The sequence below is a fragment of the Erythrolamprus reginae genome, chromosome 1 (genome assembly GCF_031021105.1).
Source record: "Erythrolamprus reginae isolate rEryReg1 chromosome 1, rEryReg1.hap1, whole genome shotgun sequence".
NCBI lineage: Eukaryota > Metazoa > Chordata > Lepidosauria > Squamata > Dipsadidae > Erythrolamprus > Erythrolamprus reginae.
In genome coordinates this window covers 117,098,725-117,170,813 of record NC_091950.1, presented here as the reverse complement: position 1 = coordinate 117,170,813, position 72,089 = coordinate 117,098,725, and the positions used below count along the sequence as shown (strand labels likewise).

Here is a 72,089-nt window from a genome sequence, read left to right as displayed (position 1 = left end):
GATGAATCCATGAAAAGGATTGTCAGGGCTTTGATGAAGATATAAAGTATGGAGGTTTTTTCCTGATAGCTATAATCTTGCCGTTGTGAACAAACATATAGTAGTGATTCTGGAGCAACCCATTTCAACATTTATCTTTCCATTTTATTATTAAAGTATCCCCATTTAACCTAAAATTATAGAGATGGAAGCATAATTTTTCATTCAACCATTATATCTATAACTATGGCAACAAACAATTCTGATTTATATAAGCTATGAAGAGTTTTGGACTAGAGGTTAGAGAGAATGCTAAAGATGATGTCACATGGTTGTCACAAAGAAAAAAACCGAATAAATGAAGGGAGAAGGAAAATGGGAAGAGAAACTAGTGGGAAGATAACAGCATTCCGTAAGCCTTTGGCATTTAGTCATGCCGGCCACATGACCACGGACACATCTTCAGGCAGCACTGACTCTTCGGCTTTGAAAAAGAGATGAGCACCGTCCCCTAAAGTCAGGAATGCATAGCATATATGTGCAAGGGGAACCTTTACCTTTTTAATGGTATCTTGATTTTCTACTTCCCAAGGTAAGTACAAGTTGGCCTCCATGCTGTCTGAATTCAGCTGACAGCCTAAGGCATTCGTGTTCCCTAAGCATTTTTAAGGTAACAATTTCTTCAGGACCAAACTGTCTTTAAATAGTTCCACTTTATCTTGATAAATGGTTTTAATTTAAATGAAGTTGTATAGCTAAATGCTTTTCTTTATTGTCTTTTATCACTGTCTGTTAGTTTATTGTTCCTTGTTTTAATTGTGATTGCCCTCTGTTCATCTTTGGCAGAAAATACACTATATAAATATACATTATTTTAATTATTATTCATTGCTGGGAAAAAATATTTTGGGATTGCCATGAATAGACCCTCCGTTATTCAATTAAACAGAATGAAAATGAACTGGCTTTATTAACAAATTATTTGCAATGCTGCACAAGTCTCCAAGCTTAATTTGGGCAATATAGCCAGATGTTAAGGCTAAGTATAAATGTTGTATATAAAGTCAATAAAACAGAAGAATTATCTATCACTTAGCCACAGCAGATAATTTGCTTTAAATAAGTTAATAGGAAACGCATGCAGAAAATTCCCTTCTTTTCCTTCTGGGAAACTTTATTAACTTTATGTCAGAGGCTGGAAGTGGAAGGGACAATTTATTGTCACTGAACTTTATTTTATTTTAACATGAGAGGAACTTCTCTTTTTTCCTTAGAAAGTTGAAGAAAAGTACATAATCCAGAATTATGACATATTCTCAGCACAATTCAGAGGCATACAATGAGATTTATGTCAAAATGGCACTGATTTATTCTTAAATTCTGTTTCTTCAGTCATTTTCTTTCCCTGTCTGGTTTTCAGCTGAGTCACATGGGTATATTTCTGGTGCTCTCCAGAGTAAGCTTCATGTTGAGGAAAGAAAGGTGAACCACACAAATCCTTCCAGGCTCTCAAAGTACAGGTTAAATATTTCATGATGTTCCAATTCTACTGCATATTTTCTTTCAGGGTCACCGTTTTTCCAAAATATCATTAATTCTTCCAAAGCATAGTTTTCTCAATGCTAGTCCACAAAATTCAATAGAGGCTCCATTTTGGTTTTAGGGGAAAAAATGGTTAAAATTGTGACCTTTCAAACATTTTACAATTAAGAACCATATTCCATTTCAAACTACTCTAGATCCACTTAGTTAAGATCTTGACACCAATTGGCTAAAATTCTAATTTAGCCAGCTAATTAAAATGGGCACTGTATAAAATTCAAATAGGGAAATCTGAGTTTTGAACCACAGGATTCCTGAATTTAATTTAATTTTAATTCACTAACTTTCCAGCATTTCCACTGTATCTGTTTCCTCGTCCTTCTTTTTAGCAAGAGATGTATTTAAAAATTAGGAAATGAGATAGTGCTAGAAATTGATTGGGATGATTAAATATTCTAACCCAAGGAGAAACAGCTGGTGATTCATTCTAGTGAAAAACAGTATCTGGCTAAACTGCTTGGCTTTGGGGTGATGTAAATTTTTTCAAGGTAGAGATAGAGAATCTTGGCCCAGCTGCTTAAAATTTCTGCCTTAACAATATTAAACTATTTAAAATGCTTAAGAACTCTGAATTAACTTTTGAATTTTTAATTGTAATTGCTGAATACCAACTAATTATACTGATGGTTAGATAGAATATAGTTTATTTATGAACTTCAGGGATATGGGATCCTTGGTGCTCTCTGAGCTTGCTAGTTTTTATGCAGACATTTCATTACCCAAACTAGGTAACATCATTAGTGCTTAGTCCATCACTAGCACTGATTATGTTATTAGTTTGGGTAACCAAACGTCTGAAAGAAAACAAGCAAGTTCAGAGGATACCAAGGATCCCTCATTTCAAACCTGAGCTACAAATATTCTCCTTTATTAGTATGAATGTCAGGGGTGTTTAATGATCTGTAATCTAATTCTTCAACTGGATTGGTATTCTGCGAAATCCCACATGTTACTTAGGGACCCCATTCCTATAGTATTCAACTTACTTTTTTGTTTATCTGAATATACCCAACTGTGCGCTGAAATTTGATGAAAAAGTTCACACGAGACTTTTGGACAAAGAGAACAGAAATGTTTATTCTCTCTGGGTATACCAAAAATGGTTTGCAAAGTGGGTACTCCTCATAAAGAAGAGACACTTGTACATAAGCTAAAGAGCAGGTTATTATCACAGAGGTACACAGAATTCCTCAACCTAAATATGGTCTACATCCTGTTTCCTTTCTCCTACAGATGAATAGTACCTTATATGGTTTAGAATATGCCCTAAGCAGACATGAATTGGGTAAACAGCAAAAAATTATCTTGTTAAAAACAGAATCCAAAAATGGCAGTCACTGATATCCTTAAAGGAAAAACAGGAAATTCTTATCTTGTTAAAGACAGAAGCTAAAAACAGCAGATAGTTTTTAAGAACAACTAATCTTCTTAAAATAAAACTTAAATTATTTTATACACAATGGATTTTTCCTTCACAACTGCCACTCCTACATAACAAAGTGGGTAAAAATACTGTATATTCTGATACATAGTTATTTTTATTTCTTTTGACAGGCCATAAATTACAACTTTTACACATTTTAGAATTACTCATTCCCATTTTCATTAACATTCTACTATTTGATCATCTACTTGAAGTAATTTTTCATTGATTATATACACGTTATCCAAATTAATTATTTTACTATAGAATACTAATAATGCATGATAGAATACAAATAAGAACTAAGCACAGTGATGTCTATACAATAGAAGCTTGAATCTGTTATGCTGTGATTAGAATAAATTAAACTTTCAAAATGGAAAATGCATATTAGTGTTAAATATAATTTCTAATATATGTAGGAACATCGAATGACTTATATTGTTCAGTTGGTGCTTAGTATGACAGGGATAAAAAGTTGCAAAGCAAGCTGAGTTATTTTATAATATGACAAATGTTTACCAGTATATCTTTGAACTTATTACAGAAGTATCCATTGTATTATGATTTATTGTTATTTATGAGTACTAAAAAGGGGGTGGGGAAAGAAAAGAGGATAGAAACATAGAAGTCTGACGGCAGAAAAAGACCTCATGGTCCATCTAGTCTGCCCTTATACTATTTTCTGTATTTTATCTTAGGATGGATATATGTTTATCCCAGGCATGTTTAAATTCAGTTACTGTGGATTTATCTACCACGTCTGCTGAAAGTTTGTTCCAAGGATCTACTACTCTTTCAGTAAAATAATATTTTCTCATGTTGCTTTTGATCTTTCCCCCAACTAACTTAAGATTGTGTCCCCTTGTTCTTCTGTTCACTTTCCTATTAAAAACACTCCCTCCTGGACCTTATTTAACCCGTTAATATATTTAAATGTTTCGATCATGTCCCCCCTTTTCCTTCTGTCCTCCAGAATGTACAGATTGAGTTCATTAAGTCTTTCCTGATAAGTTTTTAGGATAGGGGAAGAGAGAAGGTTGCTTAGAACAATAAATAGATATTTAATCTCTAACTTCCGCTTCTCTGCACTCCGGCTGATCTGCAACATTTATAAACATTTAAACCAGTAGCGGGTTGCTACTGTTACAGATAAGGGTGCGCAGTTTCATGTCTCTGGTGTGATGCACGCTTCCAAGCAAGATGTTGCTTCTGCACATGTTCAGGAAGCAAAATCTTGCATTGGAATGCAAGTGTGCATGAGATTTTGTTGATTTTTTTTTTTGCTTCTGCGCATGCGCAAAAGCAAAAATATGCCAAAAATCACATGTGTGTGCATGTCCCCTCATGAGATTTTGCTTCCTGCACATGCACAGAACCAACATCTTTATTGGACACACACATGTACACCAGAGACACAAAGCTGTGTGTCCTTATATGTACCGGTAGCAACCCGCTACTGGTTTAAACTCCCGTAAAATTGAGCTGTAAATGTTTATATTTCCCTTACTGCATGATGTATATATAGAAAACATTATTGCTTAAATTTAGTTAAGCTTCTGTTATGGGTATACGCTGTTAATTTTGATATTGCTCTGCATTATCCAAATTTTAATTCCCAATCATATATCATTGTTATTGCATCTTTCTTTCAATGTTGGTCAAGATTTATCTTCACAGCTGAAAGCATGGATCTCAATATGTTATGGCATTTTTAATGATTGTTTTCCAGGATTATATCATTTTAAATTTAATTTCTAAACTTCTCTGAATAGTGCTTCGTCTCTCAAATACTTTTGAGGCCTTTTTTTATATCTCCTCCACACAGGATAAAATGTTCCTGCTAAAGAACCACTAAGCATAATTTTCGAAAAATCCTTCAGGATCAGCACACTTCCTAAGCTATGGTCAAAAGCAGTGGTCATCCCCTCTCTTGTCGACAACTACAGATCAATTTCACTTTGTCCCATGCAAAGTCATGGAATCAATTATAAACAAATCAATTACTCTCCATCTAGAAACTAATAATTTGCTCTCTAACAAACAATTTGGTCTCAGAAAAAAATCTATCCTGCAACCTGCAGCTCCTCCACTGCAAAAATATATGGACAACTCATCTAGATCAAGGGAAATTTATAGATGCAATTTATATCGACTTCTGCAAAGCCTTTGATTCAGTGGTCCACGACAAACTACTCCTAAAACTCAAATCCTATGGCATCTCAGGATCCCTCCACAGCTGGATTACAGCATCCCTGTCAAACAGACAAGTGGTCAAAATAGGAAGCATCATATCTACCCCCATCCCAGTTAAAAGTGGTGTTCCCCAAGGTAGTGTACTGGGACCAACGCTCTTCATTCTCTACATCAATGACCTTTGTGAATACATCACAAGCAACTGTGTCCTCCATCTCCTATACCTTTCTTCTATTCCTATATCTCTTCTTCTATTCTTTCATTGATGTGTTCTATTCCTATATCTTCTTTTCTATTCTTTCTTAGATATATTTTACTATGAGTATCTCCTCTATAACCTTCATCATGCATTTTACTGTGTGTGTGTGTGTGTGTGTGTGTGTGTGTGTATGTATGCCCACTAAAACCCTAATTGTGTATTGGACTAAATAAATAAATGAATGAATGAATGAATGAATGAATGAATGAATGAATGAATGAATGAATGAATAAATAAATAAATAAATAAATAAATAAATAAATAAATAAATAAATAAATAAATAAATAAATAAATAAATAAAAGTTCCCTGAAGATGGGCTCCAGCACAAGTCCAAAAGCTCGGGAGACAAAATCTCTGGTCTCCATGATCAACCCATGTTGGACCTTGCAATGTTTCTACATTGGTTTTTCCAACATTTGTTATGTTATGATGTGTCTAGTTTGGACATTATTGGTACAGTTATACTGTATATGATATATATACAATATATATCGTACCATCTGCAAAACATTTTACACCAGTTACCTTTAAGATTATAGTTTAGAATAAAATTTATAAATTTGTTTCATAATGGATCCCTCTCCAGACCAGAAGAAGACTGAGATTGCTCATAAGCAGTCCAGACAGCTGCTCCTAATGAGTAGACCAAAATTAACAGTCTCCAGAAGGTTTAGCATGATGGCAGATGAAGAATGTTCATTGTAGGCCAAACTGCAACTTGGCATTTTTAAAAAGGACACAGGGCTGCATCATTCTTAATAACTTTTGAAATTGCTTATTAACTGCTTTTTGGATGTTAGGAACCTTCACAACAGACCATTGTACAATGCTGGGTGGGTTTATTTTAATGCACTAATGATGTTACCTAATTTGGGGAATGAAACTTCTGTAACAAAACAAGCAAGCTCAGGACCCCTCATTTCAACCGTGAACTACAAATATTGTCCTTTATTAATTTTCTTCAATCCTTAGTTTAAAAAGTTTGAACCTTTCTTTAATAAGCAGAAAAATGGGGTTATTAAGGCATTGACTTTAGGAAGTTATAAATTAATTTTGAAAATATCTACCATTAGAAGAGTGTTTAGAAATTCCAGAACTTGATTTGAGAACATTAAGGAACAATATCATTAAAAAAAGGAAAGAGTATAAAAAGATGTGAAAAGTGAAAAGAAGGAACACAAAGTTGGTTTCTTTGATCAAAGTTATCTTTAGTAATCCTTAATGGACTTTTGCTGAACAACAATGTTTTAAAGTTGAGTTTTGGGGAGAAGAGTTCATTTGTTATATTTTAAGAGAAAGGGAAAAGTTACTAAAATTGTTTATGGTTGTTATGAAGGAGAAAGCCATTTCTATATACATATACATATACATATGCACATAGATATATAAATAAAAGAAAATGAAGAAAAGAAAAAAGAAAAACCCTTTTCTTTCTTTTGTTTTTTTTCTTTCATTTATTTAGTATGTATCTCTAGTGTTCATGCCATAATTTAGCATCATTACTTTGATTTAGTTCTTGGTTATTCCTATCAAATGCAAACCAAGATATTTCGCTGTTATCTGATGGCCAGATTTTTTCCACAAGAGATTATGCAATTACATTTTTTTTAAAAAAATATTGATTTTTATATCTAGAGAATTTTCCAGAACTAAAATTTCACTGCAAGTTGTCAAATGATTTTTCTACAACCAGAAAAATGCTCTTTTTATTTCTTGAACAGCAATGTGCGTTTTTAATTTGTTGATATTGTAAAAAATTGCCAATTGTTTTTTTATTTCCAAAACCTAGATGTAAAAATTAAGCCCTCTTTTATTGCTGATAGTCTGTTTTTTTAAAAAAATATTTTTGATGAACTAAAAATGTACTGTCCCAATGTTGTTTTTGAAAAAGGCAATTCGATTTTCTTTGGGGAGGGTTGTTCCTTGAAAAATGCTTTGCTTCTCATTCAAGAAGCTTCTTTAATTCTGAAGAATCAAGAACTGAAGAAGCTTCTTGAAAGAGAAGCTAAACATTTCCAAGAGGAAAAACAACCCAAGGAAGTTCAGTTGTTTTTTTTTAGAAAATCGTTTTTCTGACAACCATTACTTGGATGATTGAGAATCTCCATAGACACTAAGCTTCCCTGCATGGTCAAAATTCTTCTTTTTAACAAATGTTATTTTCTTTCATAATTCTTCTGATAATAACAAATTTTGTCACTGTTTAGTTTCTTCTAATTCTTTAATCAATTGATTTTTAGGGCCCATTTAATGCTTTTGTTCCAGTTCTCCTACTTTGACATTTAATTGTTCTTTCTGTTTATTATATTTTCTTTTTTATTTTATTAAAATCAATTATTTATTTAATTGTTTAAATGAAATAATTTATTTTAATTGTTTAGATAAAAACATTTTCATTGTTTAAATACATTTAATTAAGAAGCCCCTCAAATAAGTTTTACTACTTTCCCAAATGATAGTATGAGAGATACATGGCATCCTGGTTTGTTTTAAAGAAAAAGAAAGAAAATTCCTGTTCATATTTTTAGAGAACAGTATAATGGAGTAATAACTTGTCATTCATCTTCTATCTGAAATGTAGTTTTTCTCCAGAGCTCCATGTTATTAAAAATGGATTGTGATCCACATATGTCATTGCAAAATTTGTACTTCTTTAATGGATGATATTAAGGTCTTGGGGATCTAGTATATATCTATTTTGGAGTATGATTGATGTCTTGCTGAGAAAAAGATATAATATGTCTTAATTGGATTTTGTAATCTTCATATATCAGTCAGTGCCAGTTTATCCCATGACTGGAACATACTGATATCAGGATACAAACTCTTCCAAAAAAAAAAATCAGACCACGAATAAGAGAAAGAAGAATTGTACTGTATGTTAAGGAACATTATATTGCTATAGAGTTACATGTAACCAACAAAGAAAACCACCTAGAGTGCATATGGGTCAGCATAAAAGGAAAAAAGAGAGATATGGTCATAGGAGTATACTGTAGGCCAGTGACAGTGAACTTAAAGCACGGGTGCCACAGATGGCACAGGAGGGTTAGCACACATGCGCGCATTGGCTAGCTGATTTTCAGCCTTGGGAAAGGGCGTTTCACTCTCCAGAGGTTTCCTAAAACCCCGGACTGTGAAAAACAGTCCAATGGGCAAACTGGAAGTTCAGAAAAACTGACTTCTGGTTTGCCTGTTGTGCTGTTTTTCACACTCTGGAGGCTTCGGGGAAGCTTCCTGAAGCCTCAGAGTGCAAAAAACAACCAAATGAGCAAACCAGAATTTCAGAAAAATGGACTTCTGGGTTTTTGTACTCTGGGGGTTTCCTGAAGCCTCCAGAGTGCAAAACACAGCACAATGGGCAAACAGGAAGTCTGTTTTTCTGAACTTCCGATTTGGCCATTTTTTCACCACCCCAGGCTTTAGTGAGGCCTGTGTGCATGCATAGGTATTGGAGGGGTATATGCATGCACAGGGAGCAGAATGGGGAGCTGTACATGCATGGGAGAAGGAATGGGTGTGAGTATATACGTGCACGTTAGTTAGCACATGCACATACCCCCTTTTGGCACACAAAACAAAAAAGGTTCGCCCTCACTGCTGTAGGTCATCCAATCAAGCAGAAAAAATGAGTATCCTTTTTGCCAACCAACTAACAAACATATGTAGGAAACACACAACAGTGATCAACTATCCGGATATCAATTGAAAAACTAATTTTGCACAAAGTGAGAAATCAAATAGGTTCCTAACCAACATAGCTGACAAACAACAAGTTTGTTGTCCAAAAAGTAGAGGAGGGAACTAGAGGGACAGCTCTACTGGACTTAATACTTACAAACAGCGAAGAAATGATAGATGGAGTTGAAACTGCAGGAACCTTTGGTGAGAGCAACCAAGCCATACTAGAATTCAACACAACGCAAACATAAACGATAGAACACAATGACACCAAAGTTTTAGATTTTAAAAGAGCTGATTTGATAAACTCAGAGAGAACCTGGGAAAATTCCTTCACTAAAGGGAAAAACAACCCAAGAATCTTGGGAAACTTTGAAAAATATGATCATAAAGGCCCAGACCAGTACAATACTGAAAGAAAAACAAGAAATCCAGGAATAAACCACCATGGCTGCAAAAAGGTCTCTCTGACAAATTGAATGAAAAAAAAAATGAAAGAAGGCCACATAACTAAGGCAGAATATCAGCAGATAGCCAGAATCTGTAAAGATAAAGTAAGGAAAGCAAAAGCTTTCACTTTCTTTTGACAAAGACTTGCAACAAAAGTCAAAGATAATTTAAAAAAAGTTTATTCCAACATATAAATAACAGTTGGTCCACTAAAGAGAGAAGATAGCAAGGAAGTAAGAGGTAACAGAGAGAAAGTAAAGCTGCTTAACTCATTCTTTGCATTGGTCTTTACACAAAAAAGAAACTATATCCCAACTTACCAGAAATATAACTGCAAAAAACAGACTGGAAACTAAAGTTAAAATAAGCACACAAAAAAACCAGTAAGAGAACACCTGTCTGAATTTGATTGATACAAATTACCAGAACCCAGAGTACTAAAGGAGCTGGCAGATGTGATCTCAGAACCACTGCACCACATCTTTCAAAAATCCTGCAATATTGGTGAACTACCAGAGGGCTGGAAAAGAACTGACATGGTTCCCATCTTCAAAAAAGGGAAAAAGCAACTCTGGAAACTACAGACCAATCAGCCTAACATTAATACCTGGGAAGATACTGGAAAAGATAATTTAAAAACAGATATGTCAACACCTAGAAACGACTAACATAATAACTAGTAGCCAGCGCGCATTTGTTAAAAACAGATCATGCCAAACTAATCTCATTTCATTCTTTAACACCGTGACTAAACTAGTAAACCAGGGGGACACTGGACATAATATACCAGGACTTCAGCAAGGCATTCGACAAAGTAGACCATAATCTACTTCTTCATAAAGTAGAGAAAGTGGGATAGACAACTTCATCACCAGATGGATCCACAACTGGCTAGCAAACCATACTCAATGGTCTACGTCCACGGAGAGAGAAGTAAACAGTGGGGTACCGGAAGGCTCTGTCTTAGGCCCAATGTTTTTCAATATCTTTGGAAAGAACTTAGATAAGGGGATAGAAGGGGAACTAACCAAATTTGCAGATTGCACTAAATTGGCAGGAATACCTAACATCCTAGAAGATAGGGTCAGGATCCATCTGGATCTTGACAGACTGCACACTACTGGCTCATGTTTAGCTGGTTGTCCACTAGGACTCCAAGATCCATCTCACAGTCACTGCTATTAAGCCTGGTTTCACCCAGTTTATATGTATACTTTTGGGGTTTTTTTACCTAAGTGTAGGACTTTACTTTTCTCTACACTGAATTTCATTTTGTTAGTCATTTATGAAGATATTGAAGAGTACTGGGCCTAAGACGGAGTCTTGTGGTACCCCACTGCTTACTTCTCTCCATATGGATTTAACCCATTAAGGACTATTTGTTGAGTAAGATTTTCCAGCCAGTTGTGGATTCATTGATGGTGAGGTTTTCTATCCACTTTTCTCTAGCTATCTATGAAGAAGTAGGTTATGATCTACTTTGTTGAATGCTTTGCTAAAGTCTAGGTACATTATGACCACAGTGTTTTGCTGGTCGACTAGTTTAGTCATGGTATTGAAGAATGAAATGAGATTGGTTTGGCATTCATCTCTTTCTGTAGAAGTAATGGAGCCTTGAAGGACAAGACAAAAAGCAGCTGGCAAGGCAATGATCAGAAAAGTGGGTCTCAGTTAATTCCAAGAAACTAATTGAGTAAAGTATCTCAGGCTCCTTCCTAGTTCACCCAAAGATAAAGTGTAGGAGGGAACAAAAACACTCTCAAACTTCTAAGATTCTGCTACTAGAGCTATGACAATAAAAGTACTTCTGAGTTACATGGCATTGTAGTCTGGACTACTGTATAGAACTGACACTTCATGAGATGAAACAAGTGGAAAGGAATATCTATCACTGTTATATCTTCTTTGATGTTTTTTCTCTGTCCAGATATTTCCCTTACCTTTTCAGGGGGGAGGATGCAATTTCATTGTTGATCACCTTATTCCTCTTTCAATCATCAATCTCCTAACCCCTAGAGTTCAAAAGAATTGGCAAGTGCTACTGCTGAAATGTGGAAAATTACATTTTTGAAGACATTGCAAATGGAACTATTATAGAAGGCAAAGCACATAGGCATTATCTGCTACCTCAATATGTCTGGGTAGTCCTTAGCTTTGAATAAACTCATTTAAGAGCATGACACCAGTTGTAGAGGATTCAGCAATCCAATCCAACAATGTCATTAAAACTAACAAATGACAATGAATAACAGGTTTCTGCTATTAAAACTGAAGAGCATGAGAGACTAGTTAAGTTCTTGGCTAATATTAGAAAGATACTTCTATAATTACAGCCAGTAAGGAATAAGATTGGGGTATATGGGAATATTTGTGTACATAAAACTAGCACTTTGTACTGTAAGATAGTTGGCCTTTGAGAAGCTTGAATGAGCTGGTTGAAATTCTAACAATTTCGGTTTGTATTCCCTTTCGAATGTGAAGTGTTGTAAACACATCCATTACATTCTTTGAGAATTATGCACCATACAGAGAGATACAGTTTGTGAATCAATGATCATTTACTGATATAATAAAGGTAAACCATCAGAAGAATATATATGTCATAAAGAAGTGGTTGTAATCCAAAGCTGCTTTTTCAAGAGGCAACTGGACTTTCTGATTTTGCTCCTCAGCCAAGAAGCAACATATCTTCAAAGAAAAATCCAGAAAAGTCCAGTTGCCTTTTGAAAAAGCATCTTTGGGTCAACCATGACCTACATGACTGATAATCTCCATTGACAAATAGTGGTAGCGTGTATAAAATGTAATTAAAGCTGTGATTAATTAAGTAATATTAAACAGACAAGAAAGGCAGAGATATTCAGGGGGCATGAATTTATAGGATGCTTATAGACGAAAAACATTTCTTCCACACTTTTCAGTGAAGAACATATTGCAGTTGACTTTTCTTTCCTCGGAATGCAAGATAGGTTCCACCCCAAATTCTTCCTCCTTTCAAATATAGAGGCAACAAAAACCTCTATTATCAGGCAAATATAGAGGCAACAAAAACCTCTATTATCAGGCACATTAGGGAAAAAACAAACAGCTTATAGTAATTTATCATCTATCTATCTATCTATCTATCTATCTATCTATCTATCTATCTATCTATCTGGATTTCTATGCTGCCCTTCTCCGTAGACTCCATAATGTTGTTTAGATAGTTTTATTATTAGAACCAGTGGTGAAATCCATTTTTATTACTACCAGTTCTGTGGGCATGGATTGGTGGGCATGGCTTGGTAGGTGTGGCAGTGGAAGGATGCTGCAAAATCTCCATTCTCACCGTACTCCATGGGTAGGATACTGCAAAATCCCCATTCCTGGGGGAAGATATTGCAAAATCTCCATTCCCGCCGTTCTCCAGAACCTGTCAAAACCTGCTGGATTTCACCCCTGTTTAGAACCCAATTAATCTCTAAGTTGCTAGGGCAAATAAATGAAAATAAAGTGATACCTCGTCTTACGAACTTAATTGGTTCCGGGACGAGGTTTGTAAGGTGAAAAGTTTGTAAGATGAAACAATGTTTCCCATAGGAATCAATGGAAAAGCAATTAATGAGTGCAAGCCCAAAACTCACCCCTTTTGCCAGCCGAAGCACCCGTTTTTGCACTGCTAGGATTCCCCTGAGGCTCCCCTCCATAGGAAACCCCACCTCCGGACTTCCGGGTTTTTGTGATGCTGCAGGGGAATCCCAGCAGGGGAATCCCAGCAGTGCAAAAACAGGTGCTTCGCTGGCAACAGAAGTTCGGAAATGTAGCATCGCAAAAACACAGAAGTCCTCGAAACCCCACCTCTGGACTTCCGTTGCCAGCAAAGTGCCTGTTTTTGCACTGCTGGGATTCCCTTGCAGCATCGCAAAAACATGGAAGTCCAGATGTGGTGTTTCCCATGGAGGGGAGCCTCAGGGGCATCGCAGTGGTGGCGGCTTGGCTTTGTAAGGTGAAAATAGTTGGAAGAAGAGGCAAAAAAATCTTAAACCCCGGGTTTGTATCTCGAAAAGTTTGTATGATGAGGCGTTTGTAAGACAAGGTATCACTGTATTAAGGGTTTGGTAGTCATTGGTGGACCTAGAAAACTGAACATCATGTTTCTTACCATCAAACTGGGAATAGGCAGTAGCTGCTTTTGTTGTCAGATTTCACCCAGATTGATATTTAAGAACTAGAAGGCATGCAAACAGAGATTCAAGGTTATGGCTATTTCTATATATTGAAAATAGTAAAAATGATGTTTATAGCTGAAAGAAAGAGATTTGAGAAACTTGAGATTGAGAGTACTGATTTTGTTATTTGATTTGGGCAATAAAATGTCTGCAAGAAAACAACCAAGCTTAGAGAGTACCAAGGACCTCTCTTCAATCCTGATTTACAAATAATCTCCTCTATCAAAACTTTTTTTCCCTGGAGATGCCATAGATAAAACATGTGACCTTTTGCATAACAGATTGCTACTCCACCTTGGTGCTCCAGCTATTCCCCTTAAGAGTTATAACACCATGAAACTATACTTGATTCAGAAATTTAGGGACTATTTCCAAGCCTCTAAGTAATAATGATCTGAATGTCAACCTGTATAGATGGTACCAGGAGTAGAATTGTGTTCTATGACACTAGAATAGAATGTACTATCAGAGAAGCAAGGCAAGTCTCAGAATGCTATGAAACTGCTCAGCTACTCAGATGCTCATTCCATTGAAATTCTGATTTTAAAAAAAAAGCTTTGGAAAAAAATAACATTTCTCCTCTATTTGCAATTTGTCCTTCTTCGTAATGACCATAAAATCGACAAAATAGGATCCAATTAATAATGAGATGATAGCCGCCTTAGCATCTTTCAGATTTCAGACGGAAAGCATCGTTGCACAAAGTATAATGCACATGTAATATTTTCAATGTATATGCCAGATTTTTAAAAGAATATATATGCTTCAAAAATGAGGCATTTTTCGATAAAATCCTTTTCAGCCTATCAGAACCTAATCTGAGTCCTGAGCATTGTACTATTCCATCACTCTAAAGTGCACAATATTGGTTCCAAAATGATATTTGATCAAAATGGCAAACTATTCCATTCCACACAGGTTCTGAAAACTTATTGTTCTTTTCTTAATGCTATACTTTCTGGGTTTTTTTAAACCAGTGCCTGATTAAAATTGATTGTTGAAACCATATGCCTTATGCTACAGTTATATATATTCATTTAGAAGGAGCCTAATTGATCTCAGTGGGGCTTACTAGCTGAGAGCTACCTCTGAGTGAAAAGGTAAGGATGAACTTTAACTCTTCTAAACTCTCAAGATCACACAACATATTCTCTCCAGCATGATCTCAAATGTTTGAATGAATTCTGTTCTTCTCAAACTCAGAATTTCCACCTGTCTATGAATCAAATTCATAAAGCAGAATTTCAGGGTGAAAACAGTCATATTTCCTAAGCCTTCTCTCTGCTTTTTTTGGCAAAAAGTTTTTTTGATTTTCCCCCCACATATATTCATACAGATATCAATGCATATATCTACAAACATATCAAAAAAACAGTGCTTAAATCCATATTGCTGCCTTCTGTCTGCTTGAGGGCTCCCAAGATACAATACAATATACCAATTCACAACTAAGGAACTTTAAAAGAAAAGAGGGAAGAATTCATTCTGAGCATTTATTTTAAATGTTAGCTACACACTTCAATTAAAAACTGTAATTGGAAATGTGTAAAGTGATATTTTTGTCATCCCCATTTTTTTCATTCCAATACTACTTCCTCCCTTTACTCATAGGGATTTCAGTTTCATTTAAATTCAAAGTGCAAAACTGGGGGGGGGGGGGGGACCCTATAAAATTTCTACTACCTACCCAGAAGTGGGTTACTCCTAGTTCAGACCGGTTTGGCCAAATCTGTAGCAAACTGCTGGTGATGTCATGATGATGTCAGTTCTGTCGGTTCATTGATGCTGACATCTTTTTTTATTTATTTTTTTCAGATTTTTTTGGGGGGGGGGAGTTGGATTTTTTTTTCTGCACATGCCCATTTATTTAAATAAAGTTAAATTTACTATAAAGATCTGAAGTCTGTTTGGCAAAGAAATAGTGGCTTCCGATGATGTCTGAAAAGATTGGTGGCTGTGGAACTGAACAGCTTCTTGATTTTAAATTTTAATTTTCAATTACAAAAGAACAAATCCAACTGAGAAAATCCTTATTTTCCACGTATCCCTAGAAGCACAGTTTTTCATACTTAATTTGCAGCATTTCTGTCCACACTTTTACAAGACATAATCAACAAGCCTAAAAACCATTCCTATTATTTTCTGTTGTACAAACCATAATCAGTATGACTTTTGTTAATATTCCTGCAGGACCACCCACCCACTCCCAACAGAAGATTGTATGAATGACAGAAGATTGGTAATCACATTATGAAAAAAGATGTTGAGACTTTGGAAAAAGAGCAGAGAAGAGCAGCAATGAGGATTAGGGGGCTGGAGACAAAAACATATGAAAAAGGAAATAAAATAAGCTCTTTGTGCAATAATCATACACACAATCTATAATCTCTTTGAGTTTTCTTTTAAATTCATAGTTTAAAATTCTGCCAAACTTGATGTAATTCCTATGGTAAATATTTTCAATAGTTTCATGTCTATTTTCTAAAACAATTTCAACATTGTTATTACCCGCATTTCTGAAAGATTCAGCTTATGCCTCCATTTTTACTTCCCCCAATAGTTATTACTTTAGTCAAAATGTATTACTTAAACTTCTAAATTCTTATCTTGGGAAAATTGTGGCTTTTGATCCCGGCCCATCCATAGGTCGACAAAATGCAACCTGGGTCAGAGGGTGCCACTAGAAGATTGGTGCACAAATTAAGCTATACCAGGAAAGCCCATAAATCTTTCTTTAAAAATCAGTGATTCCCAGATAAAATAAATATACAATAACTGCCCAAGCTTAGTTTCCAATAATTCTAATACAGTGGTACCTCATCATACGAACTTAATTGGTTCCAGCAGGAGGTTCGTTAGGTGAAAAGTTCGTAAGATGAAACAATGTTTCCCATAGGAATCAATGTAAAAGCAAATAATGCGTGCAAATCCTTCAGGAAAATCCCAAACTTTAGAAGGGAGGCGAACAGAGGGCAGGGAGGAGCAGCTAAAGGGGGCGGGTGGAAGAAGCAAGGCTAGGCTCAAGGGTGAGTGGGAAGGAAGAAAGGTAAGGGGGCGCCCCTCCCTTTTCTTTCTTAAAAAGACACCCTTTCAGTTCCTTTGCAAGCACCTTGTTCTCTTCAAAATGTTTCTTCCCCCAAGCTTCCCCTCCCTCCTCCCTTTTCTTTCTTAAAAAGACACCCTTTCAGTTCCTTTGCAAGCACCTTGTTCTCTTCAAAATGTTTCTTCCCCCAAGATTCCCCTCCCTCCTCCCTTTTCTTTCTTAAAAAGACACCCTTTCAGTTCCTTTGCAAGCACGTTGTTCTCTTCAAAATGTTTCCTCCCCCAAGCTGCCCCTCCCTCCTCCCTTTCTTTCTTAAAAAGACACCCTTTCAGTTCCTTTGCAAGCACGTTGTTCTCTGCAAAATGTTTCCTACTCCAAGCAGCCCCTCCCTTTTCTTTCTTCGAAAAAGGGGGGGAAAGAAACCCCTTCATCCCAGCAGCAGCTGCTTGGGTTCGTAAGGTGAAAATAGTTTGGAAGAAGAGGCAAAAAAATCTTAAACACTGGGTTCGTATCTTGAAAAGTTCATTAGAAGAGGCGTTCGTAAGATGAGGTACCACTGTAGACCCAAGGAAGAAGGCTCAAAGTTACATCTCTAGGCCAGAAGTGTCAAACTCGATTTCATTGATCATTCATCTAAGTTGTGCTTGACCTCAGGCAGCCAAGGTGGGGGCAGAATGGGTGTGGTCTGCTCAGTGTAACTCGTTTTAGGGGTGTCTGTGGTGGCACAAGCACTCTGGCAGCAAAAAAGGGCTCCCTAGCTCTGTTTCTGGCTGTGAAAGCCTCCTGCAACCCTCTGCCATTGAAAATGGACCAAGCTCCTTCACAGTCAGAGACAGAACTTAGGAACACATTTTTGCCAGCAGAGGCAATGCAGCAGCTGGTGGGTTGCTACCAGTATGGTACAGTTCTACAAACCATTAGCAGTGACAGCAGGAGGCTCCACCCACCCATCCCGGGCACTTCTTCACATGCGCAGAAGCATTACACATGCACAAACCAGTAGAGATGGAATTCCGAAACCATCACTGCGCCGCAGGCCGATCCCTCACTGTTTCTAAGGGTGGCAGTGTGGGCCAAATCTAAGCACCCTGCAGGCCAGATCCAGCATGCCTTGAGTTTGATTCCCCTGCTCTAGGCTATTAATTTCTGAATGGCAATGGACAATCTACTATGGTGTATAGCTACCTTCATGTCTTGGATGAAGATTCCAAGTTACCTCAGCCTTGTCTACAAGTGTTCTGACAAATCTTCCAAAGCAGTCAAGTGAGGTGAAACCTCCAGAGATCTGTAATTTACTGGTGAATTTAAATCAGGGCACTCTGAAACTTTCCAACAAAATAAACAAGTTGCAATCTTTTCTAATTATGGTACTGATGCAAGATGTTCTTTCAAACATAACATTTCTGGCAGTGCTACTAGCATTCTTCTGCTGCTATGATCTATTAAAAATATCAGTAATGTTCTTCTTTGGACATACTACAGAACAGATGGAAACAGTTACTCAACTCCTGACCTCAAGTCTGTAGCTTGAGCTTTTTACAAATTGTTCTCTTGTGCTTTGTCGAATATTCTGGCAAACTGAAGATGAGATGTCTCATCATAGTCTTGGTTTGTTGAACCATCTGTTATCAGAAAATTGGAAAACTTTTGCCAGCCACAGGTGGTACTGTATAGTAAAGAATCTGTTCTTAAAATGTGGTGATGGAATGTGCACCTGGAGAAGGGGGGGGAGGGGTGATCTTGGCAGCATCGTGGTTTCCTAGGCCGAAAGTACACCATTCCAGTGAGTAGACCACATTAAGAGACTGTGCAGTCCCTAGTTGTAAGAAGGGAGGAAAAAGATCAGGGTAGACATATGACTCAGGTTAGAAGGTTATTTAATTTTGTGTGTCATATTATTTAAAAATGCCTATCTTCCTCAAAGAGCAGTGATGGCAAACCTTTTTCTCCTCGAGTGCTGAAAGAGTGTGGGCATGTGCTATTGCGCATGCGTACTTTCCCACACCCATAATTCAATGCCTGGGGAGAGCAAAAACATCTCCCCCCTATCCCCAGAGGCCCTGTGAAGGCTGGAAATGGCCTGTTTCACAACTACTGGTATCGGACCTGTAGGCTCAAGTTTTGCCCTCTCCAGGCTGAAAAGGCTTCCTTGGAGCCCAGGGAGAGTAAAAACGCCCTCTCCCATCCTCCCAGTGGCTCTCTGGAAGCCAAATATGCCCGCCCAGAGCCTCTCAGTGAGTTAAATATCAGCTGGCCAGCACACAAATGCACACTGGAGCTGAGCTAGAGCAACGGCTTGCATGCCAGTAGATATGGCTCCACGTGCCACCTAGCTTCCCACCACCACAGCTATTTCTACCTTAGCACCAGCAAGAGCAGGGTGCTGCAGCTGCAACAGCAGGGAAGACATGTCAGATATGAAAAGGGTTGTTCCTCCCACAGCTGTTGCAGCTGCCGTCCAAGTGAGCCGTTCCCCACCTCAGGCCCAAGCTCCCTCCCCAAGCCTTCGTGAAAATTTCTGTTTTGCCAACTGGGAGGCTGGCTAAAAAGCCTCGCTTTCCCAGCCACCATGGCTGCTTCCACCTCAGCGCTGAATGGTCCATGCCTCCTCTACACACACAAACAAACAAACACACACACACACCACTTGTCCTGGCAGCACTCCAGCAGTAGCAGCCAGTGAGGGAAGGAGAGGGACCAGAGAACAAAGTTCACAACAGCCAAGGATGGAAGAGGCACCTCTTTCACCCTTGGCTGTTGCAAAGGAGTGGCAGCCCTTGGTGTGCCATGCCTGCTTCATTTTCTTTGAGACCCACTTTGCACCTTGTTTGTAACCCACTGCAAAGGGAGTTCAGATTGTGGTGGCATTCCAGCTTCTGCTGCCTTGTAGTGTCTGGAGTCAACCCCATGGCACAGGCGCATTTCAATTCCGGCAATCCCAACCATGTAGCTTTCTTCTTGCGGTCCAGCTGGAGAATTTTTTGGCGTTTTTGTTGCCAAGCTCCTGGAGAGCCACACTCATGATAACCTGCATGATCATGGAGCCAAGCCAGGGACAGTGGCGATGGCAGAGTCCAGCACTCAGACAGGGCAAAGTTAGCATGCTCCCAGCCATGCCTTGCTCTACTTCCACCAGCTTGTGGTAGCAGATTTGGAGCCTCCCATATATTACACCCCCCTCTCGCCCCATCTCGCCTTCACCTGTGCCTCCATGCCATTTTCAGCTGCCCACCTCCTAGACCAGCTGGCTGGTCAGAGCATGCAATTCAGCCCTCACCTTGCTGAGCTCCAAGTCAGAGTACGCCAAACCATGCAGGGCAGGCAGGAAGACCCTGCATTGCCAGTGAGTGGTGACCGGGGTGCAGGAAGAGTGGTCAGGGAACCAGAGCTCTCTCTGTACCATTGCAAGGAGAGACATGCACCAAAGCAGGTAATATATAGGGTTTTTAGCTGTAGTTTTTTAATGTATTAGATTTGTTTTGTACACTTTGTTTCTATATTTATTCTGTGAGCTGCCCCGAGTTTTCGCAGAAGGGCAGCATACAAATCTAAATAATAATAATAATAATAATAATAATAATAATAATAATAATAATAATAACAACAACAACAACAACAACAACAACAACAAGGAGAACAAGGCGAACAAGGAGAACAAGAACAACAAGAAGAAGAAGAACATGAAGAACATGAAGAAGAAGAAGAAGAAGAAGAAGAAGAAGAAGAAGAAGAAGAAGAAGAAGAAGAAGAAGAAGAAGAAGAAGAAGAAGAAAGCGTGACGGGAGCCACCCAGTCCCTTGCTTGCTCTGCTCCAAATCCAACTGCATTGAGGGATTGCAGCCAAAGCCTGAGAGCAGTTGTACTTTTTCAGAGGTCTCTCCACTTCCTGGGCAGCATGCTTGGTGCCTGCCCTGCATGGCTCAGTGTGCTCTGACTCAGAGTGAAGGGCCTCAGGGCTGCAGACGATGCCACTGCTGCTGGGCCAACCCAACAAGAATCTGCATGGCCCAGCCACTGTGTCAAGCCCAACTCTCCCCAGCACAGGAGAGGGAAGTGGCAGAAGAACAGGGTGGTGCTAGGGGAACGCAGTGGTGGCAGAGGTGTGCTTCAGGGGCAGGAGGGGCTGCTGGTCCAGAAAGCTTCTGCCATGAAAAGGTTGTAGGGCTTTCCTCTTTCCCCATCCCCACAGCCTGCGAGAGACAGTGTCCAGGAATGGGACGCATCTAACCACCATGCAAAGTTGTTGAGCTGCCCTCTGTGCTCTCCCTCCGCCCCACCCTCAGTCCCTGCAATCTTTGGGAGACACTGGCCAGGGACAGGAGGCTTCTAACCACTGTGCAAAGATTGCTGGGCTGCCCTTTGTCCCTCCCCCTCCCCGTATCCTTTGGAAGACACTAGCCCAGCAGGGAGGGAGTGTGGGCTAGTGTGAATGCTTATTTGTGTGAAGGCAGGAGGAGGCAGTTCTGTGGATGCATGTGGCAAAGGCAAGGCAGAGCGAGCTTGCGCAAGAGCAATGGTGCCCACAGACCGGCACCAACTGACCCAGTTTAGTGAGGTCATCGTGAAATCACCAATAAGGTTGCTACCCATTTGGGTGAACTGGATCACACCAGGAAGAATCCATCCCTGCCTGGTACTCATTGTTTGGTACTCAATGCACAAACTAGAACTTGACGTTGGCTGCCTTGTAACTCACTTACTCTTTATGGGTGGGGGATTTGATACTCATTGTTCTTTATAGTCTTTGCACCTCTTGGAACAATTAATGAGAAGTACCGAGATACTAGTGTACACATAGTGAAAGCTAAATGAATTAGTATAGTGTTCCCTGGAATGTCAGATAGAAAAGAAATATTATAAAAATTGACTTCTTTGGGCTCTGATATATATCACACACATACTGCATATCACACACACAGACACAGACGCACTCAATTTAGCATACAAAAATAATGTTGTGTCAGTTTTGTGTTTAATTATGTGTGCTCTTCACATTAATTCCAAAAGTCTACATTATGCAAAGATAAGCTTTTGCATCTATTCACAGCATGGTTTTTTGAAGCATTCTCTTCTAAAAATCAAAGGCATAGGTATCATCATAAATATAATTCATTATTTATTCATTTTTAAAATCCAAGGAAAAAAGCACCAGTATCTTTTAAATGAATATAGTGACTAATTCATTTAAGTGATAATGAGGAATCATTTGTATTGTTGAACGTTTTTAATGAATAAAAAGCACAGCTAGTTTATTATAAAATGTCAGTGGATAAATCATGAAATTGAGCCCAAACTTTTAGTCTTTATTTAGATCTTTTCCCCTCCCCCCATATAAGTGTTGTACCACATGATTCTTGACAAATGTATCTTTTTCTTTTATGTACCCTGAGAGCATATGCACCAAGACAAATTCCTTGTGTGTCCAATCACACTTGGCCAATAAAATTCTATTCTATTCTACTACAACTAATAGCAAATGATGCACAATAGTATGCAAAAATTGGAGAGAGGGGAGTATAATTGTGTGGCCAATTTGGTACGTATTAAAAATAAAGAAAATTGGAATCAGAAAATTTGTGAGTCAAATGTGATCAATTACAACTTAAGCTACAATCCTGACATCAGTTATGAAACCAGATAAAGAATCCTAGTATATTAATATGTTATAAACATTTATAGCATTATTCCTTGACTTTTTGAACTTTTCAAGAGTTATATAAAAGTAGGGTTTAACCAAAGGCTATGAACTACATAAAGCAAAATATTTGGCAAATTAGCAGGCTGTGTCAAAGTAAAAGCAGAGCTAAATTATTTTCCTTGGCAAAAGAAATGCAGGAAGTTTGGGAGTTTCATAACAGGAATTATCAAAGGATTAGCTTTCTGGAACTAACTAAATTCCAGATATTCTTCATTATCATACAATGTTCCTAGGTTCCCTCTTTAGTTCTCTTCTCCCAAGAAGCTGCTGATACAGTTCTACAGAGTAATCATTGAGTCTGTCATCTGCACCTCTATAACTTTCTGATTCGGTCCTGCAACCCAACAAGATCAACACAGACTTTAGACGATAATCAGAACTGCAGAAAAAACAATTGCTGCCAACCTGCCCTCCATTGAGGACTTGTATACTGCACGAGTCAAAAAGAGGGCGGTGAAAATATTTACTGACCTCTCGCATCCTGGACATAAACTGTTTCAACTCCTACCCTCAAAACGTTGCTACAGAGCAGGGGTGGGCTACTACCCGGACCGGGGGGGGGGGGGGATGCAGTGGGGTAGTAAAAATAGAGCTCTACCTCAGAGCACCCAATTTGCGCTGAAAAATGTTGAAAGAAAATGCAGGGCATCCTGCATAAGCCACACCCACAGTACGGTAGTAAAACATTTGGTAGCCTTTCACTGCTATAGAGCATTGCATACCAAAACAACTAGACACAAGAACAGGTTTTTTCCCAAACGCCATCACTCTGCTAAACTAATAATTCCCTCAACACTGTCAAACTATTTACTAAGTCTGCACTTCTATTACTATTTGTTTTTTCTCATCATTCCTATCACCCATTTCCTCCCACTTATGACTGAATGACTGTAACTTGTTTCTTGTATTCTTAAGATTTTTATTAATATTGATTGTTTCTTCATTGCTTATTTGATCTCTATGACAATAATTAAGTGTTGTACAGGGGCGGGCTACTAATTTCAGCCCTATCAGAAGGGCTGTGCATGCACCCGTGCCCAGCATGTGATTCCGCTTCTGCGCAGAAGCCAAATCTTGCACGATGACGTGCATGCATGCAATTTCCTTACCTTATTTTGCCGGTTGCAAAATAAAGTAAGACTTGCACTGTACCGCCCCCCGATCCTCTGCCCCATGGCTGCTGGCTACTGGCTCCATCCACCCAATGTGCTGCCAGCCCCCACCACGCCGCCTCCCACCCCCTGACACCAGCACAAGCAATGAGAGCTGCCGGCTCCAATCCGCTCACCACATTGCCAGCCCCCACCACTCCGCCTCCCAACCCCTGACGCCGGCATGAGCAATGGGAGCTGCCGGCTCCCATCTGCCCACCGCGTTGCCAGCTGCCCTCCCCTGCCGCCCCCCGCCCCCTGACGCCGGCCTGAACGATGGGAGCTGCCAGTCTGCCTTATCCACTGCCAGTCTGCCTGCTCCACTGTGCCGCAGCTCTTACCTTTGATCTCCTGGTCGAAGGGCCATGGTGCAGGGAGCAGGCAGGGCGGCCCCGAATTCTGTGCTCTCTCACATGCACTGAGAGATACCTGCAGTATGGGAGAGCAGACAGCAGGCCACCCAGCCAGAGCTCAGGTGGGCAACTGTTGCTTGTTGGTCCCAGCTGCCGCTCTAGGCGCCACAGTGAGATTTGGCTGCTGTACATGTGCAGCAGCCGAAATCTTACTCTGACGTCCTTGTGGCAGATTGCCATTTCTTTGCTTCTGCGATAGTACTACCAACTTCCCCCATGAACAGTCCCCGCAAGAGCTATGTGTGCCTTGTAACCTTACTTTCCTCGTATGTACAAATTTATATCTATCTATCTATCATCTATCATCTATTGATCGATCGATCGATCAATCTATCATCAATCTTTCCAAAGATCCTTTCTCCAACTTTATTTAAATTTAAAGATCCAGAATATTACTAATACATTTATGAATAATAGATCAACATTGTTTTGTATAGGAAAGAAGTTTCCAAACAATTGCTATTTTCTAATTCTCTAACAGATGCTTTGCCACATGTCTATTTAATATTCATTGAAAGACTTAAGCAAACATGGTAATACTAACAGTTTCTTTCAGAATGAAACTGATTCTTCTATTTTATTTATTTATTTATCGTATTCGTGTAGACCCCCATCTCACAAGAAAGTGGCTCTGGGCAATGTACATTTAATTTATAAATAAAAAATTATCACAATTCCAAAGGATTTTATGGTCAATTGTATCAAAATCCATAGAGAGGTTAAGCAGGGTAAAAATGGATGCACACCTCATCCCACCTTCACCCGAGATCATTGAAAACCATCCCATACCCAGGTCTGAATCCAGATAATCTTCCAAGATAGCCTGCTTTTTTTTATTGCTACCATTCCTCCCATTTCTTCTGAGTCTGAAGTCACCCTTTCATGTTGGATAAAGGATTTCAGGATCTGGAAAGTACCCATGTATACCAAAGTCTCAGTGCTGAAAAACACTGATTGTGAGCAAGAAAAGCCAAATCCCATAAATGTTATTTATTTATTTAGCATAAGGTAAAGAAAGACCATCAATAGAATACTATATAACAGTGATGGCAAACCTTTTTTGGTTCATGTGCCAAAAGGGGGGAGAATGGGGTATGAGCACACAAGTGCCCACACTCATAATTCCATGCACCCCCAATGCATGCATGCATGGCGCACACACACCATCCCAGCACGCAATGGCACACCCATTTTTACTGTTCCCAGACTTCAGAGTCTTTCTAGGAGACTGGAGAGGGTGAAAACAGCCTTCCCCAATCCCTCAGAGGCCCTATGGAGGGAGAAAATGGCCTGCTTGCCAACTTCTGGTTGGATCAGAAGGCCTGATTTTTTGCTCTCCCCAAGCTCCAGAGCCTTTCTAGGAGCCTGGGAGAGCGAAAATTACCTTCCCCACCCCCTGGAGGCCTTCTGGAGGCCAGAAATGGCTAGTTTCCCAACTTCCAAATGGGCCATTTCTGGCCTCCAGAGGGCCTCGAGGGGGAAAGCCATTTTTGCCCTCCCCAGGCTCCTAGAAAGGTTCTGAAGCCTGGGAAGAACAAAAACATGGGACTTCCAGTCCTACCAGAAGTCAGCAAATGGGTGGTTTCTGGCCTCTGGAAAACCTCCGGTGGGGTGGGGGAGATTGTTTTCACCCTCAGGCTCCTAGAAAGGCTCTGGAGCTTGGGGAGAACAAACAAAGACTTTCCCCACACCTTCCAGAGGCTGGAAACTGTTTCTGACTCCCAGTGGGCCCAGAAGGCCCAAAAAACAGTTGGCTGGCATGCACATGCACGCGACCTAAGCTCCCGTGCCCACTGATATGGCTTCATGTGCTACTTGTGGCACGCATGCCATAGGTTTGCCATCACTGCTAAATATTGTGTTAAATCTATTGGCTTTCCCTAATTTCTATAATACTGAACCAAAATGAAGCATGTTTCCAATGGTGAAGGGACAATACACGATGCAGGATAGCAGCGGTGAAATCTGCTTACCTTCCCTACCGGTTCGGAAGTGTGTTCTTTGCATGTGCCACCATCATACACACTTTTTCACCAGTGTGATCATGCAGCATCTGGTGGGTGGATGGAGCCTTGTGCTGCCGCTGCTACTGGGCCATACAGGTAGGATTTCACCACTGCAGGATAGGTATTGCCTGCTTTCCCTGCTTTTTACTGGATTGCCCTGTAGCTGATACAGGATTAGACTTTGAGTCCAATCCTTGTGCTAGACCAGTGATGGCAAACCTATGGCACGTATGCCACAGGTGGCACATGGAGCCATATCTGTTGGCACGTGAGCAGTTGTCCTAGCTCAGCTCCAACATGCCATGTGTGTGCCAGCCAGCTGATTTTTGGCTTGCACAGAGGCTCTGGAGGGCATTTTTGTCATCCAGAGAGCCTCCAGGAGGATGGGAAAGGGTGTTTTTACCCTCTCCTGGCTCCACAGAAACCTTTGGAGCCTGGGGAGGACAAAACACGACCCTACTGGGCCCACCAGAAATTTGGAAGCAGTCTGTTTCCGGCCTCCAGGGGACTTCCAGGGGGGGAAACTGTTTTAGTCCTACCCAGGCATTGAATTATGTGTGTGGGCACTTGGGCATACACGATAGCGCACACCCACACTCTTTTGGCAACCCAGGGAAAAAAGGTTTGCCATCACTGTGCTAGACCAGAGATGGAATTGGGTTAAAATGTTCCTCTTTTTTTCCTGACAGTGCTTCAACTGGTATGATTTATATTCTCTCTCCCTCTCCTTCCTTCCCTCCCTCTCTCTCTCATTCTCCCTACCCGCCTCTCTCTCCCCCCTCCCTCCCTCCCTCTCCCCTGTATGCTACTTTCTTAAAAGGTACCTTGAAGGCTTCATGGGGAAGATGAGTAGTCAATAAAACATATTGTTCTTAATTTCACCAAAAGAGAAAGAAAGGCAGACCACCAAACAATAAATATCCAATCAAATAGCAAAAGTGCCTTTCCCCACACACCAAAGCATTCCTTCTCAAAACAAAACTGCTAGCATTGACTATAAACATTTGTTTATTATTAATCATTTGGGACCTACAAGTCTCATGTACTACTAGAAACAGCAAATTCACTGTGCCTTAGAAGTTCAGCACAGAGGATTCTTATAGTGATTTTTTTTTTAAAAAAAATCCTTTAGTCAGAACCTTTCAAAAATCCTACTGTTACTTGATCTTTTTTCATTCTACTGAAATTTATTTCTGAAGCCTTCTTTTGTCTTTAGAGGAGCTCTTATTCCCCAGCAAATTTTCCCAATAGAGGAAATCTTATAAATGAATACATGAAAGTGCAGGGCCAAAGCCTCAAATCATGAAAGTCTATAGTCTGTTACATTATGAATGGAACTTTTTCGAAGGGAAGAAGAAAAACAAGGAGAATCTAAGAAAAGTCCCAAACGCAGAATTAAGTAGAGAGTAAAACAAATCTGAAATAAAACCATCTTTCAGAAATTAAACACTGTCATGTACTTCTGTAAATACAGAGCTTTGTTTGCAGGAAACTGTTTAATGGAATGTCAGATTTTTTAATGTGATATCAGATTTTTCATTGCTCACCCTTAACCTTTCATGTCATATCCCATTTTGTTATAGAAAACCTCCAAACATTGAAAGGAGTTTAAAGATAACCATATTAATCAAAAGAGAAAAAGTGAAAATCGTTGCCCTATTTATTGCAAGGTGGAATGTCAAAAACATCATGACTAGAATATAATATTATGATTAAAACAATGTAAAAACATGAGGTAAAATGGGAGGCAAAATAGCTATATAATCTAAAGAATAACCAAAAGATTTCTAAAGAAAAAAAGCATTTATTTTTTTATGTATTATATGATCTTTTCTTTTCCTTGTTATGATTGAAAACTAAGTTGAAATACAATAAAATCAAGGGAACAAAGTCTATTCTTTAAATATTTCTGCAGAACAGAACTGGATGAAGAGTTAAGAGTAACAATAGGTGCTCTTGAAATTCATGGGGAAAAGCAACCTGGCAGCACAATTTCATACCAAAACCCCACCTACAAAAGATTGCAGCATGGAAGAATCTCTTTAAAGTGTTATGGACTAATTGGATTTATAATGGTAAAGGCAATCCATGTTTCCTGGTTCGAAGTCTTTTAACTAATTCTTCATCCAGTTCTCTTCCACAGAAACATTATGATCCAGTTATGGTGGTCATATACAGTATACAAAACACAGAGAGACATACACTAGACACACACACATGTACCACAGTCGTGTGATTACATCTGGGTGCTTGACAGCTGGCTCCTCTTTATGGCTATTTGCAGCATCCCATAGTGTGGAACTGAACAGCTTCTTGATTTTTAATTTTACTCTGCAATTTTCAATTACAAGAGAACAAATCCTACTGAGAAAATCCTTATTTTTCCACATACTTCTAGAAGCACAGCTTCACAGTCTTTCTGTCCACACATTTAGAGGACATATCAAAAAGCCTAAAAAACATTCATATTATTTTCTGATGTACAAACCATAATCAGTCAGTGTTATGACTTTTGTTACTATTGCTGTAGATCCCCCACCCAACAGAAGATTGTATGAATGACAGAAGATATAATGGTCATCACATTATAAAAAGATGCTGAGACTTTGGAAAAAGAGCAGAGAAGAGCAACAATGAGGATTAGCGGACTGGAGACAAAAACATAAGAAGACTAGGGGTGACCTGATAGCAGTATTCCATTATTTGAGGGGCTGACACCAAGAAGAGGGGGGGGTCAACTTATTTTCCAGAGCACCAGAAGACAAGAAAAAATGGATGGAAAATAATCAAGAACAGAAGCAACCTGAAATTAAGGAAAATTTTCCCAACAGTGAGAACAATTAACCAGTGGAACAATTTGCTGTCAAAAGTTGCTTCATCGCTGGAGGTTTTTTTAAGAAGAGACTGGACAGACATTTGTCTGAAATGGTATAGCATCTCCTGCTTGAGCAGGGGGTTGGACTAGAAGACCTCAAGGGTCACTTCCAGCTCTATTCTGATTGATTGATTGATTGATTGATTGATTGATTGATTGATTAGTGATACAAATTGCTGGTGATTCTCTTTGATAGGCTCTATTCCATGTAAACATGACAACCATTTCAACATCTGAAGTTGATGCATATTTGCTGCAGTGTATCTAATCTTGATTTAGACAATGAACCACTTCTGCATAGTGCAAGAGCCATGGGGGACCATTTCATTATTTTAGCTACTATCCCCATCTGGCATAACCTGAGGGCTTTGTCTAAGTAGTGTTTCTCAACCTTAACAACTTGAAAATTTATTTTATTTTATTTATTTGTCAAACATGTATAGGATAGTAGTAGTTTGTACAAACATGTAACGATAAAAGAGGACAATAGGGCATGGGACAGTGGTGCGCTTATGCATGCTCCTTACAGGCCTCTTAGATGTTTGGACTTAAATGTGTGGACTTCTTAAATGTATGGACTTAAACTTAAATGTGAGGGTTTAAACTTAATGTATGAACTTAAACTTAATATGTGGACTTAAACTTAAAGATGAGTGGGCCTCTTAAATGTGTGGATTTAAACTCCCAGAATTTCCCAACCAGTATGATAAAATTTTAAAAGCTTCAAAGAATAAAAGATTAGTACCTTTTATTATTTGAAATCTCAGAAACTATATTATTTCTTCCAGCTGCCCCGAATTGCAGATTTGGCTCACTAACTTCAATTCTTTTATAGATCTTTAACTTTTGTCTTCCCACTGAGACCAATTCTGAATTGCATTTTCTTTGGAAGATAAAACAGCTCAACTTGTGCAGGTGTATCGTAGCTTACCAAATTAAATTGGTGTTATTACAAATGCAAGGAAACCCGGCTAGCTGTACACTATACACTAATTCCTTCTGATACTGTTGCATAGCTGCTTTCCACTATTGTATCTTGCTTCTTTCCATTCAGATCTATCTCACAACTGTGTTTAATTATCTCCCCCCAAAACTTCACAGTATAAGCAGAACATTTTCATGGGAGGAAAGGGTCAACAGAAGTGGCCTGCAGTACTTCATTTTAACTGCAGTTTAGTAGAACAGAATGGAAATTCACCTGATTCCTGTTGGCAACTGGTTGCAATAATTGAGAGCTGTCAGTAAGAAGCTCTCATCAACTCATCAGTCATTCCTTAGATGCTGGCAGGACTGGGAAAAATATTTTCAAATCCAAGCATCTTGATAAGGGAGAATATGATCTTAGATAGCTGGTCCTACATTAGTATTTGAAGATGATACACAATTTTTGAATTAATCATTGAATCGCTATAGGCCTGAAAACAAGAATACAGTGATCCCTCGAGTTTCGCGATCTCGATCTTCGCGAAACGCTATATCGCAATTTTTTAAAAAATATTAATTAAAATTAATTAAAATTAATTTAAAAAATTTAAAAAATATTAATTAAAAAAAATATTAATTAAAAAAAAACCACTTCCGCGTTTGGCTTCGGGAGTCAGCTGGGAAGCGGCTTCGGGAGTCAGCTGGGAAGCGGCTTCGGGAGTCAGCTGGGAAGCGGCTTCGGAAGTCAGCTGGGAAGCGGCGCGGCTGTTTTAAAAGGTCGCAGCCAGCCTGGGAGGCTTCCCAGCACCCCCCCCGAACCCCCAACCTGGGTCTTCCCGGCCGCCCACGCAAAGAGGAAACCCCGGCTCCTCGCTGATGCCCGCCGCTCGCCCGCCAGCAAGAGGGGGAAGACCCAGGGAAGGTTCCTTCGGCCGCCCAGCAGCTGATCTGCTCGGTAGCGCAGCAGCAGCAAGGAAATCGGGGTTTCCCCTTTGCGTGGGCGGCGGGAACGCAAACTCCACCATCTACGCATGCGCGGCCATAGAAAAAAAGGGCGCGCATGCGCAGATGGTGTTTTTACTTCCGCAACCCTACATCGCGAAAAATCGATTATCGCGAGGGGTCTTGGAACGGAACCCTCGCGATAATAGAGGGATCACTGTATTGTTTTAATAAGGAAATCTCATGCTGCACTCGATTGAATCTGGAGACCTCACCTACAAAAAGATATTGACAAAATTGAACGGGTCCAAAGACGGGCTACAAGAATGGTGGAAGGTTTTAAGCATAAAACATATCACGAAAGACTTAATGAACTCAATCTGTATAGTCTGGAGGACAGAAGGGAAAGGGGGGACATGATCGAAACATTTAAATATGTTAAAGAGTTAAATAAGGTCCAGGAGAGAAGTGTTCTTAATAGGAAAATGAACACAAGAACAAGGGGACACAATCTGAAGTTAGTTGGGGGAAAGATCAAAAGCAATGTGAGAAAATATTATTTTACTGAAACAGTAATAGATCCTTGGAACAAACTTCCAGCATATGTGGTTGGTAAATCCACAGTAACTGAATTTAAACATGCCTAGGATAAACATATATCCATTGTAAGATAAAATACAGGAAATAGTATAAGGGCAGACTAGATGGACCATGAGGTCTTTTTCTGCCATCAGTCTTCTATGTTTCTATGAATAACAGAGTAGGAGAGTTGGAAAAGACCTTAGAGGTCTTCTAGTCCAACTCCCTGCTCAAGTAGAAAACTTCATACCATATTAGAAAAATGTCTGTCCAATCTCTTCTTAAAAATCTCTAGTGATGGAGTACCAATCACAACTTCTGGAAGCAAGTCGTCCCACTGATTAATTATTCTGCCAGGACATTACTCCTTAGTTCTATGTTGGTTTCTCCTTGATTAGTCTCCATCCATTGCTTCTTGTTCTGCTTTCAACTGCTTTGGAAAATAGGTCGACCCCCTCTTCTTTCTTCAAACATTTGGTTGTAGCATCCTATGTTAGATGAACTCTACAAACTTCTTTCAAATGGTATGTGTTGTGTAGAAATGGCAGTGTTAAAATTCTGATTCTTCACTCTCACTTCCACCTTAGCTATTTGTGTAATTTAGGTCACACTAAGCTTAGTGCCCTATTCACAATGGTGGTGTTTGGAAGAACCATCAGTCTTTGCAATGGCCTTCTATTAGCGTCATTCATTTTAGTCCTTATGCCTCATATGCCAACTGGTCAATGCAAGCCTCTTTTATCTTCTTTGTGCTTTCTAGATGGCAAATACTGTGTATACACATTTGAGTAACTGAAAATAGCCAATTATTTGCAATAGGCCAGGTCAGAAACAGATACCACCATTGAAACTCTATTGTAGGACACCATAACAAAGTCTTGAAAGCGTCCTGTATCAAAGAGAATTGAGGCAGGAAAATCTTAAGGTTTTTTTTCTCTCTCACACACACACCATTCTTCTGAGGGCTAAGTCAATGTTTCCTAATCCTTCTTTCATACCTTTATTACTAGCTCCTTATGTCACTGTAACTTAATATGTCCATTCTCTGATATAACTAGGATTCATTATGGTTCTATCAAGAGCTTTTGCTTTGATAGATGTCTAAAAATCTTGATTTATTTTCTACTGGTCTTACCATACCATGTCAGTTCTTATTTTTAGAAATCAATTAGAAGCACTTTGCATGCTCATATCTTGACATAATTTTGTGTTTACAGCTGTACTATATTTTTTCCTTACTTGCATGCTCATATCTTGGTCTCTTTTTGTCTTTACAGATGTACCATACTGTGTTTCCCTTACTTTCTGCATAAGTGCCTTCCCTTAACTTCCAGCATGTAGTACAGCTTACTTAATCAGAAAGAGATGCCGTAATTTTTTTAAAATAGCATATATTAACTCAATGTGGTGTTATGCAGTAATCAAGACAGACATCTGCTGGCAGGACAATGAAGGACAGCAACTTGAGCCATTGTATCAGCTTTATACATTTAATTACATCAATAGCTATTTATCCAGGAAAATGAACTATTCAGGGCTAATTACCAATACCCAATCTGTTAAAATCGTATGTTTAACTTGATTCTGCCATTTTCAAGATGCATTTCATTCCTTTTACAATATGTAGCATCTGTTTATAAAGCCTTTAATTTCTTACGTTATGTTTTACAAATGTTTTACAACCAGAAAGTCTATTAATATAATTAATCCCAAGAATATCTTGTTAACTTCAAATAGTAAGGCTATAGAAATAGAATATAAACAGAGCTAATAGGAAGAGAGAGAGAGGTTTTAGTACCTTATGTGACAATAATTGGATCTATTTAATCTGTTTATAGAGTGCACCAGACACTATTTGTTCAATTAATTATATGAAATTAGATTCTTATCTAAGTAAAAAATGCAAAATCAAATACTATATTATTGAAATTGAAGCAGACATTCTTGCCATGATTTTTCAAGGTTTACCAACAAGAACTGGTATTATTTATTTATTCATTTATTTATTTGTTTGTTTGTTTGTTTGTTATTTATTTATTTATTTATTTATTTATTTATTTATTTATTATTTACACTTATAGACCGCCCAACTCCTTCTGGACTCTGGGTGGCATACAACATATAAAAGCAGTAAAAAATAAGCTAAAATCCATTTTAAAAATATTCATTCTTTAGTATTAAATTTATCCATTAATCCATAAAAGATTTAAAATCTTTTTGCCAACTTTTTACATTATTGATAACTTTAGAAACAGTGCTATCACTCTATGTATTATGTTAAATGTTCTGCTTGAGAGGCCAAAAAATAAGACATGCTTCATCCAAAATAGGATGCTAGAGATACCACATATTTTTCTGGTTTTTGTTAAAACAATAAACTTTGCAATATATTTCTCTTCTAATTTAATTATTTTAATTAACATACACATACATACACACACCTGTATATTATATTATCTATGAACTCTCATTTTTTTATGTGCTAGATTCCACCTTTGTGATTTTGTTGCTGTTGTTGCTGCTACTGTTATATTCACATTTAAGTAAAACTTAAGCTCAATGCTTGAAATGGTGGATCTTCTCTCTCTTATTAATGTAGATCTAGAAAACAAATATTGTAGCTTTGGATATTAGGCAAATTTGTATCTCACACAATTTCTTAGTGATATTAAATCCTGCAAAATGTGAGGTTCTTGCATGGATCTTAAAGTAATTGATCCAATTTATCCATCTAAAATATCCTTTCTGTGTCAATTCTTTAGTACATTTCTGTGCTCTTTTCTTATTCTGTGCTAAATATATTTTTAAAAATCCAATTTTATGAATCCTGGCTGATTAGTAGATAATACAATGCACAGAACAGAAAAAAAATAGCTTTGTTTATTGTTTCACTTTTAATACTTTCATTTGAGCTGACGGATTCTTTGCATTTTCGGTTATCAACGTAGTTATCAGCCTAAGAGTTAATGGTGTTTCTCCAATTTTAAAACCACACTCATCTTCTTCCAATCAAGCATTCCTTAACATATATTCAGCAAATAAATATAATAAAGAAAGAAAGACTATGCAGCTTTGTTGCACTCCTTTGTCAACGTGTAGCCAATCTGTTTCACCATGTTCTGTCCATACTGTAGCTTCATGACCTATGTAGATGTATAGGTTTCTCATAACGACAGTGAGACCTTGTGAGTATTTTTCACAACTTGTTGTTACTAAACCCCCTCCCCCCCCCCCCCCCCCCGATAAAAAGAGCTCACTTAACATCATTACTGTTACCACTAAATGAGAATCCAACTCTTGATAAACTATTGAAGAGTTTCTCCTTTGCCCCTCGGCAGGTTTAGGGTTAGAGAGTTTATCTGCTCGATTAAAGGATTTGGAAAGTGGTTTGGACCCTTGTCAATGTAGAACTTGTGCTAATCCAGCATCAATATTCTATCCCCATGTCTCTACAGCGTTATTCTTCTGGAACAGCCAAACTGTTTTTCTTTGGGCTCAGCCATGGTACAGCTCAAATTACAAAACTTCCATTTTTCAATTCTGAAGCTCTTGGGCAGCCATTTTCCATTTATAGGATTTCCTGCTTCACTCTACTTTAATCTTTCTGAGTTCAGTCAAGCCATTATTCCTTCTCTATACACACCAAGAGACATATAAATAGAGGTTCTGCACTGTAACCTACAACCATGACAACAACTGTTTGGGAGGGGAAAGGCTGGCTGCAAAATTAATGCCATCATGTTATCATAGCTTTCAGAGTAGTTCTGTTTTCCCTTTTCCGATGATCAAACGAAAGCAGTTAGGATTAGAGCTTTTTCATCTGCCTTCTCGTTGAAATTTTTAGATGAAATAATTCTAGTAAATCTGCAAGAATAATAATATATATTGTTCGGTCAAGGAAGCTAAGCACCAGTACAAGATCATAGATAAGTAGTGAAGTAGTGAAGGGCTACAAAATTTTTTTACTAACACACTGTGGGCGTGGCTTATTTTGTGGGTGTGGCTTGCAGGCCATGTGACCAGGTGGAGTGGCTTGACAATTATGTGATCGGGGGTGGCTTAAAGGTCATGTGACTGGCTTAAAGGTGGCCAACTTGATGTCACTCACATAAAGGGTTAGGGTGCCTGGCCTCTCCTCGCCTCAAAGAGATACAATTTCCCTATCTATTTACTATTACTGAACATCCCAAATATACTATTTAATTCTATGTATATGTGCCATATGTTTAAATACATATTACTCACAGGCACACAAAAATATACATTATCTACTATATAAACTGTATGTGTATGTACACACACGGATGCACAGCTCTTCTATACCCATTCTATACCCATTCCACCTCATTTACTGCAATAGGAAAAACATACCCAGAGTCCAGAAGGGGAAAAAAGGAAAGAAATTCAAAAATTTTCTACTGGTTCTGCGTATCTGACCAAACTTTTTCTACTGGTACTGCATACCTGGCCGTTCCCGCAGGAGCCCATCACTGTAGTTAAGTTTACTTAATAACACAATATATTGTACAATCTTATTGAATAAGAACAACTTCTTGCAACCCAGCAATTTCAACTGGAATTTGGCTCTTTTTTTGGAAAACAGCCCCATCAGTTGGGCTGCTTTCCCCACTCCTCCCATTCCTGATCCTGCCTTTTATCACCGATGGGCAGTTGTACAACTTTCCTCCCTCCCATTCCTAGTCCTGCCTTTTGCCAGCAAAGGACAGGTGGGCTGCTCCCTCCCCCCCTCCCCATTCCTGATCTTGATTGTGGGAGAAGTTGTCCAAATTTATAGGGATACATGGAAGATCATTACCCGTTATACCATCGTGTTGAAAGAGTAATACCTCATAAAAAACCTTGATCCAGCGGCTCAGCTGGTAGCACCTTGTAAAGGGCCCCTTTCCAAGGTTACAGGAAAAGATGGCCAACAGTTTTGTAGGCAGAAGAGGGTTCTACATTCTGTTCTGCCAGTGTGTCTCAACTGCCCGTAATTACAGGGTAATTAGTCCAGGAAGACAAACACCACACAATAAAAGGAAAACCCAAAAGTTTTTATAAACAGAAAAACAGAAACAGCTCCCTTTTTAAATGTCAAAGGGATTTTCTGGTACACACAAGGCACAAGTTAAATGCAGTCCAATTGCTCACCCAATAACTGGGAAATTGAGTCCAATTCTAAAGTCTAGAGAGTCCACACACACAATCCTGAACAGCAAAAACTATGATCTTGACGAAACAATGAATCAGATAAACTGCCATGAGGCTAAAACACCAGGCTGCACTTTTATCTGTAGCACTAATTACAGCAGCCCCACCCAACCACAGGTGGCCTCATTTTCTCTTGTTATAATCCTTCAGTTGTTGTTTCCTATGCATCAATCTACGCATGCGTGGATGTGTCATTAATTCTTGTTCAGAATCCAGGGATAATAGAGATGACTGATCTCCTCCTGGGCTGTCTGCCAAACTCCCCTGTTCCCCATCACTCACGCTTCCTTGGTCAGAGGAGACTTCGTTGGCAGATTCTACTGGGAGCAAAACAGGCCTGCGGCCTGTGGCTGCCTCCCCCACATCCACCTCCACATTCCTTGGGGCAGGAGCTGGGGCAGAGCTAACCACAACACATCCTAGCAGTAGTTAAGGCGGCAAAACTATCTCCTAGGAGAAGAGAAAGTCTGACTCCAAGAAGGGGCAGAATTGCAGAGGAGCTGACAAGGGGCGAAAGGGGGGCTTGAAACATAGCCCACCCTGGTATTTATTGTTGCTCCTGTGGAAGGGCATCGTGGGACTGCAGCCGCCTCCCCCTTCGAGGTGGGAGATGACTTGCCGGCAACAGAGAGAAAAAGAGAGCTGGAGCCGGAGAGCGCCGTTGTCTTCGCCTCCGCCCGGCTCTACAGCTAAGAGGCAGCAGCCATCAACCGCCTCGCCCTCCCAGGCAGCGCCTGGCCACGCTCCGCCTCCCGGTAGCCAGGCCGACTTTTACCTGCTGCCGGAGCCATTTTCTCACACCCTGCCACCGCCAGGGAAGCTCCAGCCAGGCGGAGCGCACCGTAAAACAAGAAGAAAAGGTCAGCTGTGAGGCGGCACCCCCCCCCCCACCCCGCCTTTCCGTGGGACCTTTTCTTCATGTTTTATACGGTGCACTCTGCCCGGCTGCAGCTTCCCTGGTGGTGGCAGGGTGTGAGCTTTGGGGCCCGGAGGGAGGGAGGGTTGCCAGCGGTAGCAGGGGCAAGGTGGTCAGCTGTGAGGCAGCTACTCCTGGTGCCGCTGCTGCTGCCACCAGGGAAATTCCCCCCACGCGCACTTAGCCATGGCGCACTTAGCTGCGTCTTTCAATTTTTGAACCCTGCCCAGGAGCCAATCGCCAAAGGTAGGCTTTTGCAAAAGGTAGGCGATTGGCTCCTGGGCAGGGTTAAAAAAACACGCTGGGCCCCATCGGGCAGGAGCCGTGGGACAGCTGCGAGTGGGAGCTCTAGGTCGGAGCCACCGGCAGCGCCCCACCCAGCTGGAGCTTCCCTAGGAGCTTCGCGGCACACCTGACCATGTCTCGCGGCACAGTAGTGTGCCGCGGCACACCGGTTGGGAAACACTGGTCTAGATGACAGAAGGAAAAGGGGGGACATGATCGAAACATTTAAATATGTTAAAGGGTTAAATAAGGTTCAGGAGGGAAGTGTTTTTAATAGGAAAGTGAACACAAGAACAAGGGGACACAACCTGAAGTTAGTTGGGGGAAAGATCAAAGGCAACATGAGAAAATATTATTTTACTGAAAGAGTAGTAGATCCTTGGAACAAACTTCCAGCAGACGTGTTTAAATTCAGTAACTGAATTTAAACATGCCTGGGATAAACATATATCCATTATAAGATAAAATACAGGAAATAGTATAAGGGCAGACTAGATGGACCATGAGGTCTTTTTCTGCCATCAGTCTTCTATGTTTCTATGTTTCTAGAGTCCAGTTCCCATGCTGGCTGGAGAATTCTGCAAGTTGAAGTCAACTTAAGTCACCAAGGTTGAGAAATAAACACTGTATTAGAGAATAAAAATGGGGTACTCCATAGATGGTAGAAAGTGAAGCCATAAAATGGACTAGAAGTAACTTTCTCATCTTCTCCTGGTTTTTTGTCAAAATAAAAAAGCAGAATTTTAGCATTATCTTTACAGGCCCTGTCTATTTTGAGAGCCATTTCAATGCATGCAGCCTTGTGCTATGATGGTATAATGTTGCCTTAGTTGGTCTAAACCAGCCCCTGCAGAAACCATTGCAACTACCAGAATATTTTAATAATTTTATCTTAATTACAAATCAGACATCTATATAAATATATAATGCATATGTTTCCTTTTTTGTAAAGAATTTTGTAACATTTTCAATGATTTGAGGACATTAAGGCTTCACATATAATGACAAGCATTGGGAATGTGATTCTGATTTTCATAAGACCTTGGACTCTTTTGTTTTAGTTATTGTTTAAGCAAGCAAACTCCCTGGACACCTTTCAGGCCTTTCTAATAACATCTAAATGATGAATGTCAACAAATGCACACAGAAAATAGAGTCAGCTTGATCTTGATGGCTCTTTTCAAGACAGCTGAATTGATTTCTAAAGTCTAGAACCTTAATTTTCCTTTTGATAAATGGGAGCCTTCTTGCACAATTCCCATCATATTGACAGGAGATCTTGAGGGATTTGTAAGCAGGCCTTCTGTCTCCCCCTTCATTCAAGATGATCCTTGGAGCAGAGCATTGCACAGTAATGAGATATAATGTTGAACGTTATATCAGAATGTAAAGCTTCTATGCTATTGTTGTAAACTTGGTTTTTAAAAAAAATCTGGATTAGATTTAAAATCCCTTTTATTTAGTATCCTATTTCCAAATACAGCACCTAACACAATAGCAGATCATGAGCAATCTTGGGTGGTCTCAAAAAGTGAAGTAAACTTTTTTGGTACTTGCAAGGGAGATTCCCAGGAATTATCGGTGGTATAAACCAGATTGGAAAGGTAAAGACAAAAACAAGGGGTAATCACTTCTATACTGTTGCCAATAAAACAAGATGTATTGTATTATTGTATTATTCTATTATTGTATGGTATGGTATGGTATGGCATGGCATGGCATGGCATGGCATGGCATGGCATGGTATGGTATTTGTTCTGTCTGGCTCTCTGGCAGACTTCTCCCAAAAATTTACAGGTACAAAGTTCAGACACACACGTTTGACAGTTCAAAACAATGTTCTTTATAATGAAAATTCACTTAAACTAAGCCCTCTTTTGGTATAGCAAAGAGCACTGTCTCCAAACAAACTGGTAATTTGTACAAGTCCCTTATCAGTTCTATGATACTTAGCTTGCAGCTGTGAGGCAATTCACAGTCCTTCTTCTTTCACAAAGGGAAACACACTTTGCTCTGGTTTAGTTTCAAAGCGGGGAAAAATCAGCACACAAAAAGTCAAAGTCGATAAAGCAGTCACAAAACAGATCAGATAATCCTCCACAATGGCCAAACCCACAGGCTGCTATTTATAGCAGCCTCACTAATTACCACAGCCCCACCCAACCACAGGTGGCCTCATTTTCTTTGATAATAATCTCTCAGTTGTTGTTGCCTATGCATCGCTCTCCGCATGCGTGGCTGTATCATTAACTCTTGTTCTGAATCCAAGGAGGAGCTAGATAATTGATCTCCTTCTGAGCTGTCTGCCACACTCTCCTCCTCCCTGTCACTCATGTCTTCTTGGTCAGAGGAGCCTTCATCATCAGATTCCACCGGGGGCAAAACAGGCCTGCAGCATGTGGATGTCTCCCCCACATCCACAGTCCTTGGGGCAGGAGCTGGGCCAGAGCTAACCACAACAGTATTGTATTGTATTTGGATTTCTAGGCTGCCCTTCTCCAGCAGACTCATGGCGGCTGAGATGGATCTGTCTTTACCATTTTATTCTTTGCAACAACAAAATGAAAACAAACCATCTACAAGGACTCAAGATTCTTTTGTTAAAAAAACCCTAAACGATTGTCTACAACTGAACAAGCAAATGTTGGTGTGCGGCGAGAAACCAATGAAACAAAGATTAGGTTTGAAAATGGGCCAGATTAGATTGGAAATTGAGAAGACAAAAATCCAAAAAGAACTGGGTTCTTAAAAGTAAGCAGAGAGGAAAGAAATTGAGAATGTTGCCGATGGTTCCCCCTCTAAGCCCCCCTTCCTCATGTCACATGCAGAACCAGGGGCCCTTATATGCATACACACACACACATTACATCAGTGTTTTTCAACCTTTTTTTCTTCAGGGGAACCTTTTGATGCCATGCGTGTGGAGGGGGCATTCAGTCGCTGGTGCCCATAATGAGTGGGCAGAGCCACAGCTTCGATGCCTCCCACTGGCGGCCAGAGACCCAGCAGCAACAAGCCCCATTCATCCACCCAGACACTGCCACCTGGGGCTCCCCCACCCTCCACGAGTGCACAAAACACTCTGCACACACATAGTGCAAAAGAATCCAAATGGAGGCCACCACCAGCCTTTCTGACTACCGGCAGGCACACCGGAACCGGGAGCACCCCCATGATATTAAAGTCTTGATTAAACAGGGGAAATTGTTGCAGCACTTAAATTACTTTCTGGCCTATGCTAAGATAACTTTAGATGTATGTAGGTTTCTTCACCAGGGTTGCCCAGGTAAACAAATATAATTAAGCCCACTTCAAAAAAAAAGAAAGAAAGAAAGAAAGAAAGAAATGGAGCAGTTACGTGAACCCATCTACTTCATCTAAGATGTCCGGTTTCATTACAGTATCATACCTCCAGGTATTACTTCCACTCTGCCTGCAAATTTGAATTCAGGATTCCCTTGGGCTGGCATACTTTAATTCTAACTATTCTCATTTCCTGTGAATGACTTGATTAAAAAAGAAGAAAAGAACCAATGCTTTTTGAGGATCTTTTTTGTATAAGAAAGGATTATTATTTCCCGTTACATTTCAAACTTCTGCTTGTACATCAGGTTCTCCAGTTAGATCTACATTTCAAATAAATATATGTCTTTTAAGCTGATTTTAATTTTGCTTTCCCTTTAGCCAGCACAGGTTTAATTAGTTCCTCACTGCTGAATGTAAGTTCACTAGCGTTGTGCTGAGAGGTTCTGTAAACAGCCTCAACTACATTGTTCCACATCATTCTATTACAATAATAAAATTAACATACAAGGGTAGAAACTCAAAGGTTCCAGAAGCAGCTTAGTCCCAGTGAAAATGACAGGAACATGAATGCATTTGATGTGCCACAACGCACCATTGCACATGATGGTACAGCTGGAATGGAGTCATGTTCTAGCAGAATCGGAGCTGATGCTTGCAGAAAAGTAAAAAGCAAGCGCAGCTTCCTGGAGATTTGGGGAATTGTTGTTCCAGTACATCTAGAAAGCATCAGGCAGGGGGAAAAAGGTATAGGGTAACCAGAGCTGTGATTTTCAAGCCATATCATTTTATCAAAGAAAGTCATCCTGCAGTTAAACACTTACGTGCACGAGGGCCATTCTGTAAAAATTACCACTTTTGGAATAGCATCAAAATGCATTACTACAGGTTTCTGAAGAAACGATATTGCAAGGTAGTTATTGTTAGCTCTTTCAGGGGCCAGGAGAATGATCCTTACCATTTTTATAAAGAATTGTGGTTTTGAAATGTCTCAGCTGGTGGCTCAGCCGTTTTTGAGGAAAAGAATGTGAGACTGGACCTGAGTATCAATTGAAGAGAGGTTAGCAGGGAATAACAGGGCAGCAGGCTAGATTGGAAAGCTAAGAATTGTTGGCTATCACCTTTAAAGACCAAATCGCATGGGACTAGATTATTTGCTGGACTGCTTCTCCCTGACAGTATCTGCTCTTCCTACTGGATTCAACAGGACAAGCAAGCTCCAAGTCCCTTTCCTGAAATCTTGTCCCCTAGTGGAATCTCAGAAAACATATCTTTTCCACAGAATATCTTTATACATATACATCTGTTGTGGTTAGCTCTGGCCCAGCTCCTGCCCCAAGGACTGTGGATGTGGGGGAGACATCCACATGCTGCAGGCCTGTTTTGCTCCCGGTGGAATCTGATGATGAAGGCTCCTCTGACTAAGAAGACATGAGTGACAGGGAGGAGGAGAGTGTGGCAGACAGCTCAGAAGGAGATCAATTATCTAGCTCCTCCTTGGATTCGGAACAAGAGTTAATGATACAGCCACGCATGCGAAGAGCGATGCATAGGCAACAACAACTGAGAGATTATTATCAAAGAAAATGAGGCCACCTGTGATTGGGTGGAGCTGTGGTAATTAGTGAGGCTGCTATAAATAGCAGCCTGTGGGTTTGGCCATTGTGGAGGATTATCTGATCGTTGTGTTTCATGACTGCTTTGCTGACTTTGACTTTTTGTGTGCTGATTTTTCCCCGCTTTGAAACTAAACCAGAGCAAAGTGTGTTTCACTTTGTGAAAGAAGAAGGACTGTGAATTGCCTCACAGCTGCAAGCTAAGTATCACAGAACTGATAAGGGACTTGTACAAATTACCAGTTTGTTTGGAGACGAGTGCTCTTTGCTATACAAAAAGAGGGCTTAGTTTATTTGCATTTTCAGTATAAAGAACATTGTTTTGAATTTTCAAATGTGTGTGTGTCTGAAATTGTATCTGTGCATTTTCGGGAGGATTCTACCAGAGAGCTCGACAGAACATACATCATAGAAAAGCCTCGCCTCAGTGATTTGGCAGAAATTATGAACCATTCATAATTTCCTAATTTTTCTTCAGAATCTTGTTGGACACCAATCCTTGAATACAGCTCATCTGTCTGGAATCCACACTGCATTTTGGACATAAACACTGTAGAGAATGTCCAGAGATACTTTAGTAGAAGAGCCCTCCACTCCTACACTCACAACAGAATATCCTACCCAACTATATTTACAATCCTAGATTTAGAAATTTTATAACTACATCGCCTTAAACACGACCTAAGCATAGCCCATATAATCATCCGCTACAACGTCCTTAATATCAACGACTACTTCAGCTTCAACCACAACAACATAAGAGCACACAACAGATACAAACTTAAAGTAAACCACTCTGAACTTGACTGCAGGAAATACGACTTTAGTAACCAAGTAGTTGATGCATGGAACTCACTACCAGACTCTGTAGTATCATCACCTAACTCCCAAAACTTTACGCTTAGACTGTCCACTGTTGACCTCTCCCGATTCCTAAGAGGTCAGTAAGGGGCATGCATAAGTGCACCAGCATGCCTTCCATCCCCTGTCCTACTTTTACTAGTATCATGTATATAAATATTGTTATATTTATACCACCAATACATACTTGACAAAACAATAAATAAAATAGAAAATAAATAAATAAATTATTATTATGGCGACGTGTTCACATTCTGGTTCTTCTTTTTCAAACCTCTGCTTTCCTACCTTCATTATTAATAATGTTTCCAACTTTCCTCCCATCTATTGAAGTTGTTGTTAGGGTCACACTCTACATAGTCCTTTTTATTGACATTTGCATGAGAGAAATCAAACATGGTAAAAGCATAATGGCCAGGAATCTTAGTATGGCAAATTTTACTAATTCTCTCTAACTTGAGAACCATCCACTGAACCAACCACTTACTCCTTCCATACTCAATCCTCTCCAGGTTTGGACTGGAACATGAGCTAGTTTTAACATCTGGTCTGTAATCTCTTTGATTAATCTCTTTTCCACTCTCATCTATTTCAACGCAACAGTTACTCAAGTTACTCAGAAAACCTTTTAGCCTTCCAGAAGACCATCAAAACCTGGCTTTTCATGCCGGCACTGGCTAGAATGGGGATATCTAGAGCTGGTTGTGAAGTCTTCTATAACGATAATTGAGGCACCAGGGTTTAGTTTTAGGGGGTTGGGGGATTTGATGGTTTATGATTTTATGATTACTGGTTTTACTGTTGTAGGCCACCCAGAGTTGTGTTTAAGATGGATGACCATACAAATCTTTTAAGTACCATCTTTGTCTTCTAATTTTTTTATCAATTTGGATTGACTCTGCTTTCTAAGTTTATATGCTAGCCATCTGCCTGGTTTATTTGCATGTTCAAAATAATGTTGTTTTGCTCTTTTAATTTTTTCAGTTATTTGATTTTGTTCTATAATTCTAATTTTATGTTTAATTACATTTATTTCTGTTTTAAAGTCTCTGTTCTTGGTGTGTTGCTGCGATGCAAATTCCAATTGTTTTAATTCATTTATTAATTGTACATACTTTAATTTATTTTCCTTATTGTATTTTGCTGTATAAGATATTGTTAACCCTCTTATATAAGCTTTGAGTGTATCCCATATATTCTGTGGAGTGGTGTCTGGGGTTTTATTAATTTCAAGAAATATTTTTAATTCCTTTTCGATCCAATCCTTATATTTCTTATCATTTAATATATTTCTATTCATCCGCCAAATATTCTGTTTGTTGTTCCTTCTTATATAGACCACTATTGGGTTGTGGTCAGCCCATGTGTTAACATCTATCTCTACTTCCCTTATTTGTTCTGCAAGCATTTTTGGTGTCCATACCATGTCTATTCTTGTCCAGATTTTGTGAGGATTAGAATAAAACGTAAATTGTCTTTTATGGGGGTGTCTTTCCCTCCATATATCATTTAACAATAATTCTGTTTTCATTTTTTGGAAAGTACTAGGTAGTAGATTTCTTTTTGTTTTTTTCCTTTTATTGTGACTCCCTCCCCCTGAATGGTCTAATTGCCTATTCACAATAGCATTAAAATCACCTATTATTAATACATTCTCAATAGCTAAATCTATTATTATTTGATGTAAATTTTTATAAAATGTCATTTGGTCTTCGTTGGGAGCATAAATAGAAACAACCACTATAGGTCTAGGTTCAATATCAACTTGTACAATCAATATTCTACCATCATTATCCTTATATATTTGTTTGGAATTTATAGAGTTCTCTACATACATCACCACACCTCTTTTTTTTTGATCTGCTAATGCAGCATACATTTTTCCAATTTTGGGATTCAACAATAATTTTTGGTTATCTTTTTTGATATGTACTTCTTGTAATATTGCAATTTGAGCATTTTGATTTCTGATTTTAGAGAAGATTTGTTTCCTTTTCCTTGGTTCATTAAGTCCATTAACATTTACCGAAAAGATCTTTAGATCTTTAGTTGTTGTCATTTAGTAGGTTTTTTGGTTTCTCGCTGAGGCTGAACTCTTCTTATAGCACCTTGGTCCTGCTCTATTACTTGAGCAGTGGCCCCCAAAAGTTCTTCTTGTTGGATTGCTAGTATCTCCCCTGATTGCTGTTGTGCTGGTTGTTGTTGAGCCTCTTGTTGTTTATCTGAAAAGTCCATGTGGCTGATGCCACTATTTTCAAAGAAATACCTAGCTTGTTCTACATTTTCCAGCTTGTATCTTGTAGAACGCCATGTCAGAGAAAGACCTTGTGGGATTAACCAACGATAGGTTATATTTTCTTTGATCAAAATTCTGGTAAGAAACTGGTAATCTCTTCTGCTCTCTCTGACACTTCTTGGAACTTGTTTTAATATTTTTATTTCCACTCCTTGATGTTGGAGTTTGGAATTTCTTGCCCAATGAAGTATGTCATCTCGTAAAGTTTTCCTGGTGAATTTAATATGAATCTCTCTTGGGAGATTGTGGCGACGGATGTAACTATTCGAAGTCCTGTAAACTTCATCGATTTCTTTCACTAGCGCAGCAGGATCCTCCTGGAGTATTCCTCCAATCGTTTCCGCCATAGTCATTTTTAAATCTTCATCTTTTTCCTCTTTCATGTTCTGAAATCGTAGTCCATACGAAGCACGTTGCATCTCCAGCTGAATAATTGATTCATCATGTCTTCTGTGTCTTGCATCAGCTCTCCCTTCAAGATAATCAATTCTTTTTGCATTTTTGTCAGATTTCTCTTCAACGTTTTTCACTCGATCATCACTTTCTTGGAGTGTTTGTTGGATCACCTTTATCTGGTCTTTCACCTCGCCCATATCAGCTTTCAATTGGGCCATCTCCTTTTTAAATTCTGCCAAAGGCAGATATTGTTTATAATTTTTATAAAGATCTTTATGCCAAAGACACTGTTAGTGAAGATGAGGTTTTTAATTACTTACAGGCTTCAAAATTACCACAAATAACAGAAGATCAACAGACTATGTTGGATGGACCAATAACAATGGAAGAACTCCTAACTATAATTAAAAAACAGAAAAACAATAAGGCCACTGGTCCAGATGCTATACCGGCAGAATGGTATAAGATAGACAATGAAATAGTAAGAAATTATATGTTAGAAACTTTTAACTTATGTAGACTTGAGGGTAAAATTCCGAAATCTTGGTCAGAATCGTTGACAACTTTAATACACAAATCCGGCACTGACCCAGTAAAAATCAAAAATTATAGACCCATATCTTTATTAAATGTAGATTATAAAATATTTATTGCCATTTATGCAGATAGACTTAAAAGAATTATAAATGGAATAATACATCAAGACCAAAATGGATTTCTACCAGGGCGACAAATTAAAAATAATCTTAGAACAGTAATAAACACATTAGAATACTATGAACAACACCCAGATAAGACAGCATCCTTAATGTTCCTAGATGCTCAAAAGGCCTTCGACAACGTTAACTGGACATTTATAAAAATGCAATTAAATAAAATGAGATTTGGCTCAAAATTTGTTAATTTAATAGATACTATATATTCAAAACAAACGACTAAGATAATATTAAATAATAATCAATTACAAGCACTTGATATAAATAAGGGAGTTCGTCAAGGATGTCCTATATCACCATTGTTATTTATTATGACACTTGAAACTTTATTAATTAAAATAAGAGCGGATTCCGAAATAAAAGGTTTAACTATAGGAGATGAAACTTACAAACTCCAAGCTTTTGCAGATGACTTAACGTTTATAATTGAAGAACCGATAACAACTGTTCCTTCTTTATTGCAAACTATTGAACAATACGGAAAGGTAGCAGGTTTAAAGATAAATAAAAGCAAAACTTCTTTCTTAACTAAAAATATGAATAAAATACAAGAAACTAAATTAGAAAATATTTCTGGAATAAAAACCGTAAAGAAAGTAAAATATTTAGGAATAAATTTAACAGCGAAAACAATAACATTAAAAAATGATAATTACATAAAATTATTATCAGAAATTAAAAAAGATTTAGAAATATGGAATAACCTGAAAATATCATTTTTAGGAAGAATTGCCACAATTAAGATGAATATTCTGCCCAAGGTTTTATTTCTCTTTCAGGTAATTCCAATAAACCCAGGGGGAACTTTTTTTAAAACTTTGACAAACTTAGTTAAAAAATTTATATGGCAAGGGAAAAAAGCAAGGATAAAAATAAACTGTTTGGAAGACATTAAAGAAAGAGGAGGATTTGGTCTTCCAAACTGGAAATTATATTACCAGGCCGCCGCCTTAACATGGATTAAAGATTGGATAACTTTAGAGAATAAAAGAATATTAAATTTAGAAGGACATGATCTTATGCTGGGTTGGCATGCATTTATATGGTATGACAAGGAAAAAAATCACTCATATTTTAAAAGACACACATTAAGGAAGTATTTACTAGAGGTTTGGAAGGACATAAGGAAAAACCACTTTTTAAATGTTCCAGAATGGATAGCCCCCCTAGAAGCAATAACACATCCAAAATCTATAAAAGACACGAAAATATTTTATAGATATAAAGAATTATTAAATGATCAGATGAAGCTAAAGCCTAGGAATAAACTACAAGAAGAAGGGATAATAATAGATTGGTGGCATTATGCCCAGATTCGATCCAGATATCAGAAGGATATAACTCTTTACACTTTTAATAAAAGTAAGAATCTGCTAAGTCATTTAATTATTAACAATTCAGTAAAAATGATAGGGAAAATATATAAATTTCTTATCGCTCATAAAAATATAGAGTTGACTCTAAAAGATACCATGATAAGATGGTGCAGAAATATAGGTAAGGAAATAGATATAGATACTTGGGAAAAAGTCTGGATTAATAATTGGAAAATGACCAAGTCAGTTTCATTAAAAGAAAACCAAATTAAAATGTTTTATAGATGGCACCTTCCACCAAACAGGATTGCAAAAATGTTTCCTAAAACATCCCCACTGTGTTGGAAATGCAAGAAAGATATAGGAACTTATTACCATCAATGGTGGACATGTGGTAAAGCTAAAATTTATTGGAAGATGATTGAGAAGATATTAAAAGAAGTATTAAAACATGACATAGATAACACCCCGGAATTTTACTTATTAGGAATTACTAATCAGACTTATAAGAAGGAAACTCTTTATTTAATCATACACATATTAACTGCGGCTAGAATAATATATGCGCAAAACTGGAAGGGGGAGGAAATCCCCAAGAAAGAAGAAGTTATAGCTAAAATATTAGATTGCGCTGAAATGGATATGATGACAAGACGATTAAACGATCAAGAAGATACAAAATTTTATGAAACATGGAACAACATATATAAATGGTTAGATAAGAAAAAATAAGAGATAGATCTGTTTTTATTTAGGTAATAACAATATTAGATGTATTTGTTGATGATTTTGATATAGTAGTTTACCCATAAGCGATATATTAAAAATTTTGTTTTATGTATGTTTAGTAATTGAGATTTGTTTAAATGTTTGATTAGATGAATATATTACACATAAACAACATATTAAGCATTTTTACCTATACCGTACTAATATTATATTTAAGATTTGAAAATTTTTTACTAGACTTTTTAACATTTAACAAATGTTTGATTATGTATTCTTTTTTCTATTTGAATGTATACTTTCAAAAGAAGCGGGGAAATACATCCCCATTTTATGTTTAATGTTTGTATGTCTGTATGTCTGTTTTATGAAAAATAATAAAAAAATTGAAAAAAAAAAAAAACAAATCTTTTAAGTAAATAAGTATTCAATCAATCAATCTTGGAAGAGAGCTATAACAAATTAAGAAAAGAGACGGGACCATTTATGGTTAATTTTGTGCTTTAAAAAAATTAACTGTAAGCTCCCAGTGAAGGGCTACCAAAATATTTACTACCGCACTGTGGGCGTGGCTTATGCAGGATGCCCTGCATTTTCTTTCAACATCTTTCATTGCAAATTGGGTGCTCTGGGGTGGAGCTCCATTTTCGCTACCCCACTGCGTTCTCCCCCGTCGGGGCAGTAGCTCACCCCTGTAAGCTCTTCAGAGTCATTGGGAGTCATGTGGCCTGCAAATAAACAAGATGCTACAAGCATAATCACTCATTACTTTCTGAAGAATGCTGACTGACTTTTGACCAACAATGGGAAACCTACAAGTAGAATAATGACGGTAACTTCTGCAGGTAAATAAATAACAATAAATATGTCTCTGAAAATAGAGACAAGATATAACCACAATGATCATAGTGATTGATAGCTTCATCCTCCATGAATTTCCCCAAAGTGGATTCCATAGTGTAACTACACTGTGCCTGCTGCAGAAAACTATGTAAAAACCTAAGCAGTTAATAATTTCTCATTTAATGCACTGCCATACAATCTCCAAAGCAATATATTTTTATAATTCCAGTAGCACATCAGTGTCAAAATAGTCTAACTGCCTCATTTCCCGCAAACAATTATACTTAATTTCTCAAATTGGTTAAAACAATGATTAACTAGTGAAAGTTTTGTTACTTAATTACCTGATGAAAACCTTACTCCGCTCGGAAAACTGCTCCAATTCCTCGGAGAGGGGCGGCATACAAATCTATTATTGTTGTTGTTGTTGTTGTTGTTATTATTATTATTATTATTATTATTATTATTATTATCATGTCAGTACAACACAGCAAACGAGATCACTATGCTGGATTTCGTATTTCATCACCAGTCGGGCGCTTCCCAAGCACCTAGGACTGCATGATGTAGCGGCGAATTATGTTTGCCGATCCCAGTAAAGCGGCCTTTTGCAATTGACAGATGGAGATTTTGTCAATTCCGATGGTTTTGAAATGTCCGCTGAGATCCTTTGGTACTGTGCCCAGCGTGCCAAGTACCACTGGGACCACTTTCACTGGCTTATGCCAGAATCATTGCAGCTCGATTTTTAGATCTTCGTATTTCACTAATTTCTCTAGCTGCTTCTCCTCAATTCTGCTGTCTCCTGGGATTGCGATGTCGATGATCCATACTTTCTTTTTCTCCACGATCACAATGTCTGGTGTGTTATGCTTCAGAATTCGGCCAGTCGGAAGTCCCACAGTAGTTTTGCTTGCTCATTTTTATTATTATTATTATTATTATTATTATTATTATTATTATTATTATTATTATTATTATTATTACTTCTCTGCTTCACATATTAATTTCCCCCCCAAAAAAATCAGTTTTGGGGGAAAAATGGAATATTCTTCAAGTGGGTTATACCCATATTTTTCTTTCAATGAAATTATCTACTATGAGGGAATATAGGTAGGAAATTAAGTAGCATGTTAAATGCAATGAACAAGTGCAGATATAAATAGCTATACAGGCGCTCAGACTGTTAGTATTGGATTCCCTCTGCTGGATGAAAAGCAGTTCTGCAGGTTACTTCGAATCACCCAAAATCTCTATTATCTAAAAATACTTTTTTTCTGCACTTAAAAAATTTGCTCACAAGAATGCTAAGAAAAGTAACATTGGTAACTATGATGGATAGAGAATGCTTAAAAAGTTGACTTATATATTTCAAGAACTTATTGTGTGAGTGACACTTTATTTTTACATGATTTACATTCTAACACCTTCTTCTCAGTAAAAAGTTGGACAGAGTACAGGTTTTAGTTTAATAGTAAAAATGGAAGAAAAACATGTATAATTTAAAAACACAAAATGTGCATGTCTGATTCTTCAATAATTTTATTTTATGCTTAAAATACAGGCTGAATTGGATTAGAATTGGAAAAAGATTAGGGAGGGAGCTGAGATCCCCTTCTTTATAATTAAACACTGTCCAAAAAGTATATTTCAATTTCCTTTTTTTAAAAAAGGAAGTAAAGAAGAAGATATTAAAAATAAGTGGTTGGTAGTTTAAGCCTGCTCCTTATATCCAGGGGCTCCTATTCCTTCCTTAGGGCTTCAAGAGAGGCACTAAATCTAAGAATGAGCCAATAAAAAAGATGACATGAATTCAGAAAATGAATACAGTAGTCCTCAACTTACAACAGTTCCCTTAATGATTGTTCAAAGTTACAACGGCATTGAAGAAAATGACCTATGACCTTTGCAGCATCTTCATGGCCAAATGATTTAAATTTGGAAGCTTGACAGCTGGCTCATATTTATGACGGGTGCAGTGCCCTGTGGTCATGTGATTCAGGGGCGGATTCCTATTACTGCCACTACTGACGTGTTGCACGCACAGCTTTCGTTATCTTGCGTGCATGCGCGTCCCAGTATTTTTTTTGCTTTTGTGCATGTGCAAAAAGCAAAATCTTGTGAGGCGACGTGCACGTGCATGTGAGATTTCCACGCATGTCCAGAAGCAAAACAATTGCCGAAATCTCTCACGCGCCCCCCCCCGCAAAATTTTGCTTCCTGCGCATGTGCAGAAGCAAAAATGTACTGGGACACATGCATGCACACAGAAGATAACTGAAGCTACATGCGCAGCACAGCAATCGCTACCGGTGCACCGTCCTTTACCATATTGGTAGCAACCCACTAATGATGTGATCCCCTTTTGCAACCTTCTTGACAACCAAAGTCAGACAGACAGACTAGATAGATAGATAGAGAGAGAGAGAGAGAGAGAGAGAGACAGAGACAGAGACAGAGACAGAGACAGAGACAGACAGACAGACAGACAGGCTAGATAGATAGATAGATAGATAGATAGATAGATAGATAGATAGATAGATAGATAGATAGATAGATAGATAGATAGATAGATAGATAGATAGATAAATAACATTGACTTAACAACTGTATTACCACTTTAACAACCGCAGTGATTCGCTTAACAAATGTGGCAAGAAAAGTCGTAAAGGGGGAGGTTCACTTAACATATTTCTCAATCGGGGTCATAAGTTGAAGACTACCTGTATAACAAATAAAATATCTATTTCTTGAAAAACAATAATGTATTTCATCTTCTAGTTTAGAATGTAATTGCTCAAGGCTGTTACGAAAGTGAAACTTGCAAAAATATGAAATATGCCTCCCATCAAGGCAAAAGTGGCAGAGATGATTTCTGGGACCTGAAGTCTTCCCGTCTTAAAGCTGCTGAGGATGAGAAACACTGCTCTAGAACTTTAAAACTCCATGACACTTCCTAGATTCTGAGGTTTCCATGGCAGTAGCAGTGCACTTGCTGAGCCATCAGGAGCAACTCCATGAGCCACCAGCAACAGCCTCCTCCACCCCCTCAGCCACCACCCCCTGTATTCTTCCCCTCCCTCTATGACCGAACTACCCAAAGCACTAATCTAACCGATTGTGCTCTCTGGAGGAAGCTTTTTGTGCCATTGCGAGGAGGGGACGCAGCAGCGCCAGCTGGGCCTCAGCGCCCTCCACCTGGTCTTGGGTTATTTCCACTCACAAGTGAGCGTTGTTGCCCCCCTCCCTGGCCAGCTGGTCTGGCTCCCATTCCCTATGAGCCTTTGCGCTTCTTCTGTCCTGCTTCAGAGAGCACTGAGGCACACCAGCAACAACAGCCAGATGGGGAAATCTGTGAGCTCGGCATCCGTCTGAAAGAGTTGGAACTGTTGGCCCTCACAGGAGATGGCTCCGACCCACAGCAGTGTGAGTAACTGAAATTTGACTCCTCATAATCTTGCTACTTGATACCTTTGCTACCTCAAAGTATGGAAAGGTGCAGTTGAAAGGGCTCTACCGACTACCAAAATGGAAGATCTTTGTCTTCTGAACAGTCTAGTAGGACAACCTTATTTATTTTATTTTATTTTATTTTGTCAAGTATGTATTGGTAGTATACATAGATACTGTATAGAAACATAGAAACATAGAAGATTGATGGCAGAAAAAGACCTCATGATCCATCTAGTCTGCTCTTATACTATTTCCTGTATTTTATCTTAGGATGGATATATATTTATCCCAGGCATGTTTAAATTCAGTTACTGTGGATTTACCAACCACGTCTGCTGGAAGTTTGTTCCAAGGATCTACCACTCTTTCAGTGAAATAATATTTTCTCACGTTGCTTTTGATCTTTCCCCCAACTAACTTCAGATTGTGTCCCCTTGTTCTTGTGTTCACTTTCCTATTAAAAACACTTCCCTCCCGAATCTTATTTAACCCTTTAACATATTTAAATGTTTCGATCATGTCCCCCCTTTTCCTTCTGTCCTCCAGAATATACAGATTGAGTTCATTAAGTCTTTCCTAATACGTTTTATGCTTAAGACCTTCCACCATTCTTGTAGCCCGTCTTTGGACCCGTTCAATTTTGTCAATATCTTTTTGTAGGTGAGGTCTCCAGAACTGAACACAGTATTCCAAATGTGGTCTCACCAGCGCTCTATATAGCGGGATCACAATCTCCTTCTTCCTGCTTGTTATACCTCTAGCTATGCAGCCAAGCATCGCAAGATGGGTGGCCAATAAATACATTTAATAAATAAAATAAAGAGATGCTTTAAGTAGTGGCCGCAACTAGTTTTCATAAACATTTTTTAAATAAAAGCAATACATGGTCAATGTATACACTTCCAACATCTGTACATATAGCTAAAAAATTGATAAAGTTTCTAATGCAACCGCTGAATATTTTGACTAAGAAATCATATATTTGATTCCCAAGTATGCACCCATTAGTGGATACACCTTTTAAAGTAAGGTCGATTCATGGATATTCCAATTGTAAGACAATTTTCATTATGCCTCTTTTCGTTTGCAGTTTTTTGTGATCTTACATATTTGTTTTAGGCGGCTAGAAGGCCACATAGGAAACAGACATGGGGAGGGGGGAACTTCCCCTTCCATTAACAAGATCTTCTGCTGGATCTTGGCCAGTTCATAAATATAACTTGATTAGAGTCCAGACCAATGAATTCTGAAACCAAGGATGTAAGAAATGTTTTTAAAGTGATTTATGGAGGATATGTTGCTATGGTGGGAAAGATCTTCTAAATAAACTTCTAAACTTTGCAATTTTTTCAGTCAGCTTTTTCTCACCTGATGTATTCCAAAAGTTTTATAATGTTTCTCCCATCTGTTCTAGCTAAGCCAGCAGACACAGAGAGCAAAATGCTAGACCAGGCTATTTTTATTATTCTTAATACAAAAAGATAAGAGGCTTACTCCAAGAATTTTGAGCCAGTCATTTTGATGTCCAGCTGATGTAAAATACCAATTCCTAAACTGATGGATAAACAAAGTAAATCTTTATCAAAGTAATGGCAGGCAGATTATTTGAAAATGAAAATTAATTGTATCAGCCGATGATTGCATACTAAGTGGGCAGCTATAAGGGTATATTTCTGTCAGAACTGTGGAGAAAATTTAGAAAGTTGATGGGATTTTTTTGTACTTATTGGTGATTTAAGCTGTTAACCCATATTCCTAAAGTCAATCCTGTTCCATCTGTAATTTTTTTTTTTTTAAAAAGCTGGCTATAATCACTCATCTTGAAAATTTGTAAACTGAAGAAATCTCCAGAAAACACCAAAAGTCACAAGAATAGCTTGGGGTGGAGTGGGGAATACTGTGCAATTTTGATGTATCATATAAAATCCCAGCGTCCGGTTAAGTCCCACAGAGTTGGCCTTCTCCGGGTCCCGTTGACTAAATAATGTCGTCTGGCGGGACCAAGGGGAAGAGCCTTCTCTGTGGTGGCTCCAACCCTCTGAAACCAGCTGTCCCCAGAGATTAGGATTGCCCCCACCCTCCTTGCCTTTCGGAAACTCCTTAAAACCCACCTCTGCCATCAGGCATGGGGGAATTGAAACATCTCCGCCTTGCCCATGTAGTTTTTGTGTATGATTCGATTGTGTATTTGTTTTTTATATATTGGGGTTCTTTTGGATTTTTTAATTTAAAACTGTAATTTAGATTGCGAAATATTAGATTTGTTACTATGTTTTGTTTACCATTGTTGTGAGCCGCCCCGAGTCCAATAAATCTAATCTAATCTAATCACACCATCACTGGGCAAATGAGTTATAGAACAATACAGGTAGTCCTCAACTTACAACAGTTCATTTAGTGACCATTAAAAAAATGATTTATGATCATTCTTCCCACTTACGACTGTTGCAGCATATCCATGGTCACATGATCAAAATTCAGATGATTGGCAAGTGGTTTATATATGACAGTTGCAGTGTCCCCAGGTGGTGTTATCTCCTTTTGCGACCTTCTCACAAGCAAAATCAATGGGGAATCCAGATTCACTTACAACCGTGTTACTCACTTAACAAATGCAATGATTCATTTAACAACTCTGGGAAGAAAAGCCATAAAATGAGGCAACTGCACTTAACAAATGTTTCACTTAGCAACATACATTTTGGGTTTAGTTGTGGTTGTAACTCCAGGACTATAATAATAATTAATAATAATAATTTATTAGATTTGTATGCCACCCCTCTCTGAAGACTCGGGGCGGCTCACAACAACGATAAAAACAATATTATAATGGCACAAATCTAATACTAAAAAACTAAAAACCCTATCATAATTAAAAACCAAACAGCACATACATACCAAACATAAATTATAATAAGCCTGGGGGAAAGATGCCTCAAATCCCCCATGCCTGGCGGCATAGGTGGGTCTTAAGTAGTTTATGGAAGACAAGGAGGGTGGGAGCAGTTCTAATCTCCGGGGGGAGTTGATTCCAGAGGGCCAGGGCCGCCACAGAGAAGGCTCTTCCCCAGGAGCCTGCCAGACGACATTGTTTAGTCGACGGAACCCGGAGAAGGCCAACTCTGTGGGACCTTATCAGCCGCTGGGATTCGTGTGGTACCACGCGGTTCCGGAGGTACTCTGGTCCAATGCCATGTAGGGCTTTAAAGGTCATGACCAACACTTTGAATTGTGACCGGAAACTGATCGGCAACCAGTGCAGGCCACGGAGTGTTGTAGATATGTGGGCGAATCTGGGAAGCCCCACGATGGCTCTCGCGGCCGCATTCTGCATGATCTGGAGTTTCTGAACACTTTTCAAAGGTAGCCCCATGTAGAGAGCGTTGCAGTAATCGAACCTCGAGGTGATAAGGGCATGAGTGACTGTGCAGGACTACCTGTACAGTCACCAACAACAACCCCTGACAAAGGAACAAGGGGTCTAGAATTTGCTCTATCACAAGTCTTGTGTGCGTCACAAAATACAGCAGCCGGCAAAACACTTTCCCAAATATTAACTTTAGAATAAACTCCAAAACCAATGTCATTGCGACTTTTGTTATATTTCATTTTTTATTTGCTGTTACTAAACAACCATAAAGCATGTCTTTGCAATAGTATCTGTAACATGGCTAATGTTAAATTCTACACTTTTCAGATAAGCTTCTGAAGGCACTAAAAGATGAAAAGACCCAAGATGAAATGACAAGACTGACTCTGAAGAAACATTCACCTATATCATGAAAGCTATTCACACGTCTGAGCCGGGAAATTTGTCAGTATGACAAAGCTATAGTGAGTGACATGGGGCCCACAGTCTGCTTCCCCATGGACTGTTTCTACAATATTCTCATTTTGACAATAAAGTTATTTTCATCCACGCTTCTTGGAGGTGGTTAATCCTGAACTGGAATTTCCCAGCAACTTTCAACTTTTCTCCAGTATTCCTCTTGATAGCTAATCTAGACCTTCTTCTTCCCTATATCCTCTATATTAGGGGTCTCCGATCTTGGCAACTTTAAGCCTGAAGGACGTCAACCTTCAGAATTCCCCAGCCAACTTTGCTCGGGAATTCTGGAGTTGAACTCCTCCAGGCTTAAAGTTGTCAAGGTTGAAGACCTCTGTTCTATGTCACTCGATGTATGGATAATATTTCCATGACATATTTCCCTTTCTTTCATTGTGAATCCTCCTCCAATTTTCTGCTCTATAGGAAGAATAGTAAATGCATTAGGCAGTCCAGAATAATAATAAAGTTTGTAGGGAATTATAATTTTAAAAATTTTGTCCCACAAGATGGCAGTATGCTACAAAATTTCTACCTTAGTAAGTTTAAATTCACTTAAAAAAAACACCTTCTTACCCAGCCACTAAAGTTAGAACTTATTTGGCATACCATCGTATTTTTTCATTGTCTGTTCCTTATTTTTTATTCAAAATCATTGGATTATGGAAGAGGTTTAATGCAACAAGTATCCAATTTCAGAAGCATATTAAGAATTCTAATAGCCTTAGATTAAGTCAGGCTAATTGTTGGACATTTGGTGGATTGTCTTCATCCCAGAAACTAAACTGTTATTATAAGGTTAAAAGGTTTTAAAATCTTTTTAAAGTCTTTTTAATTAATATTAATTGGATTGTAGATGTATTGCTATGTTTTTTTTAATATGTTGTGAGCCGCCCTGAGTCCTCGGAGAGGGGCGGCATATAAATCAAATCAATCAATCAATCAATAGTAGGAGGATGTTTGTTTGTGTGCATATGTGTGTGTTCAAGTTTGTGTTGATTCCTGGCAACTGCATGGACTAGTTCCTGCAGTTTTATTGTCAAGGTTCTTGGGAGTAGTTGCCATTGTCGCTTTCTTTCTAGGATTAAGAGTGAGCGACAGGCCGAAAGTCACCCAGCTGGATATGTGGGATTAGAATTCATGGTCTGCCAATTTCTAGACTGGTGCCTTAACCACTAGACCAAACTGGTTCGTGATAAGGTATTACTTTCCCATTTCTGGTTGAGTAGACTGTTTCACTTTCCGATCTTTTACTGGATTTCTTAGATATTAGAATAGAAATGAATGGGTTCTTATGTTTTGCCAAAAGTAACCAAATATTTTGGTCCTGAGGACACATACCGAATCTATTCTGTTTGAGCCCAGATGAAACCCCAAATAAATCACAGAACTATATGATGGAAGAGACCTTTGAGGTCTTCAGGGGTGTCAAACTGGATTTCTTTGAGGGCTGGATCAGCATTGGAGTTCTCTGCAAGCCAAGAGTGGGGCGGGGTTGGGGGGACGGATGCCTCTCTCAGCACTGTGCCAGCCAAAAACAGGCCACATGGCCTTTTTGGCCCATTTTTCAGCCTGTTTTTGGGATTTTAAGCCTATTTGTGGGGTGTTTTGGGCATGTTTAGGCCTGTTTTGGGCCCGTTTTTCAGCCCATTTGCAACTGGCAGAGTGCTGCAGGAGGCCCTGGAGGGAGAAAATGAGGCACATGGCCTATTTCAGCCACCAGAGGCAGCGCAGGCCAGTTTAAACACCCCATAGGCTGAATCTGGCCCAGGGGTTTTGAGGTTAAAACTGTTCTAAGCCAACAATCTATCTAGATGTCAGACTTGCAAGATACATCAAACTAGAAAAGCAATGCCATGTAGGTCAGAACAACTTTTGCTACTTTGTAAAATAATAGTAATAGAATCTTGATTCTCCATCCTTCCCTTTGTTTTCATTTGAATTAGGAGTGGTTTGTCTAAGACATTTACTTTTTTTTTTACCATGAATGCATCCCCTTTTAGCAATAGCAATAACATTTAGATTAATATGTTGCCCAATAGTGTTTTACAGCACTCCCTTACAATGCCCCTAACAATCTAAGTCCTCATTTTACGACCTTTGAAGGATGAAAGGCTGAAGCAACCTCAAGCCCACTCAGGATCTAGCTCTAGGCTGGGGGCAGAGTTAGCCTGCAATACTGATTCTAACCACTGAGCCACCAGGACTCCTTTTATGTGACCATTGCCTTGGTAACTGTTCTTCCCCCTATTCCTCAAGGTCATTATTTCTTCCCCATGCACCAGGACAGGAATTCTCAGACCATCCTAGAGAAATGATTATTCAAACGTTACCTGAAAATCTTCAGTGATGGAACACTCATTACTCCAGTTGTTTCACTGCTTCCTAGTTTAATAGCTGTTATGCTCAATCCCCATGGCCTTTCACTTAGTCCCTAGTGGGAAGAGAATTATACATAACTGCTCAGAAAGAAGAGAAATGTCCACTCCAGGGATGAAATCCAGCAGATTTCTGAAAAGTTCTGGAGAACCGGTAGCGGAAATGTTGAGTAGTTCAGAGAACTGGCAGGTGCCACCTCTGGCTGGCCCCTGAATGGGGTGAGAATGGAGATTTTGCATTTCAGGGGAAGAATTGGAGATTTTGCAATATCCTTCCCCTGGAGTGGGGAGGGAATGGAGATTTTACAGTACCCTTTTCCTGCCATGCCCACTAAGCCACACCACACCCACCAAGCCACACCGTCAGAACTGGTAGTAAAAACCACTTGTCCATTCCCTCCCCATATCCTCCCCCCCGCTCCTGTCAATCAGTATCTCGAGGATAATTGATACATATTCTGAAACAATTTTTTTTAAACAACCTATTAATTTGTACCGCAATTGAAAGAAGGGCATTGGCAGAAGATTACGGGTAATAAGGAAAATATCTGGGACCAACTTGTTTCATTTTTAGCTTTCCTGAAATTCTATTTTTCTGTGTTAAATTCTGTAGCAAGTTATTACTGTAAAGATGTTGAGATTAACTCCTTTGGGCGTAATATGTCTATGGCGATATTTTGTGTCTTCCCTCCATTTGATACAATAAAGTCTTCTGTTTCAGAAATCTGATACTATTTTGGCTCCTAGGTGTTCTGTCTGGGTGCCCCCAGACTTCAACACCAACTGGAAAAAACAGCCAGACACGCTGGTAAAAGCAAAGGCACTTTATAGTTTGAAAAATAAACACAGAGAAAAACCTGTTCTTCCCAACAGGCAGGCTATGAGGCTTCACAGCAGAGTCCTGACGGCCAGACAATACAGCAGACTTCTTGCTGGCATACACACACCTGTAGAGAATAAGACCCACGCCTTTCCCCCCAAGGTTTCAGTCTTCAAGGCCACAAGCCAGAATCAGAGACGCCAAAGATCACAGCCAGGTCCCAGGACTCCCAAAGATAATACTCCACAATACAGAAAGGGTGGGTCTGCCTTTTCAGCCTTTCTGGGGAGAACCACACCCAAACCCAGCTGTTGCCTATTTAGGGCTGGAAATACCTGGCTAATTGTCCCCTTCGTTGTGTTGCTCTTCTCTGCCTGAGATCGATGATGGCTTGTGCATTTTCATCTAAGGACTCCAGGCTGCTTGCTGGGGAGAGCTCCACCCCGGGGGACTCAGGCTGTTCTCCCTCTCCCTCGGCCTGATATTCCTCCTCCCCATCTGCCTGGCCTCCTCCTCCTCCTCCTGTTCCTCATACTCCCCCTCTGAGCATGGAGCCGGCAGAGGGTCAGCCGTTCCCTGAGGAGCCTCAGACGGAATCATAACACTAGGTGATGGGAAGAATTAGATACGAAAGCTTTTTAGAGACAAAGAAGTTTTGAATTCAGCATGTTGTCACAAATACAAATGGGCTTTGCAAGTTGGATTGCTCTACTGTTCATACTCCTGATTTTTTTTTAAAAAAATCCTCTTATGATTTTAAAAATCCTATGCTTTTAAAATTACTTTATATTGTTAGAATGTTATTACATATTAATTAACATTATCTCTGTTAATAGAAGTGTTACAAAATAATATATAATACTGTAAAGTTAATGACAGGGATATTTCATAGTCAAAAAGTACCACAAACAAACAAACAAATAGGTAGATAGGTAGGTGGGTAGGTAGGTAGGTAGGTAAGTAAGTATGTATTATGTATGTATGTGTATACATACATACATACATACATACATACATACATACATACATACATACAATATATATGAACAAGCAGTGTTCATTATGTTCAATATTCTTAAATAATATACAGCACCAAAAAAGTGATTTCTCTCTCTCTCTTACTCTCTTTATTTTTAAGTATGTCTGGAAGGAAAAATAGCAATGAATCTAACTTTTTTTTTCCATACAAGCACTTGGGATCTACTGAATCTTGCACTCTTTCTTCTGAAATACCATTTAATATAAACACATTGGACAGACTATTCATTTTTATATAGTTCTGAATTCACTTCCAGGGTAAATGAAAAATTCAGTGCCTTTAAAGGTGAAAGGCCTTATAAATAATTTTTTTTCAGATGAACAAATCCCCAAAATAGAAGAAAAACTACTTCCAGTGAAGCCAATTATATTTGCTTATATGTATTATTTAAGAATTCAGCAGTAGGCAACTGATGTCCTCAACCCTGTTTGGGTTGCTTGGTGCTGAACCAGAGGACACCAGCCTACCCTTGCATGAACTGAGAAGTAAAAATACGGTCCTATTAATTAGAATAGAGCTATAGAATAGGGACCTTGTAAGTCTTATAGTCTAACTCTCTGCTCAAGCAGGAGACCCTATAAATTTTAGATGTCCAGTCTTTTCTTTAAAATCTCCAGTGATGAAGCACCTACAATTTCTGAAGGCAAGTTGTTCCACTAATTAATTGTTCTCACTGTTAGGAAGTTTGTCCTTAATTCCAGGTTGCTTCTCTCCTTGAGTAGTTTCCATCAACGGAGGGTTGCTCCCAGTTCAGCCCAGTTCTAAGAACCAGTAGCACTGCCAGCGGGAGGTTCCACCCACCCACCCTGAATGCTTCAGTGCATGTGCAGAAGCATCACGCGCACAAGTGGAAAAACACAGAGAACAGTTGTAAAGGATTTTAGAACCCACTACTAGTTTCATTGTTTCTTGTCCTACCCACAGGTGCTTTGGAAAATAAATTGACCCTTTCTACTTTGTAGTAGCTCTTCAAATACTGGAATACTGCTATCATGTCACCCCTAAACCTTCTTTTCTCTAGACTGACCGTACCCAATTCCTGCAACAGTTCTTCATAGGATTTTGTCTCCAGGTCCTTAATCATCTGAATTGCTCTTCTTTGCATTTTTCCCAAAGTCTCAACCTTTTTTTTGTAATGTGGCGACCAAAACTGGACACAGTACTCCAGGTCTGGCCTTACTAAGGATTCATAAAGTGGTACTAATACTTCATGTGATTTTGATTCTATGCATCAAAAGGATTGTATTAGCTTTTCTGTCTGCTGCTGCGCAGCATTTTCTTATGACTGTGTTGACCCCTTTGAGCCATTTTGAATATGCATCTTATGTTCTTATGTTCATCATTTATATTAGAAATGTTTCCCCATAAAATGGACCCGCAAAATCCATGTGTACGTGTGACCAAGGGGCTCTGGGTTGTTCCCACTCATAGACGGGATCTTGGAAGGAAAGCTCTAGATTCTTGGCATGGTGTACACCCTGCGACCCAGTCCTCTATGTGTTTTTCCATATTGGGCCACCACACATAGCTCCCTGCCAGTGCTTTCATTCTGACCACCCCTGGGTGCCCCTCGTGTAATACCCTTAGAATATCTTCTCATCGTGACAGAGAAGTGAGGACATGATCACCCCATAATAGACCCCCCCCCCCCCCCGGTACTGCTATTTCATGTTGGTTCTTTGCACACAGTTGGAAATCAGTGGCCACTCTCTCCTCAACCAGTTCAAAATAGTATGGAATTCGGTGTCTTTGGTTGTTTCCACTGCAATGTTCACTGCCCTGATCATCCCCGGCCTGGAAGATTCGATCAGCAGGATTGGGACACCCCGAGTGGAGTTGTCCACCAAGTGCAGCAAGGGGCAGTGGCTCTGGGCATCTGCGTTCCCCATGGCCCTGCCTGGTCAGTATTTTAGTGTATAATAGGCAGCAAGTAATAAAGACCATCTCAGCATTCTTGGAGGAAGAGTGTCTGGCGTGGGCTTGTTCCCTGCTAGGAGCCCTGATAAAGGTTGATGGTCAGTAACCAGCTCAAAATGCTTCCTGTAAAGGTATTCATGGAAACGTTTTACCCCAGCTACAGTAGCAAGGGCCTCCTAGTCAATTTGGCCATAATTTCTCTTGGCATTAGATAGAATCCTGGAGAAATAGGCAATGGGGGCTTTATGCCCTTTCAGAAGTCTATAGCTCAGGACTGCCCCCACCCAAAAAGGTGAAACATCACACACCAACACCATCAGCAATGTCTTGCTAAATTGTATCAGGAAACTTTTTTCCTAGAGGAGGTCTTTTACAGCTTGAAATGCCCTGTCTTGCGCCAGACCCCAAAACCATGTATTTTTGTTTAAGATAGCAGTTTGTGGAGGGGCTCCACAATGGGAGCTTTATTTTTCAGGAAAATACTGTAGAAGTTTATCAGTCCTAAAAACGCTTCCAACTCGGATTTGTTTGAGGGCCCTCAGCTTGTCCTTAGTAGGGTGCAGTCCGGATCCATCTACCTGGTACCCCAAGAATTATACCTCAGGAACTCCTCTCTGGCATTTGTTCACTTTAGCTCACAGCCCTGCAGCTCGGAAACATGTTAGCACTTGTCACAGTCTCTCCCTTAACTGGGTGACATCCTTTGCCAGTATTAATATATCATCAAAATACGGAATGACAGCTGGCAATTTATTTAACACTAGTTCCATTATTCTTTGGAAGATTCCGGGGCCACGCTAACACCAAATTGTAGAGATGTAATGATCTTTTATATATAATGCAATTCCATCTCCTCTTTTGTTAGGTCTGTTTATATCCTTGTCATGAATTTTATCCCACCAAGTTTTAGCAATGGTAAACTATCTCATATCTGCCTCCACTTACTAATACTTCAAGTTCACTGTTTGTTCTCTAATTTTGAGCACAATAGGCATTTGGTTCCTTTATGTATAGACATTTTATTCCATTATAGATCTTGGGTATGTTTCTTATATCTCCTACTTTGTCATTGTGATTTCCACCCTTCCCATCACTCTCTACTTCACTACATTTTTTAATTTCTTCTTTCTCTTTACTCCCTAACTGCTTACATGATTGTTTATCTAGTGGTTTTTGCTTTAAGTTAGGTTATAAAGTTCATGAAGATTGGCCCCCTCCCCTCTCAATTTTAGTGTAAAGCCCTTTTGATAAGATGAATCGATTGTTTTCCAAATATGTATTTTTCAGTTCTGTGAGGTGCAGTACATCTCTTGCCAGTAGCCCTTCATGCAAGTAATGCAGACCATGGTCTAGGAAGCCAAAGTTCTGTCGACAACACCAGTTTTTAAACCAGCGGTTCATTTCTAAAATCCTTGCTCCCTCATTGGATGTTGGCCTTTTTTTTTGGAAGTATAGATGAAAACACCACTTGTACTCCTAATTCTTTAATTTTCTTCCCTGGGTTTTTAATAATCTCCTATTATTGTTTTCAGATTCATCGTTGTGTCATTGGTCCACACAGGTAGAAGAAGAAAGGTATACTAATCCATGGGGTTTAATATTTTAGCAGGGTACTTAGTTACATCTTTTATTTTTGCTCCAGAGAAACAATATGCTGTACCTCCCTAAACTGATTGCATGGTCTGTAGACCATAGTTTCTGTTCCCCTAAGAACTGAATCTCTTATCACCAATATTTGCCTGTTTTTCATTAGGGAAATCTGATACTTTTCGTCCTGTCAAAGGAATGCGGGGTTGTGCTTTTTAAAGAAACTATTGATGAATGTTCTTTTATGGGTGACTGCATATTTTCTTCCAGGGTGAAGCTATGAAACAATTGTTCAGTTCCACAGTGGCTTCACTGGAGTAGACTAGGGTAAATAGTAGGAGCTATTTGGCAATCAAGCAGTAAAAAGAATAATACATTTTTGCTACCACCTGATGTCTGGCAAGTTGAACAATCAATGCACACTTACAGGGAATTGTAAAAAAAAATCAGTGAATTAAGTACAAGGAAAAAACAAATTCGAGTAACCTGAATGCAGTGTACGTTTTCCACTTTTGTGTACCTTGGGCATGGATGGAATTTCAATTGGGGAAATCCCAATCATAGCACTTGCGATGTTGTGTATAATGCTGTATGGGCGGACATGATGGAAGTTTCTGCATAATACTTTTGCCACATGTACAGTTCTGCAGGCCTGCCATTGAAATAACAGCCAACTATAGTTTTTAAACCCTAAATCATGCTTGTGGAATGATGAAAATCATAGCCACAGAGACGTTTTGCACAATATGAAATTGGATTATGTGTATTGAAGTTGTAATTGTTTATAAGCCGTTTGCTACTTAAAATAAAAATAAATTTGCATTCATTTCTGCTGTAAAGAATGCAAATAGAAACACTATTTAAGCACAAGGTCTCAATAAGGTATAGAACAGAGAAAAGACAGCCTGACCTTGTAAGATGAAAACAATACTTGCCGAATTCTCTGTGTAATTCTTCTCTGTTGCAAAATTCTAAGGATGGGTTTCTCTTCTGTGTTTGATTTGGTTCAAGCAGCCTCAATTAATAAGAAAGTTGTTACATTGGAGAGGATACAGTGTTCAAAATTTGAAATAATACTGTTATTCATTCCAGTGTCAACATCCAATCATGATTTTAACAAAGGAGAACCCCAATAGATGCTGGATTTGAAAAAAATATTAATGTGGGTAGCACATTATTAAATAAAACAGTATTTCTAGAAAATATCCGCAATCTTTACAAGAGATAACTAAGCTTAAGACAGGTAAGTCAAATGTGTATCTTTTCATATTGCATGTAAATCCTATATTTTTAACAGAGACAAGATGAAATATATGCTGGCAGGAAAGAAAAAGGCTACATTATATAAAATATTTTTATATAAATTGCATTGTATTGTAAACTAAAATATAAATTGTATTGTAAGCTATAGAACAGAAGACAGACAGGCTGACCCTGTAAGTTGAAAACATTCGGTAATTCTGTTGCAAAACTCTATTATTAAGTTTTATTAGATTTATAGGCCACCCAACTCCCGACGGGCTCTGGGCAGTGTACAATAATAAAAAAGTATACAACAATTAAAATCCCAACGAAACGGGATTGAAACAGTCAATAAAAACAATCATCACTTCTAGACTGGAGCAGAGTGTTGTAGCTCAACAGCTCCAGGCCTGCTGGCAAAGCCATGTTTTTAAGGCTTTCCGGAAGGCCAGGGGGGTAGGGTTGGTGCGGCTCCTTGGGAGCAGTTGGTTCCAGAGTGATGGGGCTGCCACAGAGAAAGCCCTCCCCAGCAGTCTCAGCAGTCAGCACTGTTTGGCTGACAGGACCCGGAGGAGGCTGACCCTGTGGGCTCTAATCGGCCTCTGGGAAGTATGAGGCAGCAGACAGTCCCGTAAATAATCTGGTCCAAAGCAATTTAGGGCTTTATAGGTGTTAACCAACACGTTAAATTGTGTCTCGAGACCGATTAGTAGCCAGTGCAGACACTCCCACGACAACTCGTGCGGCTGCGTTCTGGACTAAGTGAAGTCTCCAAAGGTTCTCTAAGGGTAGTCCCGTGTAGAGCGCATTGCAGTCGTCGAGCCACAAGATGACAAGGGCATGAGTGACTGTGAGAAGAGATTCCCTATCTAAACAGGGCCATAACTGGTGCACCGAGCGAACTTGTGCAAAGATCCCCCTAGTCACAGTCGATAGATGTTTCTGTTAAGAAACCTAAGGATAGGTTTCTATTGATTTGGTTCAAGCAGCCTCAATTAAAAAGAGAGAAGTGGGAGGGGGTGTCTGGATATACGTAGAGTTACGCAGGAGGACTAGATAAGATACCAGAATATATTGTGGCAATTAAGGAACCAGATAAATGACAAAGACATGTTTGTAGAAAACAACGAAACCAATCCAGGTTTCTAGTAGATACTAAACCAATCCAGGTTTCTTCGTATCACTGCTACTTCTCTACTGAATATTTAACTCACTCAAACTGCTCCAGCCAGCCAACTGACAACAACCACCATCAACAGTAAACAACAGCAGACAGAAAGTGAAGTTGATTTGCATCTTATAATGCTCTGGCCCAATCAGGTTGCAATTCACACCCTATGACTAAGCATTAAGATGCTTACATTATACCTTTTTCCTTATATGGTAATACAATAAATGTCATCCAGGATTGCTAATCCTGACAGGGGGAAGAAACTCTCGTGGGCAGCCTGAGAAAGCTGAACTGATAGCCAAACTTCTAGCTAAGCTCAGCGGCAGGAACAGCTGGGCAGGCATTTCTTCGTCTCTTCCAAACCTGTTTCTCTCTTTCTCACTCTGTCGGGGTGTGTGTGTGTGTGTGAGAGAGAGAGAGAGTGAGAGTGAGAGAGAGAGAGAGAGAGAGAGAGTGAGAGAGAGAGAGAGAGAGAGAGAGTGAGAGAGAGAGAGAGAGAGAGAGAGAGAGAGGAGTGTACTTAAGACACAGCACCAGGAGAAGGAACCTTTTGGCAACATGCTGAACGCAAGAGATCTTTCTCCTCTTTCGCTCCAAGAGGCAGTGCTGGCGCAACGAATCTCATGAAGACTCATTTCTGGTGGAGTTTGGAAGAGAAAGATTTCTTGTGTGCAGTGTGCAACCAAAAGGTTCCTGCCGAGAGAGCGGGGGAGGAAAGAAAGGAAAGCACTTTGCCTAGGCAGCCCACAAGAGTTTCTTCCCCTTCCCACTTCGCTTGAGAGCCAGAGGCAGGAGAGAGTCAGTGGACACAACACCGAGGAACGGGTGGCTGTGCTTGCAGGGGATTCCCACACACTGCCCTTGCCTGAATCCCCTGTCTGAAGAATGCGGGGGGGGCAGGTGGGGGATGAGCAGCCTGAGCTGGCAGGTGAAGGAGGGAGGAGACGGCAGGTGGCAGAGCCAAAGGGGTGGTGACAGGGACGGGCTAGATGGGCCCATCTGCTGCTCAAGCCCTGCACTTTTGAGTTGTACCCGACCGGCCTTACCACCTCCTCGCAGGCAGGAGCATATTTCAAAATGCTGCCAGAGGAGTCAAGCCAGTCCTGCAGGGGGGGTGTGCACCTGCCTCTCACTTGCTTTTGCTCTCCCAGCCAGGAACTGCTCACTCTGCAGCAGGCCCTCTTTTAGCCGGAAGAGAGAACAAGCCAAAAAGTACGTGCACACCCTGCAGGACTGGTTCAGCTCCTCTGGGCCAAGTGTTTTGAAATACACTCCTGCCCGCAAGGAGGCGGAAAGGCAGGGATCGATGAGCACCTCCTCTTTCCTCGCAGGCAGGAACATGTTTCAAAGTGTCTTAGGCGGAGCCCAGAGAAGCCGAGCTATTACCACAGGGTATGCGTGCAACTACCTCTCACTTACTCTCCCTCTTGTTCTCCCAGCCAAATGCCCACCACAAAAAGAGCAGCTCCTGGCAGGTACCCCCTTTCCCTGAAAAGTAGTTGAGGGGGACTTATTTTGGGGGGACCTATTTCAGCTCATGCGCTGAACAGACTAATTGCCTTATTATGGAGACATGTCTTATTTTTGGAGAAACAGTTTTCATTTATTATTGTTGTTATTATTAATAATAATAATAATTATTATTAGTAGTAGTAGTGGTAGTAGTAGTAATTGCAGTCAGCCAGATGTTCAGACTGCCTACCTATTGAGTCCTTACCAAACACCTGGGATAGGCAGATCTGGATGTTTTTTGGTGTTACAGATATCATTGCATTCGTATTACTATTATTATTATTTTAGTAATAGCAAAATATTGGAAACATTTAGAATAATAATAATAATAATAATAATAATAATAATAATAATAATTTATTATATTTGTATGCTGTGTTTTTCTTCTCCATATTTTGGAAGCATTTAAGAATAAATTGATATGCTCAAGCAGAGTACATGGCCTTAGATTAAACCAGATATTGAAATCAGGATTTTTATGCATCTGATATAAAATTAATTATATAAAAGTCATAAATTGACTAGTGTGTGTGGATATGTGACATATTAGTATAATGTATGCCTTTCTTTTGTAAGGGATTGTACCCAGTAATGGGCAGCCAAATTTTTTACTGCCACACTGTGAGTGTGGCTTATTTTGTGGGTGTGGCTTAATGATCATGTGACTGGGTAGGAGTGGCTTGCCAGCTATGTGACCAGGTGGGAGTGGCTTGAACGATCATCATCATTCAAGTGAACTGTTAAGACTTACAATCTTACCAGTGTTTCTCGGTGGGGTGTCAATTTGCTTTGCGCTTCCTGCGCTCTCCTTCTTGGGTCACCCCCTTGCCTCAGGCTGGGTAGTTAGGGGAACGGGTGCTGCCAGAAGCATAAATGCTGCCAGCACCGCTTTCACCCATGCCTTCTGCTTGCACCTCAGGCAGGAGGTGGCCACGTGAGGCTGGAGGGGAGCCGAGCAGGAGAGCGAAGCTCGTCCAAGGCCAGGAAGGAGAAAAGAGGAAAAAAGCAAGGAGCGCAGACGGAACTGCAGCAGCAGGGGAAAAAAGGAGAGCCGAGACCAGTAAACTAGGAAGTGACAGCCGCTAATGAGCTGGATCTGTGCACACATCTTCAGTTCCACCCCATCCTACCTGCTGCCCATCCCTGATTGTACCCCAGACACAATTGCATTTTGTGACTTCCCTTGCTTGCTTACCACAAACAAAGTGAATGGGGAAGCCAACAGGGATTGACACAAGTCCTTTGAAAGTATCTCTCCCCCTACTGCCATACCTTCTTTGCTTCCTTCACTTGCTCATACAGCACATTCCCTCCTTCCCCCTCTTTGCTCACTTGTACACACATGTACCTTCCCTGGCTTGCATACACTCACCAGTGCTTTCCTTCCCCAGGCCTCCCTGAGCTCATAATTGCGCATGTGTCCAATTTCTTTATGAGTCTCTCAAAGATTCTGACATGCACATACTGCACAGAAAATTTACTCGGAGGGTTGAGTGACTAGCATCAGCAAGGATGTGCAGTCATGTGCATAGTTCAAAGGCCAGACATTTTACAGTCCTGTGATTTTATCTCTTATTACACTGCTGCCATATATAAAAGCCAGCAGCAGGTAATCACAACACGCAGAGATACAACTCTGTTTATTTTATTGAGAAAATACTGTAGATCTGATATGAATAGGAAGGAGATTGATAAGTGTGCAGTATATCAGCAAAGATGTACAAGCTCAGTTGTATACCAAACCTAAAGTGCATTTCCTAGCCAGAATTATGGATCAGTTTTATATCTCTGAGCTTAATTGTTCTCTAACTGTCAAATGGAATTAAGTGTGGAAGAATGCAAATGAAGGCAGAGTAAAGAGGTTTATTTTGTTAGTTGCTTATCACAGTCTTTGGGTTTCTCATCTGAAAAATAGTATTTATTTCCTGAATCCAGAACAGATTTAGTTACTAGAATCCGTTATAAAAATCCAGAATGTAAATTTCAATTTATATATACAGTAGAAGCTGCATCAAAAAATAGATTATTGAAGTTCTTGATTTCTCTCTAAAATCTACCCTAGGGCTCAGGATTTTTTTAAATAGGGGCTCTATAAAACTGAGGCCTGATAATTTCTGTAAGATCACTTAGCTCTCCTCCATTCAAAGAATGATGCAAATACATATTCTGAGAGCATATGCACCAAGACAAATTCCTTGTGTGTCCAATCACACTTGGCCAATAAAATTCTATTCTATTCTATTCTATTCTATTCTATTCTATTCTATTGCTATGAAGGTTGTGGAAATTTAAAGGAAATTTCCTTTCTTGGTGGCATAAAAATACAAAGGCCAGCGGTGGGGTTCCAACTTACCTGGCTGCTGGTTCACTCCCTCCCACACCACGTGAGCGTACCTCATGAGTGGGCACTCAATTCATGCGTGCATGCAAAGTAACAAAAAAAAAAATTTAAAGCCCCCAAAAAGATGGCGACCGCATGCACAATGCCACAACTCAGCTTCTACATATCCTCAAAAGGAAAAATTTAAAAAATAAATAAAAATAGCAGCGCCCGCCAACTGGCACTGATACGGTTTGGTGACATCATTGTGCTGTCATCAGTGGGTCACTACTGGCTTGGGCGAACCAGGAGGAACCAATCCCTGTAAAGAGCTGGAAATAAGAGAACTAGAGGCATACATTAGCAAAGCATGAAGGAGCAGATAGATACAGAACACTGGTATTGTGGAAAGCAACATAAAAAAACGAGGATGAATATTGCTTCTTTGATGTATTATTTAAATGACTGTTGACTAATTGTGTACTAGATGATAACTCATGCAATTTACCAAGTTAAAATATTTGTTGCTAAAAGCACTTGTCACCTAAAAATGTACATGCCTGAGGTTCAAGATCCCAAATTGTTGTTAATGGTGAAGTACTTTTACAGACATTCTATTACTTGCAGTTAATTAAAATGCCTTTAAGACAATGCAATAAAGATACAGCCCAAGACTCTAAGAGTTCCCAGAAATGCAAGCAATCCAGAGTTTTTATGGCACCAAGACATGGCTAGGAAGATGACTTTCACCTAGTTTGTCTTTCAGAAAATGCCAACTCTTAATTGTTCAGTTTCTTTGAATGATATGGCCATGGCTTCAAAATGAACTCAGTGATACTAAGAATCTGCATGCATTTCCACCAAGCTTTCACATTATAGTTTAATATTGATGACTGATGGATTTTTAC

The 72,089-nt window shown here is 39.3% G+C and overlaps 1 protein-coding gene across 1 annotated transcript; it reads left to right on the top strand.

The window, feature by feature from the left end:
- The first annotated feature begins 52,933 nt into the window (after positions 1–52,933).
- On the top strand, positions 52,934–57,152 carry C1H11orf91 (chromosome 1 C11orf91 homolog). The gene is made up of 2 exons (XM_070735487.1): positions 52,934–53,342; positions 57,067–57,152. Exons 1-2 carry the CDS (start codon positions 52,934–52,936, stop codon positions 57,150–57,152), a joined length of 495 nt encoding a protein of 164 aa, XP_070591588.1.
- The last annotated feature ends 14,937 nt before the right edge of the window (positions 57,153–72,089 follow it).

Bases quoted from the DNA above. Each gene is read 5' to 3' on its own strand.
- C1H11orf91 (XM_070735487.1), top strand. From the start codon at position 52,934: ATGAGCCACCAGCAACAGCCTCCTCCACCCCCTCAGCCACCACCCCCT. The intron at 53,343-57,066 runs GTGAGTAACTGA...TACACTTTTCAG, and splicing joins TGGCTCCGACCCACAGCAGT to ATAAGCTTCTGAAGGCACTA.